Source organism: Aedes albopictus, chromosome 2 (genome assembly GCF_035046485.1).
Source record: "Aedes albopictus strain Foshan chromosome 2, AalbF5, whole genome shotgun sequence".
NCBI lineage: Eukaryota > Metazoa > Arthropoda > Insecta > Diptera > Culicidae > Aedes > Aedes albopictus.
The window spans coordinates 319,564,906-319,636,994 of NC_085137.1; positions in this window are offsets into that span (position 1 = coordinate 319,564,906).

The window sequence follows — 72,089 nt, forward strand, 5'->3', positions numbered from 1 at the left end:
ACACGATCAGATACACACAGTATCTAGCCATGTGCAAAAATTCATGTCGTTCGATTCGAAATTGTCTGAGTTATAGCAGCAAGTGCCCAAAACAGGTGCTCCTGCCCAAATGGTCCCAGACTCTACATTGTAGTTTTATCAAATATTTCATTTCATTTCATTTTCACTTATTTAGTTAACATCAAATTCATGATAATACTGAATCAACAATTTGCCGTCATAATACTCGATATGCAGCTGCAGCCAACACTCGTCAGATCACGCTCCACCTGGTCCGCCCATCGTGCTCTCTGCGCTCCACGCCTTCTTGTACCAACCGGATGGTTAGCAAACACCAACTTTGCCGGGTTGTTATCCGGCATTATTGCAACATGCCCTGCCCATCGTATCCCACTTTCTGGATGCTAGGTTCGCCGTAAAGTGCAGCGAGCTCGTGGTTCATCCTTCTCCGCCACACACCGCTCTCCTGCACGCCGCCGAAGATCGTCCTTAGCACCCGTCGCTCGAAAACTCCGAGTGCTTGCAGGTCCTCCTCGAGCATCGTCCATGTCTCGTGTCCGTAGAGAACCACCGGTCTTATTAACGTTTTGCACATGGTACATTTGGTGCGTGGGTGAATCTTTTTTGACCGCAGTTTCTTCTGGAGCCCATAGTAGACACGACTTCCACTGATGATGCGCCTTCGTATTTCACGACTCACGTTATTGTCAGCCGTTAGCAAGGAACCGAGGTAGACGAATTCTTCTACCACCTCGAAAGTATCCCCGTCTATCGTAACATTGCTGCCAAGGCTTGTCCTGTCTCGCTCAGCCCCACCCACCAGCATGTACTTTGTCTTAGCCGCATTCACCACCAGTCCGACCTTTGCTGCTTCGCGTTTCAGGCGGGTGTACAGTTCTGCCACCGTTCCAAATGTTGTAGCAATAATATCCATGTCATCCGCAAAATAGACAAATTGGCCGGATTTCGTGAAGATCGTACCCCGGCTGTTGAGCCCGGCTCGTCGCATAACACCTTCCAGGGCGATGTTGAATAGTAGACAGGAAAGTCTACCTTGTCGTAGTCCCCGTCGAGATTCGAATGATCTGGATAGTTCATCCGAAATCCTTACGCAGTTCTGCACACCGTCCATCGTTGCTCTTACCAGTCAGGTAAGCTTCCCGGGAAAGCTGTTTTTTTTTTATTCTTAATCACTTAACCTAATTTACAGCTCTATTGTCCACTGGGGCACTACGTGAGCAAATTCAATTGACAGCTGCACTTACATTTTGTACAGCGCCTAGATTCTATTCTACTTTATCGAACTGGTTGCCTTTCTGCTGCTTTCACTTTTTCTACTTTATACCTAGTAGAATGATGAGCACAAGGATGATGATGGATGGCCGTTGTTCCTTTCCAGTCCAATTGGGGGTCCATTATGAGTAGCAGTTCGCCGATGTCCAGGTATCCGGGTCCGTTTGAGCCATGGGGCTCAGAAGAGGGTCAGTGTCAGTTGCTCTCGGGTGAAAAGCAACTGACGAAAAATTGCAAGTGCCGGGGCTGGGAATCAAACCCATGACCATCCGCATATGAAGCGAACGTGTGACCAACTACGCCACGGGCCCCGGCGGGAAAGCTGTTCTCATCCATGATTTTCCATAGCTCTGTGCGGTCGATACTGTCGTATGCCGCTTTGAAGTCGATGAACAGGTGGTGCGTTGGGACCTGGTATTCACGGCATTTCTGGAGGATTTGCCGTACGGTGAAGATCTGGTCCGTTGTCGACCGGCCGTCGATGAAACCGGCTTGGTAACTTCCCATCAGTCTCCCCTACTATAACTGTGAACTTATGAGAAATATGATAACTACATGAAAATAATGGAAAAAATGGGCCAAATTATATTACGATTTATTACACAAATATCTATCTATCGCAACAATTTATTGTATGTTTCTCTTACGCTCCCACTCTTATTTGATCTACTACTTCTAATTTTCTATTCAGTAAGACCATAATGAGGGTGGCGAGGTACGATCCCTGGTTGACCCAGATGTACATTATATGTACACGTAGGGGCCATCAATTAAGCACGTCACAGTCCTAGGGGAGAGGGGGTTGCGTATGTTAGTGTTTGTTCAGTCTATGCAACCTGTGATTGATGACAGCGTAGTATCGAAGAGAATGCTTCGATCCCTAAAGGATTATTCAGGAAATCATAAAAACAACCTTGAAAAGATTCTCTGAAAAAAATATCGGAAAACATCTCTGCAGAAAGCCCTGAATTATCCGGGAAAATTCCACGAAAGAATCCCTAAATGAATTCTGGAGAAATGCTTTACAGAATACTGGAAGGATTCTTGCAAGAAATCCCACATGGTACATCGTAAAGAATCCTTGTAAGAATTCCTGGATGAATCTTGGAAGGAATCCCTAGAAGAAACCCTGGAAAAATCAATAAAGGAATTTTGGAAAGAATTGGTGAAGTAATCCCGGAAAAAAATCCAGGAAGAATCCTAAGAAATCCTTGACGGAATTCTAATAGAAGAATTCCCGGAAGAATGTTTTAATGGAATTCCCTGAAATATCAATGATTTGATCCCTGGCGGAATCTCTGGGATAATCCCGAAAAAAAAGAAGCATTCCGAGAGAAATCCTTTGAGGAATACACTTGAATTGTCGGACAAAATACACAAAAGAAGCAGCAAAGAAGGCACGGTAATTGGTATGTTTAGTGAACAAAATATTCCCATTTTCTATAGCCTAATCGAAAGAGCTCATTTTTCTGAGTATAAAGTGATATTATTGCCTTTCAATTCCTTTGTTTTGATGGTTAAATAAACAAAACAGTTTTTATTTCCGTGGATAGAATGACAGTTCAATCGATAAAATGACAGTTCGCCCCAAACAAAATAATTCCAAACTTTAAATACATTTCAAAAATAGTTTCCGGCCAAATCATAAAATTTTGGATTTCGACTAATATTTGGACGGCGATTCCGATTGTGAGATATTCTACATAACCCTAAAGAACACAATTATTCTTTATTCCAAATTGTCACAGATAACAACATGATCTCTACTTTTGTGTTGGTGACGAAACAGAAGATAAATTTGTTCCGTACCTACTTTTCAACTTGTAAAAAAAAATGTGAATTAACAATTGGAGTTTTTCAATTTATGTTTTTATTTTTTTACGAAAGAGCATCTTTTTCTGAGCCACTATGATTTTTTCAGATTTTTAGAACTTAATTATCAAACATAAAATCATTTTAAAAAAATATTTTATCACCTTTTGACAGCTGAACAACTTCTTGACTGCTCAGTCTAGTCCAAAATGCGACGAGAGATGATTAATAAAATACAAACTTCAAACACGTCAAAATGTGTGAAAATTTAGATTACGGCCCAGTTTTGCGTGTAGGTTCAGAACATGTAATTATCTCAATATCGCTAAAGAAGCCGAATACTATGTCCCCAAAATCAAAACTATTCGATGGTGGTTCTTTCATAGGGATCGAATGTTTACTAACTCTAAGTTACCACTCGAAAATCGCAATGCAAGGCTTTACAATCTCTAAGCTTGTGATGTACGATCAATACCCTATTCTTTTTGAGTTGGGATAAACCGAATGGGATGGATGGAGGAATGCCGTATTTTGAGCATCCGTACATATTGCGAATTATAAGATACACCGATTTTAAAGCTAGAAGAATAGTTTTTATTGTGTACACGACGCAGATTTTTTACCCAAACCGTGCATATTTTTCAAAAAATCATCTGTCATCCCTGTACTAAGAAGCATTTCAGGAGAGTTCCTGGGACAAATCCCTACAGGATTCTCGGGAGGAATTACAACATGAAACCGGACAGAAATCCGAGGAGAAATCCATTCTCCATGAGAAGGAATTGCTGAATTGGTCATAGATTCTTTGAAATTAATTGTAGGTACCAAAATAAAGTTCAAAAATTCTGAAGGAAATCATAGAGGCTCAGAAAAAAGTGCTTTTTCGTTGAAAAATGAAAAATCATTGATTTTTTTCTAATTTGAAAATTTAATTTAAATACAGCTGGTATGGTGCTGATATGCCTTCCGCGAATTTTCACACGAAAAGTGCTTGCAAATTGATTTTCGGTGTTCAACATATTCCTCTTACCTGAAAAATAAGCGGATCACGTAGTGTTGAGTAAAATAATTAGCGATTTTAGTGAAAGTTTGGCTTATTTCTATCGGGGTGCCGGAATTCGTCTTCATTTTCGCGTTTGTTCCGTGTGATTTTTGGTGATTTGTTATAGGACGTCAAGGAGACGCAAATTGAAATCGAAAATTAAATTTCGAGAGTACTCGTAAAGAGATTCGTAAAATTTGATCAGTTTGTTTTTGTATATCGTAGTGGTGCCTAATCGTTGACCAAACGTATTCATTGGACTTAACCCTTCCACTAAAACCACATAAATTCCCGTGACACCTAGGCCTGAGAGCGCGTAGAGGTCTCTACATGGTTTTCTTAAGTGTCCAACTAATCACGCAGCTGTCGCAAGGACGTGACAAGGACAGCTTTCGGCCGTTGGAATATTGCGTCGATCTGGTCTTAGAGTCAGTGATTAGCTCCAAATTTCTGTGCTTTGGTAACGGCCCAGCCAACACACGATCGCATATGATGTAGAATAGGATGCTAAAGTGGAGACGATATGTGTACACTTTACACTTAGCCAAATGGGAGTATGTACGCTAGGGTGGCCCACACTTATATGAAAAACAAAAATTTCGAAAAATACCAAGTCTTACCTCCTCAATCAGTTGTTTTGGACTCCCAGAAGCTACGTTCAAAATTTGAGCAAAATCGGTTGAGCCTAAGGGGGCGCTCAAAACGCTTGAAGATTGTATGGGAAAACTTGGCCAAATGTATGCAGAAATTTTAAATTTTCGAATTTTGCCGCTAGGTGGCGCTGTAGGCATTCAATAATCAAACCCTTTGGTATTATTGTAGGTGACTATATGCCAGAGAACTTTGTCGAAGACCGGGAAGTGATCCGACGGCTGTGAAAAAAGTTATACCCTAGGCAAAGTGAGGCAAAGTATTGAGATTTCATTATTGATATTATTCCTTTACATGTAGGTATTGGAAAAATAAAAATAAAGTTTATCCTCACTTTTCCTAGGGTATAACTTTTTTCACAGACGTTGGATCACTTTGCGGTCTTCGACAAAGTTGTTTGGCATATAGTCACCTACAATAATACCAAAGGGTTCGATTGTTGAACGGTTACAGCGCCACCTAGCGGCAAAATTCGAAAACATAAAATTTCTGCATACATTTGGCCAAGTTTTCCCATACAAACTTCAGGCGTTTTGAGCGCCCTCTTAGGCTCAACCGATTTTGCTCAAATTTTGAACGTAGCTTCTGGGAGTCCAAAACAACTGATTGAGGAGGTAAGACTTGGCATTTTTCGTAGTTTTTATTTTTCATATAAGTGTGGGCCACCTTAATGTACGCATATGGCCTCTACCTCAGCATCCTATTCTACATAATATACGACTTCGTGTTAGATGGGGGGCGGGGAAGAGGCAATTCTCATAACAGCGGTCTGGTACTGTACCACCTGCGAATTTGTACGATTATAGCTTAATACGAAACCTAAACTTCAAATTTGATTCATAAACTACGGATTCTGATGTTCATTGTTCACCGTAGGGCGTGTACAAAGTATGGACCTTCTGAACAACTTCTTCGAAGATTATGTTCAAATATCTATTGTGAAATTCTCAAGACATTGACTACAAAAGTGTTGTCCTAAATATCTGATACGTTGGGCATTCGGGGCATCTATCCAATAAAAAGCCCGCCGGATGGATATGAGACAAGTGTTTCCTTGCACAATATTGTGATGGATTCTTGATATAGATTAACATGTAATTCCTACCGAGATTTTAGATAGATCCATAAATCGAAAACTCTGAAACATGGTCATAAATCCCCCAAAAATCCTGGTAAATCTTGATAAAATCTTAAAGTATCTGAACTCTAACCTTGCTTGGATCTTGCAATTAATTTATAAAGAGTTTTACTATAAATTTTCCATGAATGCATAGAAATGAAATCACAGAGAACATGGACGAACCTTCCAAGTAAAATGCTAATTAGTTAATCTAGTTGTTCAAATTTCATGGGATCCACTTTTAAACGCACTTTTAATCCTAATCTGGACAACCTTTTGTAGTATTCATTCTAAATTGCCATTTCAAACATCAGCCTGTCGGATTATAAAATGTCTGCGTTATTAAGCCATCGCAGCCAGTTTATGTTTTATTGACCGACGAAGGCGGTTTGAATCGTAAATATTCAAAAGTATGTCAGTGCAGCCGAAAACGAAATCCAATTTGCTTTAATCAGCTCGAAAATTGGCACTTCTTTTCATCACTTTATGTTGCGCCTGCCCCTCTCCCACTTCCCTCTGGATTGTCACCCCACCGCCCGTAGACCGCATACAGAAGGCAGTTAACCTCTTTTTGGACCGCCTTGAATTCCGAAACAGAATGTACCTCATCAGAAGGAAGCATTCATAATTTTATGGTTTCGAATGTTTATGAATTTGGAGCGCTTATCTTTTGATATAGTTTATGTGGAGTTCTTTTTTTTGCGAGTTTCCGCCTTTGACTGGGATTAAACCCTACTTACTGAAACCGCACGTTGACTTTCATCGTCCTTCGTTGAACTTTTTTTTCATTCGGCCGCATACATACTACATTACGTCCAAGCCAAAAGGAATCACAGATGAAATGCGTCATGGGGCAAAAGGCATTCCATTTTTGCGAATAAAATGTGTAAATTTTGATTTGTTGATAAGTGTGATAAAAATATTTTGTTTTAATGAGGTAACAATGAAATAGTTCTGCAAATGAATGTAATAACTGACACTGAGGAAGATTACAAGTGGTAGTCAAAATACGCGTATCCGTCAAAGGATAAGCAAATAGGGCGGAATTAAAAGGTACGAAACTGATTACACATATTCGAAGACGGTATTCTGCTTAGAGGGTTCGAAAAGTCGGCACAAGAATGAAATAGTTATTTATGCAACGAGGCCAATCGTGCATCCTTAGGGGAGACTGAGGAGACTTGATCCCTGGGGAGACTTGTTCCCCCCATATTTTCTCGGAATCAAAAACAGTTTTCTTCTAGCATATTTTTTCCAAAACAACATCTGGACAGACAACAATGTTTTGGCTACAATTGATTTTAATTGTGTATTGCATTATTTTTTAATGGCTGATGGTTTGTTTTCAGTCCTTCAGAAATCTTTTAGGCGATTCCGAAAAATCTCAATAACTTTGTGAAAATTGAACCAAATCGTGTCAAAATTTCACAGCACATAGTATAAATAAAATACTATCAAACGTATTTATCCAAATAAGGTTGTTATATAAATATTTCAAATAATGTAGCTTAGTGTATACAACAGTGACATGGGGAGGCTTGATCCCTCGAGGATTACACACACATTATACATGTGAAAAATAAAATTCTATTTGAAAGCCTCTATTTACTCGGAATTCTAGTATATTCAGTGATAAAACGTGTCAGATAATTATTATTTTATTACACACCATCAAAAGGGGGATCAAGTCTCCCCATTTTCAAAATACGGCATATCCTTAAGAATTTAAGGAAAGCTTATAATTTCAAATGTACCATATTCATCAAAAATGTAAGAAAACTTGAAAAGAAAATGAACAGGAAGCTTCTGGAGTTATTTTCCCTTTAAATTAAACATGTGCTCAAAAGGGGATCAATTGTGACCCATTTTTGAAAAATACATCGTAAGACATGCCTCCATAAAAACACAGTTTTGAAAACTTTAACAATAATTTGAAGTCCTTCTGTTGTGTATAAACTTGCAATAGATGTTTACCTGCCATTTTGTACGAAAAATGGATCTAGTTTTGTGTTTTATCTTAATGTTACAGGCAAATTAAAAAAAAGGGATCAAGTCTCCCCAGTCTCCCCTATACTTTCCACACTTTTTCGCATGAAAAATGTGACAAATTTTGACATTTTCATTAGTACATATTTCACCCCGCATTGCCTCACACAGCCCAACATGTCGTCGGCTTGTGTGATCATACATTTGCTCATAATTGCACGTTGGTTGACTGCGATCGGCTCTCTCTCTCGATTGGGGTGATACATAATTGGGGATACCCATTTTCGCACCTAGTCCATCGTTCGGGGCTGCCCAATATACGCACATTGCGTGCGGCGTATGCATAATATTTATTGGGCCATGTATCGAATTAAGTGATCAGCCCATAAAACCAAGCGGATGCGTCGCGCTCAGCCGTAGAAACACTGACGACCGACGACGGACGGGGACAAAAACTCTGATTCGCGGCTGGAGCAGTAATTATTGAGAGGTGCGCAAATTATGGATCATTCGAATTTTGGTCGCCGAGCCGCGGGTGCGGTAGGGTTTGGATATGCGCGGCGTGAATGTTAAGACCATACTATAAATTATGTTCGCGATCTCTCGCGGCAGTTATGAAAGCCAGTCACGTGATGATCGGTTTGGCGCGAAATGTTGGCATAAATGTTATGAGCATTTCCTTATGTGGAAAGGGGAATAATTTTGCAAATGATGTTGCTTTTTTGGGGGTTGTATTTTCATTCGAATCAATGAAACGGCGATGATTACGAATAAGTAGCATCAACAAGCAAAATGATGGCTTGGACTTCATACACGCTACGAAGCTAATAATGCATGAGAAATGTATCGGAAATATGTGGGTCATTGTAAAAGAGAGTTTGATTAACAGTGCGTATGCTATTTAGAAAAAGAAAGCGTTCTAAAATGTGTTTTAATGTAACATAATTTGTAACATATTTATGAAATATTGATCACTCGAGTGATTTCGTCGTTTTCGTAATATCTATAGTTTTCGAGTTTTCTAGTTTGTGGATCAGTTTCAGTTTTCCATCAAATACTCGACACATGATAACTTATGAGCTTTAGGGGCGTTTTCTTCACCCTGGCTTAAGCGTTAAGCCAGGTTTAACTGTATGGGTAAGCCTGGCTTACCGGTTAAACTGAGGTGAAGAAATCGGCCCTTAATCCGCAGCGGCCAATCGCTTCCAGCCACCCTAAGATCATCTTCAACTTCAAAAAGCCATGGGGCTGTCCATTTATTAGGTAAGGTAATTTTTCCGAATTTTAGACACCTCTACCCCTCCTGGTAAGATTTTTTGTATGAAACTCCAAATATGTTTGTATGCCGCGTAAGATTTTCCAAACCCCCCTCCCCCCAAAAACCCTTACGTAATTAATAGACAGCCCCCATGCTGTGTTTTGTCACCGTCCCAAATATTCTGGAGATAATGTCCGTGTTGTCCGCGAAGCACACAAATTGACCGGATTTTGTGAAAATCATACCCCGGTTGTTGAGCTCGGCCCGTCGTATTACACCTTCCAAAGCGATTTTGAAGAGTAGGCATGAGAATCCGTCACCTAGTCGCAGGCCGCCGTCGACCGCTGTCGATGAAGCCGGTTTGATAACTTCCCACGAATTCATTCGTTTTAGGTGACAGACGCCGGAAGATGATCTGGAATAGCACTTTGTAGGCAGCATTCAAAATAGTGATCGCTCTGAAGTTCTCCTCTTGCTCGCCTTTCTTGTGAATGGGACAGATTATCCCTTCCTTCCCCTCCTTCGCTAGCTGTTCGGTTTCCCAGATCCTGATTATTAGCCGATGCAGACAGGTGAGATGGAAAACTTTTCTGGGCCCATGTTTATGGGCCGTTTGCAGCTACTTGGATGGTTTTGAACTGGTGAATGACATCCTTAACTTTCCTCAGCGTGGGAGTTGGTTCATTTCCGTCCTCTGCTGCATTGGCGTGGTCGTTCCCTCCGTTGCCGTGGTCTTCCGTGCCTACGTCCTCCACGCCATTCAGGTGCTCGTTGAAGTGCTGCTTCTACCTTTCGATCACCTCGCGTCCGTCCGTCAAGAGACCGCCGTTCTCATCCCTGCATATTTCGGCTCGCGATACGAAGCCGTTGCGGGATGCGTTGAGCTTCTCTTAGAGCTTTCATGTTTCATGGGAACGGCACAGCAGTTCCATTTCTCTGCACTCAACTTCTTCCAGGCGGCGCTTTTTCTCCCGAAACAGGTGGGTCTGCTGTTTCAGCGTCTGTTTGTAACGTTCCACTTGCGTTCCACGTACTGTCGGGTCTCTTGCTGCAGCATTACCAACCGCGCTGCGTCCTTCTTCTCCAAAACCGTTCTGCACTCTTCGTCGAACCATTCGTTCCGTCCATCCCGTTTCACATACCCGATGGTGCTCTCGGCTGCATCGTTGATGGTTGTTTCCACTGTACTTCAGCAGATCTCTAGAGGGGCCTCATTGAGCTCGCCCTCGTCTGGCAACGCGGCCTAATCCGGCGACATCCGGTTGTTGTAATCGCTCTCCAGGTTGTACCGTGGCGGTCGCCGGTACCGAACATTGTTGATGACGGAAAGTTTTGGGCGCGGTTTTCACCACATAGGGGTAGGAGTCGGTAGGAGTGGTAGGAGTCGTGGGGCCAACACGATAGGTCCTGACGGCGATAATGTCGGAGAAGTGCCGTCCGTCGATCAGAACGTGGTCGATTTGAGATTCCGTCTGCCGTGGTTAGGCTCTGTTGAAGAAAGGTGCTATGTATGACCATGTTTTTGGAGGCGGCGACATCAATGAGTTGTAGGCCGTTTTCGTTCGTCTGCTGGTGGGCGCTGAACTTCGGTCTGAGTTCCTCCTCCTGGCCTACCTGAGCGTTTAAATCTCCTCTGATGACCTTGACGTCGTGGCATTGGCAGCGGTCGTACTCACTCAAGCTGCGCGTAAAATGCGTTCTTGTTATCATCAGTGCTTCCGAAGTGTTTGTGACGCCTCTCCTTGATGAACAGCCGCTCGGAATGCACCTCCTCAATCTAGCCTAGCTCAATTCAGAAGGACCAAGCACACAAGTCTTGCCTGGTGGTCTTTGTCATCGATTATCCGTGGAAGCATGATGTAGGAACTTGTGCGGACCAGAGCTATGTTAGACGCTCAGGTTTTCAACTCATTATTTTACAGTTCGAAAAAATAGAAAATAGCCACCTCGATTATATTTTTCAGGAAAAAAAAAACCATAAGGTAATACAGTGATCAGGGCCCTACATTTTCAATTTCAATTGAAATTTTCAGGCGAAGTTTGTAAACAATGTTTTCAATCGTCAATGGAAACAAGGCGCCGTCGTCGTCGCTCAGCCCGACTGTCATCGTCTCCGATGAACCGACGCTGATGCGTCGTCACAGATGCCACTTTGTTTCGCACTCACAAGCTCACGCACGCTCATTCGACATCGAATGAATTTCTCTGTTATAACTCAATTAATGAGTGTAACAACCGTCAAATCTGTGTAATGTTAATGTATGCTATGCATATTTTACTGAAATAGTCTATTACTCATTCAAAAAAATAAGCAAACATACATTTTAGACAATTTGAAAATTTCAATTGAAGCCCAGTCGGTGTGAAAATGAGCCGCCACCCGTCGTTGCGTCGAAGAAAGCGACAAGAAGAGCGGATGAAGCGAAGCGCATGCATGTTGTTTTGAATGTTCCCGTCGTCGGCGTCCGTCCGATGCTGATGGGCGCTCGCTTTCAGCGTCATGTTTTGGTTTCGACGATGTAGGCCCCTGACAGTGATAGACATTCGTTTAGCCGAGGCTAAAAAATTTTCAAAAAAGTTTCAGGAAACTCATACAAAAGATTTTATTTTTTTATCGTAGTGATAGTATATCAAGTACTGTTTTATGAAAAATGCGATATATCATACCTACATATACACTGAAACAAAAACGAGGGTAAAAACCCTTCATATGTCATTTTTTGCCTAGACATTCGTTTAGCCGAATTGAATATTTTTTAGAATTCCATAATGAAAAACTAACAAATTTCGAAAAATATCCATCAAAGTCATTTTGTATGGTGACCTGCATTATAGATCGACTTGTAAATCATGAATTGGATCGTTTTTGGAAGTGTTGCCATATTAATTTTGCATGCATCTCATATGAATATGTCATAATATTGTAAATGTTTCCAAATTGAGATTTGATGTAGTTATTTTTATCGGAAGTGTTTCAAAAGAATGCAATGAAAGTTTCATGATCAAAGCAGGTTGAAAATTTAAACTATGTTTTTAACAGAAAAAAATTACGCAAACCATAAAAAAATCACGTATTGAAGTATTGTTTTGATGAAATAATATGGTTTCACTTGCATAAATCACAGCGTTTACTACTATTACGTCTTCTTATAGCTCCCAATATCTTCCAGACTGTATTCTGGCTGAAATAACATACATTGGACGGCTCATATTTCGAGAAATGGCACCAAAAGTATTCAAATTTTTAGCATGAACTACTTGTTTCATAATTTAGACATTCTTTTCAAATAAATCATGTTAAAAATGAATCTGGTTTACAACTAAGACTTATTTTTAATATATTTCTTCAGATTGAATGCAATAAGCCAATTGTTTACCATATCTTGCATTTTTGTATGAGCATCTGCTTTTAAATAAACAGGGTACAAAAATTCTGACACTACTTGCAATTCTTTCACTTAGCAGTCTTCTAACTCATTTAGTAATACTAGTATTAAACAGGTATACTCCACAGGCATTAGGGCACGTCTTTAATTCAATGCAGAACTATTTATTATAGCTTTTATCAATCTTGTTTTAAAGTTTAAACAACCAAAAACTAGTATACTTAATTTTTTCATGACATTTTATGCAATAATTTGAACATTTCTAACAATAATTCTGTGCCATATTTTCAAAACTGCTAATCTAGCTTACGTTTGAGTGTTTACAGAAATAATTTTTCTCAAATAAATTTGTTTATCGTCGCTTCTCCTTATCGGGACATTTTTTTATAATATTTCTCTGAATTTCACAAATAAATAAACTTTTAAGGTCAATTATCTTGCTAACACGTCATAAACTAAATGCCTTGGAGTTTATCCTCGAAATATACTCACGAAATTGCAAAAAAAAAACTATTGAAACCCAATTTTTTATTTACCTCGGCTAAACGAATGTCTAGGCAAAAAATTACGTTTGAAGGGTTTTTACCCTCGTTTTTGTTTCAGTGTATATGTAAGTGTGATGTATCACATTTTTATAAAACAGTAATAGTTATACTATCACTACGATAAAAAAAAAATTATCATTAACTCTTTTGTATGGGTGTCCTGACACTTTTTTTGGTCTCGGCTAAACGAATGTCTATCACTGTAGTTAGAAGATAGAAACCCATAATATGCAGTTGAAACAAGAAACAAAAAAAGAAGAAAAAAAACTATAAGGTCCAGGATTTGTCACGTCAAATTTGTCATACGCCTCCTAGCCATTCCCATGAGTCTGATTGCAAATTTATCGCATCTTATCAATATTAATACCAAATTTAAGAGCAATTAATTCCCCTTCCCAGTCCCAACCTGACTCCAATAAATATTCATTAAACGTTCGAAACATCGCGTAAATTTCGCCTTCATCTTTGATACTCCCCCAGCCGCAATCGAAAGAGAGCGCGCAATCTTTCAACAGACATCGCCGTTTCGATTCACGGCCACCTTTCTTACCACCGGACAAGCAAGCACCGCACTGCATCAACAAGTGCTTATACCTGTGGTCATCTGTACGCTCAATTTATGGAATACCCTCCTGTCAGCTTTTCACCCGAGAGTAGCTAATTTACATGATAATAGCTCGTAAATCGTCGCAAACATTGGTGCTTAAATTATAATCACCTGATGGAAAGCCAAAGTGCGCTACATCTAACGACGTCGTCGACAATGAACAGCGGCGAGCGACCGCGCAATTCGAACGACCTTCAGCCCCAGCAGACCCAATTGGGGTCCCCATTTCCTTTCCAGGGTGATGCAATCGACCAATTGTCCAAGAGGCAAGCATCGCCGTTTCCGAGAGCGTCATGTCAGATTACAAAATCGTATGTAATGATCGCGATACCGTATATTTACGTTATGTTTATACCCTAGGTGTAGGTATGCTACCCAAATAAGGAAGACGGAGGATCACGAGCACTTGGGCAAAGAAAGCCCCAACGGTCGTCGGAGGGAATAATCAAATGTCGATCAAGTGAAAGAGCGAACATTTCTTCGGGGCACACGACTGCCGTTGTGATCGCGGGTCGAGGCCACTTCCGCTGGGTACTGTATGACGGTGGAGGTGAACGTGGCTCCAACCTAGAGTTTTCCTTGAGGAAATCCCCATAAAGTGGGAAAAACGATTTTTAGAAAAAGACCTAGTCATGCAAACCCCGACCACTTGTGCCATATTTCTGGCGAGAGGCGGCGGTATTTGCACTTACAGCAGATCTGGATGCAAATTATCGTTCGTTTCCGATCCACGGAAGCCACATGCAGCGAGCGAACGATCGCGGTTCGGTAATAGCAATTGCACCAACAACGCCTGTTCATAGCGCAGCAGTGCACTATACTCCTGAGGGTTCAACGACTATAGCTGCAATTAGATTCACACTCGAGAGCAGCATGTTGGCACGATTCAAAATCATCGCTTTGGTTCGAATGCGGCGCGGCAGCCCTCTTCCAGCGAGCATCAGGCCCTAAGTGGGTGGTGTTGTTATGGTTTGTTTCTGTTTGAGAGTGATTTTTCTAATTATTACGTTTCAAGTCGTGTGTTAACTGCCAAGGCATGGGATGTTTAATAGCTTTATAAGATTTAACTGCATGCGGAGTTGATGAGAAAATAAAATATTGAATTTTTTTCTTTTACATAGCGATTTTACGCCAACTCTGCCAGTTGATTATTTTCATTCTAGTACAGCCAGGTTTTTTTTACGCGGGGGATACGTACCGCGTAAAAAAAAATCAGTTCAAAATTCAAAAAAACGCGTTAAAAAAGTCTCACCATTTCTCGACGAATCATGCAAAAATACGATAATGATTTTTTTTGTATGGAATTTTCATTTACGCGGCCGCGTAAATGAAAACCGCGTAAAAAAAGACTTGACTGTATATGCAGGGCCGGATTTAAGGGGGGGAGGAGGGTGTACAAGGGGGCCATGGCCCCGGGCCCCCACATTTCAGGGGCCCCCACAAAATGTTACTTCAAATGGGAACCCAAAAAAAGTAGTGCTAGAAACATCTTGATTTAATTTTTATCACAAGTACTTCTACTCTCAAGATGTGTGTGGAATATTGTACTTCAAATTAGAAAGAAGCAGATATCTGCATTTAAAAAAAAAATCAAACTTTTCCAGAAAGTTGTTAAGATTTTTAAGGTTTGAATTGATCACTCTTGTGAATTGCACAAGTTATTTTAACGAAAATACATGAGAAAATCTTCACCTGAATTCTGGATGAAATCTTAAACGCTATGGAAAAGAGAGTCGAAAAGTTTCTGCTGAAAATTCGTGTTTATTTCTGTCGAAAATTATTGGTGTTATTTTTAAAAATTTGCTACAAGTTTTTTGAAGATTTGAAAGTGTTTCTATTAGAATAAAGAAAAAAAATAAGAATTGTAGTGTTTGATTTCGTTCACCAAACTTAAATTATTCAAATCGAACCCCAGAATTGTTGAAATATTTCTTTTAAGGAACATGCAAGAATTTTAGGTCAGATTTAAGTGGAGATCTGACGATTTTTTCTTCCTGGCTTGAATGTGTAATTTAAGGTGAACTCTTAATAAATCCATTGGTTCCTTATGAAAATTGCAGTAGATATTTGTGGAGAAACTATTTAAAGTTTTCCAAACAATTTTTGTTTAAATTGGCTAAAAATTCGTGCGACTAAGATTATTATGAAATTTTACTTATAATTCTCCTTGTAAAACTTCAAGAGGCAAAAAAATCCATAGTGGTATTTTTAGCGGAAATTCTACTAAAAACCGCTGAAGAAATTTTATCGGAAATAAACAATGAGTCCCTGATGGAATATCTGTTTAAGGCGAAACTGGAAGCATTTCCTCACTTTTTGGTTTTTGATTTTTCGTTAAATAACGAAGCAATATTTTCAAAATCGGTTCCCGTGCACATGTAGAGTATGGATCAAGGTATCTTCTGAATTTTTTTGTGGTGGAAAATGTTTTTCGTTTTTGTAGAAACCATTTTTCAACAAAATTTCACAAAAAATGGTTTCTGCAAAAATGGAAAACATTTTCCACCTCAAAAAAATTCAGAAGATAACTTGATCCATACTCTACATGTGCACGGGAACCGATTTTGAAAATATTGTTTCGTTATTTAATAAAAAATCAAAAACCAAAAAATGAGAAAACGCTTCCAGTTTCGCCTTAAACAGATATTCCATCAGGGACTCATTGTTTATTTCCGATAAAATTTCTTCAGCGGTTTTTAGTAGAAGTTCCGCTAAAAATACCACTATGGATTTTTTTGCCTCTTGAAGTTTTACAAGGAGTTCTTAACAATTATTCTGCGCGTTCACCAGAAACTCCTCTCAAAGTCGCGTTAGGAATGTTTATGCTTAAGTTCCACAAAAAAAGAATCCTGGTAATCGGTCAGCAACACTATAGATTTAATCAATAATTCCGCAAGACATTCTTGGAAGTATTTTCTGATTTTTTCTACAATGAAAAAAAAAATATCCTCTAAAAAGAAGGCCCCCACAACACTGTGGCCCCGGGCCCCCACATTTGTAAATCTGGCCCTGAGTATATGCGACAGGTACAAAGATGCTCTGTGTCCTAGATCGTACCGGTGATAAGATTCACTAAAGTAATCACGCAGCTCAAGTTGTAATGCATGCACATAGGGTACTGAAATGGAGTTTCGATATATCTAGATTCAATCATCTACAGCTCATTTCAGAAGTTGAACTGAAATTATGGTTTATTGGTAATTTTTGCGGCTAGACCAAGAGATTTCAAGTCCATGTTGTTGTAATTATAAAGTTTCGAAATTTCCTGCGAAGTTCCGATCTTTCGTAATCTTTGTGATTATGTTTTTGTGATTTCTGTTGGATTTTGATTATTTTTTTGTGGAATTTCAGCGTTCATGGAAGAATGAGCATGAGCATGTATTCCATTGTGAAAGTGCGCTAAAATCGGCTTCATTGCTCAAATAACTTAGACTGACTATAAAAATGAAGTAAGGATCAGGTCGAGGCAAATTTACACCAAGTAGCGCCATATTTATGCCTGCAATATGGCAAAAGCTGCGTGGTTTGTTGTATATTTTTGTTTTGATTGTTTCTTTGATTTTGCGTCTAAAGCTGGTTATATTCGTCGGTGTAAAAAAAAACTGGTAAAAATGGTGTTGGAATCTAGGGTGGTCCAATTTGTTCTCTTCAACTACTCTCATGTACTAAAATTAACGATACCAATAGCCATCCCATTTGTTCCAATGTCAAGGTCATAAAAGCCAGATATCAGTCTTCCTTATCACTAGCCTTCGGCTAGTGAGAGAAATCCGATTTTGATCTACGTTCGGATAGACCTTTTAGATTCTCTTTCTACTGAATTTCCATATAATGCTATATGCAAACCAGAATCGAATCAGTTGAAATAAACCGCAGAACAGAACACATCTCTGTAACGTATTTCGTTCGCCCGCAATAAACTTCGTTCCACAGTAGTCCGTCCCAAGTAAAACGTGTCGTGTCGGTTTGAGTGCAGTGAAAGAACGATCCCAAACACTCCGTCGGTCTCCCAAACTCCGCCGCGGTTACAAATGGATAATGAATAGAGCCACAGGGCCATTAGTAATCCCACAATCCAATATTCATCCCTTTCTGAACACAAAACGAATACTTCATCGGTTGAATTCGATCTCTTTGTTATCATACGCACTGATTTTTAACAAAAATAAAATACAAAAATATTGGACAAAACAAACAGCGTATTCAGTTTTTCTGCGGTTCAAATCTGATGTATATAACTGAAACTGAAACATAGCATTGTAAGTGGCCTTAGCCTTACATGCACCGTCCATTTGTTTCTTTCCACATGTTGTACCATAACGTTTCTTGCAGCTGTATGAGCAGTAAGATACAGCTGCTTCACAATAGCCTTAGTTGACCATTGATCACCCAGTCTAGTAATATTGGCCTGACAAGTTAGACAAAACTGATCAGTTCAAGTAAACCTTCCTCTCTACCACCTTGGGACGGATGTAAAGTTGTCTACGATCCAGAATTTGAACAGGATTTAGGGAAGAGTTATCGCTGCAACCACAGCCAAACTTCATTTTGTGGCTTAGCAGGTAAACATGGTAGCATGGTCAATGGCCACAATCTAGTAGGCCTGCTTGCAACCATCAATGGTGACCCACAAGGGGCCTGCCACTCTATACTTTGTAGTATTTCTGGCGAGAGTATTCTACTAATATTTCTAGTATTCGACCGTATTTGCATAGCAAGCCTTGCGTCATGATAACGCATATGCGAAGGAAGTCGTTTGCTTATCCATGATGCAGAGTGAAAACTTGACACAAATTTCGTTACGGGCTTGACTACGGGTAAAAGCTTCCATAATGGTAGGTACTTTTCTGAAATAACAGAAGCTTGCAAGCTGTTCCTTGTTAATCTATTGTAGATAGACTGGACCAAAGACTGACTACGTTTCAAATGGCTATATTACCTGCCGCCGGGTGACTAACAACGTCACATTGGAGGCAGAATGATGACAGCTCCATATGAGTTTTCGCTGGATCTACGCGCAGTCTTGATGGAATGTAGTAGTGTCATAGCATTGTGACCAACAATAAAATATACGTTTATGTAAAACTTTGTTTGAGTTCAATTGACTTTGTTCCCAATCAGAAAGACTTCAGCAATTTATTCTCTTCGGACGTTATGATACAGTGCCGTCGATACAGTTATATTGTTGCAAAATCTCTTATAAATTTTGCAACAATGTAACTGTGTTAACGGCACTGTATCATAACGTCCGAAAACATAATGTCCAAGGTCTTATGACGCATTTCGTGGAATAACGTTTAATCATGCAGCTTCGTCACAAGAACCTGGGAAAGAATGATTTTTTGACGCATCCAAGCTTTTAGACGTAATTTCGCATTAAAACTCGACACAACGATCGGTGAATTATAGCATCAGATGTTATGACCCAGCCCTGTATTGACCGAAATTATAAACTTTTCATGAAAATTCAAGACGCACACCGTAAGGAAGATCAAAATCTCATTACAATCGATTCTCATTTCAGATAAGTGACGTTTAACTGGACAGACCAATACGACCAATTCAGCGTCATATCTTTTATTATCCTTAATATAAGCATTTTATATACCATAGTTTATTTCAAACATTCACAAAATTATGATGCCGATGTGTGGAATCTCGCAGAGTAGCCTAAATTCTAAAATAGAACAGCAGCAGCCAGCGGATTTTGACAGAACTCCTCAAGTGTGCATAGATTTTGTTGAGGCAATCTAAGCAAACTGGTTTACTGTGAACATATTTTCATAGTATTTTTCAATTATTTTTGAATACCAGCGAAAGTTTAGCGTTGCAGGCCCCTTGGTGACCCAAATCTTATTCATTGACATATCCTAGCTGATTTAAGGGATGGAAAGAAATATGAATACGGTTCGCCAACTTCCAGAATCATGTTCGTGATAATTCGTAAATTATTGTGTTTTGGAATTTCTCCAGTTCTCGAGTTATTACTGAAAATCGAGCTTAACAATTTTTCAAATACATATTGATATTGCTAAGAATCAAACACTTTGCATTATGGTGAACCAATTTCAAAACTTTTTGACATGAATATAAAACTGAATATGCTGTCTTTCGGCCAACTTCAAGGGGTTTATGCAGTAGCTTGATGCAGGACATGTTAGTGGCGAGTTTGTGGGCCCCTTCGGAACATTTTTGAAATTTCCCAAAAAATATTTCGATTCAAAATAATTGTAATAAAGGAAAACCCTTCTTAACATTTACTTCAAATATAAGATGTTGACAAGATACAGTGCACTAAGGGCCAGAATCGGAATCTAGCGGAACTAAATTAATTACTCCAAAACGAAGCATTTCCGACACATGGTGTCTTTGACAAAGTTGTTTGACCTCAGCAGGGGCATCTATTGCTAAGAACGTAGTAATTCGAAACTCATCCGCATAGGTGGCGCCACCATCTAACTTCTTTGTTTTACGTCCTAGAAACTTGACGTCTTGGACAAAGTTGTTCACTTTGGCAAAATAAACAACTTTTTCTCAGACGTCAAAATTCCTTAGCCTACTGTTTTTCGAGTTATTTTAAAAATAAAAGACAATCACTGAAAACATAGTTAGTCAAAATGAACAACTTTCTCGAAGGCATAAACTCTCTAAAATGTAACAATAAATTAAAAAAAACTTGGAAACCAAAAAATTAGATAATGCATCCAGTTTCGCCATAATTTAAATTTTTTATTACAAAAAATGAAATGTATAAAATGTGCAACTATGTTTAAAAAAAAATCGATTTCCGATCGTCAGCCGGGTATGACCAGTCTCAAAAATATTATGAGTCTACATTAAAAATGATCATCAGTTCACGGAGTTCAAAAATATTGAGAACTAGTGTTATCAGTAAGCAATATATTCATGAGAGGGTGATAATAATACCAAACAACTTTTTGAATACAGTTGATGTGCTTTGTATAATGTCTTCAGGGCGCAATATTATTTCGAATGTTGACTTGGGGCTTTAGGTGGGGGACAGATCTTCTTCTGTTCCCGCCAGTGATTGACAGCAAAAAAAAACGTGTGCTTCACACAATCTCAAGTGCTAGTCTCCCGTTTTGCCGACAGACATAGACGTATCTCTTGGAAGCAAATGAAAGCTATAGCATCCTAGTAGAACGCTATATTTTTTTCGATTGGACGTTTGGTTACCGCGATATCTCTCGAAGAGTACTTATGAGTCATACAACTAAACTTTTTAAGATTTTTGACCAAGTGTATCATAATAAATATCCGTTTGTCAACCGATTTGGGTTCTCTTGGCACAAAACCAAAGCTACAACATCCTAGTAGAATCCTATTAGATTTTGTTTCGATTGGACATTTGATTACTGATATATCTTTCGAAGAGTACTTAGGAGTTATATAGAGTGTCCCAGAAAGTATGGGCACAACTTTGTATAGCGAAAATACAATCATTTTCTTAACAAATGACAATTGTTATATTTTTGTATTTTTATTCAAAGTATCTTAACCGTTCAGCGCGCGCGCTGTTGTAAAAAGTACAACACTACCGAAAAACCTCGCTCTTTGCATACAACGCGAGCGCGGAGCAGTTTCGGTTGCTTGATGGCGCGCGTTCTGAAAGGTTAATTGATACCTGTAAAGCATTTATACATTAAAATGGGTTTTTGTGCACAATGTTAAAAATGAAAAAAAAAACATCTTTTAAAACTTCTGTTCAAACTACTTTTTTACGGGTTTGCCAAATATCCAAATTCGAAACATTTGTTTTGATTTTTTTTCGCATGATGTATTCTAGAACATGTTTCCTCAGATGGATGAATGAACTTTGTTTGTTGTTTTGTTTTTGAGATATGATTTTTTGAATATAGAGTCATATATTTTAGTACTAGCTACTCTAAAATTGCTTGAAATTGCAAATTCTCATAAAACTATGCATAGTATTGCTTTTCAAAGTGATTCCTGGTGGTTTTGGTATCCATAATTGTTACGGGAACTTAGAGGGACTCTCGGCTGAATTCTATTAAACAGCTCGCAAACTCCGGGATGTGGGTGCGAATCAGCTAAAAGCTGTAATAGAGTATGTTTATTTCCTTTATAATTTCATTGTTTTTCATTTTAATTACATTTTTCAGTGTTGAGCGTAGCAATACATTTTGCCCATAGTTTCACGTACTTTAATATTTGTGATTTAGTAATAAGTTGAGTTTAATTTAATTAGATTTAGGAAGAAACTAACTGTGATTACCTGTAATACTAGCTTTAAATATAGATAACAATAAATATAAGTTTTACTTCAGTGACCAATTCATGGTCCGTGCATGCGAGCTTCGCATCGCACGATTTCAACTGTTATGCCCTATATCAATAGAAATACCAATTGTCTCTCAATGTTGCTGTATGCCTTGGTGCTATCATTTAGACTGGTTCATAGATATATTTAAAACAGTGCCAGGTAGGGCAGTGTTGGCGGCAACAATAATATTATAAGGAATCAAAATATAATCAAATTTAAAAAAGTGTCTTGTATGGGAAAATTTGACCTTTTATTTTCAAAAAATCATATCTCAAAAACTAAAAAACATACATCTCTGATTTTTTGATATGTTACGCCAAATTTCCTGAATTTTCTGATAAAAATATAAAACCAGGGTATCTCTTTGGTCCCGAGACCATGAAAACGTGAAAAAACTAATATATTTGCAAATTTTATAGTACTCTTTACATTTTAGCCCCTTTAACGTATTTTCCTGAAAACTACAATTCAATAGCTTTCAAACAAAAAAAAGAAGTTTAAAATCGGTCAACTTGTTCAGTTACGATTTTTTGAAAATTTTTAGTTTTGAAAAACCTTAATTTTTTGGACCACCCTATATGAAAATTGGTCACTATAATGACGAAATAAAAAAATTCGGGTCTAATAATTTCCGAAGAACTACAAGCGTACCAAGTTTCACGACAATCGGAGATGCACTATATCGTTTTTCTATAGAATGGCTGACCTAACATAAATCGCTAAAAACTATCAAATTCGATGTGGTAAAACAAAATATTTTGCATGAGTCGTTAATTTAGATGTTATTTGACCAATTAACCTTTTGATTGCTTAAAAAATATTTCCATGCTTAATGGCTTGCAATCAAAAATGCCCAAAATCGCATGTTTTGCCCTATAAATTGAGGTATAGCTCAAAATTATGACGTGCTGGAGCAAATTTGAGCCCGGATTTGGAATCAGCGGCCCAAAATCTGTCAGAGACACATAAGCTTACTCTTGAAACAATCGCTTTCGACCAAAGGTTAATTTTTGTTACGCTGTGTAATGAAATTAAAATGTAATTTTCTGCATGTTGTCATATATATTCAGAAGCTTGTTTTTAAGTATTAGAAAAACGGGTTTTCAAAAATATCGATTTTGGTGTTTCAATTAATTTTTCAGGTTCAAAAGTATATGTAATGTATTAGATTCAAACTAAGGATTGTATAATAGATACGCAGGTATATATTTTTTGTTTTTTTTATCGAGCGTAATTTCATGCGTAGAAAACAATTTTTTAAGCGATGTTCTTAAAAAAATATAGCAATTTGTGCAGAAGCTTTAAAAGGTCTTTTAGGGAATGTTCTACCGCATTCAAACGAAGTGTTAAATGCAAATTTTAATAATTGGCATTTGATGTTCATATATTAAGGCAGGATATGTGTGAAAATAAAGTTTGTTTATGCATCCATTCCCAAATAGCAGAGCTGCAAAGTTGTGCCCATACTTTCTGGGACACCCTATGTAACTAAACTTTTTGAGATTTTTGACAAAGTGTATCATATTAAATATCTTTGCCATCTGTCAACCGATTAAGGTTCTCTTAGCACCAAATGAAAGCTACAATATCATTAGTAGAACTCTATTAGATTTTATTACGATTGGACATTTGGTTACCGAGATATCTTTCGAAGAGTACTTGGGAGAAATACATTTTAGCTTTTTGAGAGATTTGGGTTCTCTAAGCACCATATGAAAGCTACAAAAGCCTTGTACAAAACCCTGAAATTTTGGAAATTTTGGAAACCAATCCACTAGATGCCAAATCCACAATATTTTCTAGAATGACCAAAAGGCACTGTTCTTTCGATCAGTAGAGAGAACGGAGTAGAGAGAAAAAACGGGCTGAATTTTGATAGCACTTCACTTCAGCGATGCTTCAAAATTAAAAAAAAAAACAGATTATAATAATTAGTTTAGTATATAATTTTTGTTAGGTCAACTATCGTACTTTCCAGTGATTCTTTTTATTTCAAGTACAAAATATAACTGATCAAAGAACTTTGCTTGTTTTAACTGCAAGATAAATATGGATTTAGTAACACAATTGAGGAAAATGAAAATCAAAAACACACAATATTTTAGCCAATAACTTCAAGAAAATGCACTTTATGAATTCAGTGAATAACGTAGTGTAATATTATCTTATAGAAATGGTTTGACGTTATGTCTTGTCACGTATATCTAGGCTTGCCAAACTGACAAGCGCTGACGTTACGCGATCAGGATGGCCATCTCGACGGACTTGTTGTCTACAGGCACAATCACACTAAATAAATATGTTAAATACGAATAATACAACAATAATTTTAATAAGTGTAAGAAGGGTTCTGTTGACCATAGGTGGATCAAATCGTTTTTTTTTTTTCATATAAAAAATATTTTTAGCATGAACGGTAACATTTGGTTTCTAAATGAATCTTTGGAAGAATTCAACTCCCGGTTTGAGGAGGAAAAGTTAAAAGTTTGTTCTTTTTAATACTAACGATAATGAGGTATAATTGATCTCCATAATCCCAAATAAGAAAAAATCAAATGGTCATTTTCTATCGAAAAAGCTCCATTCTGTTCGGTTTGCTTGAATTGATAGTTTGTGGTGTTTCGAAGAGATTTCAGGTAGCCAAACTTATATAAGTTGTCGATAGAAAATGTATTTCTCTATTCCTTGCCAAAACCCGCTTTGATTTTGTAAACAGCTGAAATGCTTTACCACTAACTTTCAATTTCTGCCTTTGTGCAACCATCATCTGATAATTCCGCAGTCCAGCCAACGAGAGGTATCAAAAGTCACGCCAATAATAATAATTACAATGGGTCACCTGTGAACAAGGACGCACCATTTCACGGAAGGCGTAGTAAAATAGTTATTATCTGGTGGTTTCTCCTTAATTTTGCACACCTTTGCTCATGCGGTGCCGCCAGTGACCCAAATGAACATTCGAAGGCGATTGTTTCGTTCGGCCCGACATCAGTTCACTTTTAATAACCCGGATCTGACCGTGACGTTGCCATCTCCTCCTCCTGCGCAGCGGTTTGACCCTTAGGTTCAGATCAGATCAACTCTCGCTCGGGTCGGGACTCGTCGTCGCAGCCACCTGATGGTGTAAGAGGACTTGGAGGCAGGGAAACCCAAGATCCATTTATGTTGCATTTCGCAGCGATCCTAGGATATTTATGATTTATATTATTTCGACCAACAACGGCCAATTAAAGTTTTTTTTTTACGACGGCGCGACCATCACCCGAGCTAGGCCGGCTGACTGTGTGACATTTGATACGGCTCGTTCGGTATCAGGTTGTCCTATGAAATACTGAGCGGGGTGCACCAAACTTGGCGATCGGAGGCGCAAGCCATAAAGACTCAAACGCGTCAAACGGTAGCACCCACTTCGGCGGTGCGTTGTGTTGGGTGAAGTGAAGGTTAGGATTGCAACAGTAGTCAGTCAGTCCGCTAGTCGTTTCGGTAGTTACTTGCCCTTATATTGAATGTTATGGTATGGACGAAAAGTTCCTTGACCAGTTCTGGTTCGGTATTTGAACGCGTTGAAAGGGCCATGAAAAGGGGATTGAAATTATGATACGTGTGATGAAATCTCGACGCCCGCCCAAGTGAGGCATGTCAATCATCGCAGATAGAACCGTTGCTGGTTAGTCACATCTGATTCAGCTGAGGGCGTAGAATGTGGGTTATGGCTTTGGAGGCGGTGAAGCGCGAAGGTTATTTGGAGATTATTGCTCTAGTTTTGACGTGTCTTAACGCGATGGAAGTAAATCATACAGATCATATTGAACTATAGAAATATCACGTTCCTGTAGTTCCTGATTAAGGTACACCAGGGCAAATTGAAACGGGTTGGGTAAGATGAAACAGCGGGTTGACAAAATGTTATCTAATCATGAGAATCAATATAAATGTCATAACATACGGTTTTTGAAGCAAACAATCTTTTGGTGAAATAGTAGTTTACGCAACAAGGTGCAGAATGACGATTTTTACAGCACGAGTCGTACATTTATCCAACGAGGCTTGCCGAGTTGGATAATTACGACGAGTGCTGGAAAAATCGAGTTCTTCACCGAGTTGCGTACAACGTTTTTTGCAATTTCATAAATTACCCTTGAGGATAGTTTTAAACAAAACTTTTTCAACAATCTGCACACTGATGATGATGATTAACCTGGGCTTGTTAGGGGAATATCTGTAAATAAAAGAAAATCGGGTTAAGTACGGTTCCTTTGAATTCCACTAAGAATTTGCATCCTTTGACAGATACGTATTTCGACCTCAACTGTAAGGTCGTCTTCAGTGTCTTGTACTTGACTCGAGTCGAGTCAAGTACAAGACACTGAAGACGACCTTACAGTTGAGGTCGAAATACGTATCTGTCAAAGGATGCAAATTCTTAGTGGAATTCAAAGGAACCGTACTTAACCCGATTTTCTTTTATTTGCACACTGATGTTCATAGCCATGTTCAAGAAAATCTTACCATAACAGGATATATTGTGCAGTTGTCACAATTTTTCAAAACTGCGTCCAGAAAGCATCAAGAAGTTGACCAAAACTTAAACAGTGCTGTAATGGTTCATTACGCAACGCAAATCAGTGCTGTAATGAACCATTACAGCACTGTTAATTTGGTGTGGGAAAGTAGGCCTTTGCCTGTCAGATTTGCGTGAGGTAAAACAGCCTATTACGATGAGAAATTGCAAAAAATGAATTTTCAAATTGTATTGATATGTTTTCCAAAACTTTGGGTTTCATCTTGCTCCATCCGTTTCAACTTATCTTGATTGACTTTAGTGGCTTGAACACCTTATAACTAAATACGAAGGGGGAAAACAAAATGATTTTATTGGTATTGTTCTCGGAAGATTTTCAACCAATGTTTTGACTCCAGGACATTCTTTTGTAATTTTTTACAAAAAATGCATTAATTCTGAAGACAAAAATTATCAAAATTATGATCTTTGAAACATCGCAGTTGAGTTCGAATACAAATAAGTAATCAGGGGTGGAGTGGTGGTCATGCCCATGAAAAGCGCCCAATATTACCTTACTGGAAAGTTTCTTGAATACCGCACGAAAACACTTAACAATTAATCTCATGTCAAAGCACATCATGATCATTCAATTACATAAAACCGAACAACCTGCTAACCCTCGCCATCATCGTTATGATCCCAGACCGATACCAGACATGCCATGCTCTCATACACCACGCTTGTAATGAATTAATTTTCCGAAGCTAATCCCGTACCTGAAACTTGGTCGCCTAGCTGTGGGAGATTCAATTAACTGCACGTTCCTGTGCTCAGTTGCTGCTGCCTAGGCTGCTCCATTGCCTCTTTCATGTTTTTCTATTTTGGCATCATTTACACCAGCGACCGACGACCAGCTCACATTCAATAATAAAGAGCAAGCAAATTTATTTGACTGGGAATCGCGGTCTTCGAATGCCAAGCCACCAGAAAGCACGACAACGGCGGCGGCGGAGGCGCGCGAAGATAATCTGACTTATGTAAGATTGGAGCAAAATTGAAATCAAAGCTAAATATTTTAACGTAGCGCGTGCTCCTGCCACCGACCGTAGAGTGCTCCGGTTGAGAATCGGACGGCCTACCAGCATCACGATTAGGCCGGAGCTCTGCCTGCACACAAGTTGCATATATGATTTAAGTTATGGCATTTGGCTGATTACGAATGATGCTGGCTGGTGCATGGTGGTGCCGGGTATGAATTATTCCACTTTCATTTGAACGGGAGATCCATGGGGAAGCCAGTCGGTCGAATTTGTACGGGAAATGAAGTTGGAGGTTGCGCGTTTGACCAGAAGTTAATGATTTGCTACAAAAGTCAAGAAATTACTTAGAAACATTCATCAAACATCAACATTTCAATTCAAAATCTGTTAAGAATTTTTGCTAAAGGGGATGTTAATCATAATAGTATTTGAACAGCTCCTACATACAGTTGACACATTCTACCTTGACGTTACAACATTTTGATGCCTTTTTGGTCAGATTTTCCATTGCAACTCGTAAGTATGAACGTAAACCTCATTTTTTTTTTGCATATTCGGATTCCTTGTACAAGGGTCGGATTTACAAATTGGGGGGCTAGGCCGTCCCTTATTTTGCAAAAACTCGAAAAGATCATGTCAAAATTTGAAATCCGTATCTCAATGCTAAAGTGGTCCCTCAAAGGACCTTAAGTTGGCCACTCGTTTTTAAGTTATTGAGCAAAATAAGGTAGATTTTCTTGGGGACCTAAACATTGGTCAAAATTGTTGATTTTTCGTTTGTTTTTTTTTTTGTCAATAACTCAGAAACGAATTGAGATATCGCAATTCTAAGCACATTTTTCGTCGAAAAAAAAATCATGTGTTTTTATTCCTATACAACTTTAGAATCCTTGAGGGACTACTTAGCCTTTAGATACGGACGACAAATTTTGACACGATCATTCCTTAGCTAAAATGATCATTTTTCAACAACGAACTTTTAACATTCCAATTTTTGAAAAAAAGGGACTGCCTAGTGGGGACCCTTTGAAAAGAGAATATATTTTGCCAATATAGCGCATTTAGTTCACTACTGAACTGTCACACAAGTTTACACGAGTGCGAAAACGCAAATAAAAGTGCGCGATTACATCAAATAGTTCAGCATAGTTTGAAGAAATAGTGCGCCGAAGACATTCACTTGATTTGATGCAATCGCGCACTTTTATTAATGTTTTTGCACTTACGGAGACTGAGTTCACAGTTCAGTGTGAACTTAATGCAGTATATAACATGGGCATAATTTAAAAAAAATGATCATTTTACATTTGTAATAATTAAGGTATTAATGTCGTTGTGGAAGAATTTGAATCTAGAACAGTTTTGTGCTAAGAAAAATGTTGATATCTATTAAATTTATTCCAAACGGATTTTTTTAATTATGGCGTAAAAATAATGTTATTTTTTTAATTAGGCCGTTACAAATATTTATTTCACTTTTTGTCCCACCACTCTTTGGCTGATCGAGGGGGGGGGATAAACATAATAAAGCATTTGAAAAATATTAAAAACTCATCGGATTTGTTAAAGAATTTTGAGCAAGACCCGAAATTTTGATAAATATTTTTTTTATTTCCCCACTCAAAATGCAAAATCCAGCCAAAAAATTTTGAGAGTGAGGGGAGACAAACAGTCAAAATTAAATTTGTATCAGCCTTAAAAAAGACTTTACCCAGCAGGGCATTCGTCTCTTAATTTATTTCGAAAGTACAATTACAGTATTTTCTTTAAATTTCTTATTTGCTTCTATTATACGATCTAACCTATTACTTTGAAAAGTAAACCACTCTTCGTGAGACAATTCATTTTTGCGTAAAAATAATGATAAATGAAGTTTATATAAAGTAAAACAATACTTTCATGAGTGTATTCATGTGGGATTTAATCCCACATTTAGGCTGATACAAATTTTATTTTGACTTTTTGTCCCCCCCCCCCCCTTCAAAAATTTTTGGCTGGATTTTGCATTTTGAGGGGGCAGATAAAAAATATTTATCAAAATTTGGGGTCTTGCTCAAAACTCTTTAACAAATCCGATGAGTTTTAAATATTTTTCAAAACAAATGCTTTATTATTTTTATCCCCCCCCCCCCCTCGACCAGTCAATGAGTGGTGGGACAAAAAGTAAAATAAATATTTGTTACGGCCTTATTGGAAATTCATGCCACTGCAAGCAGAATTTATAGCTGACATTAAAAAAAATGTCAGTAAAATTTGTGGTGCAATCGGGTGTGTCGCCTTTGCGAAATCCAAAGAAAATGTGTAGTGGATTCCTGTCGCAATCTCTGAAGAAGCAAGCTGCTGGTCGATCACCATAAAGAAGGTCTTCTTCAGGAGAAAGATACATATTTCGTTTTTTGTTTGCTGTGGTTTTGTCTTTTTTTTTCATCCAAAGAGTCGGAGAATGGTGCGTTGCGGCCAAGATTCAGATTCTCAACCGAAAAATCAAGTAATACAAATAAATGCCATTAAGATGACGAGGAAACCAAGACGCATTGGGAAGATAACTATTTTTTTTTGTTTTTATTTTTGTGTATTTTAACTAGTTGCTAATTCTACACTAGATAACTATTTCGGAGCAGCCTAATAATGGTGTACTTGAACGTTGACCAATCGCATCCTTTGGAGTACCCTTCCACTAACAACACCCATATCCCCTTGACACCTAGGCCCGAGAGGTCGTACAACTTTCTACATCTTTCTTTAGGTGTCTAACTAACCATCCTTTCATATTCCTCAGCAGTCGCAAGAACGAGGCCAGGACAACTCTAGGCTGTTGGAGGATTGCGTCAGTCTTGTTGAGAAGTCAGAGAGAAGTCTCCAATTTTTGTGTTTTGGTATCCGACGGGAAGGAGGCAATCCTCACAACTGTGGTCTATAGCTGTACTACCTGCGAAATTTGTGCGACTTGATTAATGCTTTTACTTTTACTTTTTCAGTGGTAACCAGGTAAATGATAAAACCATGACAATTTGACTCTGCAATTGATAGTTTTAAAATTCCGCTAGAACGCAGCTGAAGATTTTTTTTCGGGATTTTCGAAAAAAAAAATGTTAACCATTTTATAATTTTCAAAAACTCCCTTGAAGAATCCATTTCTAGAAGATTTATTTCTAAAATTTCGGTTTCTCCTTAATTCTATTCAAAATTTTGTATTATAAGTCTTGTATGTAGTATATTAAATATTGAAACTATTGTCTGCGCTCTGAAATCGAATCAAAATTATTAGTTTTTAATCAAAAGTTTTAAAATTAGAGTAAAAGTTTTGATTTACTTGTGTTCTGAAAAAAAGAGTGAGATCATGTTGTTGCTAGCAGTTAGCATTTTCTGTTGGACTTACACGACAGTTTCAGCAGTTAAAATATTTAAAAAATAGAATAAGACAAATCAGCAAAAAATTACCAAACTTCGACAAGAAACCTTACCTTTACCGAACTTCAGTAAAGCTTAACTTCTGTGAAATTCAAAAGAATGTCGATTTTCTGTCTTTGACGAAACAACTGAATAACTTATAAAAAATTATAAATAAATATGTATATATAATTTATAAATAAATATGTATACAGGGTGTTAGGTTCCTGAGTGCAAACATTTTAAAGGGTGATAGAGGACCATAAATGGTAAAAAAAAAATTGTTCTACGCATATGGTCAAATTTCAACCCTTACGTAGTTATTGAGCTCCCCATTTTTTTTACTCTTATTGCCTTAACTGGCTATAACTTTAAAATGGTCAAACTTATCGCAGTTTTTTTTACCATTATTCGAAAGACTATTAAACTTTCCATCAAATGGCATCTTTGAACCGATTGGTTTAGTTAAATAACTAAGTTTTCTAGAGCAAATAGCTCAAAAGTGTGTTTTAAATTTGTTTTTGTCAATTATCTTTGAAAAATGCGTACTAATTTCATTTTTTTTTTTTTCTTTGGCCAGGTTGTGGCCCCTGTTTCACAATCGCACATGGTTATCGAGTTCAGTTCTAGGCCTGCTGGCGACGGAGATTGTCGAGTGACTCCGTAGCTTGAAGGAATAGAAGCGCCCGTCTAGCGAATTGGGAGTCGTGAGTTCGAGTCTCACCGGAGTACGTGTATTTCTTTTCATAATTTCAAATCTCAATTTGTTCATCGAGCACATGTTCTGTTGTGCACATGGATGTCAAAGCATTTTCAATAGTGTACACTATTTTTAGTTATTTTGCTCTAGAAAACTTAGTTATTAAACTAAACCAATCGATTCAAAGATGCCATTTGATAGAAAATTCAATAATCTTTCGAATAAGGGTTAAAAAACTGCGATAAGTTCGACCATTTTAAAGTTATAGCCAGTTAGGGCAATAAGAATCGAAAACATGGGAATTCAATAACTACGTAACGGTTGAGATTTGACCATATGCGTAGAACAACTTTTTTCACTATTAATGGTCCTCTATCACGCTTTAAAAAGTTTGTACTCAGGAACCTAACACCCTGTATACATATTTATTTATAAATGGTGGGTCGTCAAATTCGTTAAAAATAAAAAGTGGGTCTCAAGCTGAAAAAGTTTGAGAACCCTTGGCCTAAAGTATGTTTTTTTGTTATAACTTTTTCTGGGGATTTTTTGGGATTTTTTTCTGTGATCTTCAAAGTTGTTCCTTGTGATAACGCCCCAACTGGAAAACAACCTGTATCTCAACTGAGAAATTCTAATGGGAATTCCTGGAGGAGTCCATGGAGAAATCCTTGAGGAATCACCACATAAATTTCGGAGGAATTCCTGGAGAGATCCTAGGATTCATCCATTAATTATTGCCGGAATATCAGTAAATCCTTGATATTCCTTTAGCAATTCTTGCTGGGATTGCTTAAAAAATGTTCTTAAGACCAATTCAGGAATTTCTTGGAAGTCTTGCAGTGAATCCTCGAAGAATTCTTGGAGAACTCCCAAGAGTTAGTCGGGGCCCGTGGCGCAGTGATCCACACGTTCGCTTCATAAGCGGATGGTCATGGGTTCGATCCCAGCCCCGGCACTTGCAATTTTTCGTCAGTTGTTCTTTCCCCCGAGAGCAACTGACACCTGACCCTCTTCGGAGCATATAGCTCTAACGAACCCGGAATTTGGATATCGTCAAACCGCAATTCATAATGGACGACCCCCAATTGGACTGGAAAAGGAACAGTAGCCACACATCAGCATCATCGTGCTCATCATTCCACCGTGGACAGGGTAGAAAAGTTGAAGCAGCACAAGGCACCAGTTCGATATAGTTGAATTAGAATAGAAAACATGTAGGCGCTGCGCTATACAAAGTGTAAGTGCAGCGACCAATTGAAATCGCTCACGTAGTGTCCTAGTGGACAAAAGAGCTGTATATTAGGTTAAGTGATTAAGAATAAAAAAAAACTCCCAAGAGTTAATATTGGAGAAACCCTAGCTTAATATGATTGAGATTTCCAGCAAGAATTCATGAAAAAATCCTATTTGGAATTTATGTATAAATCCTAGCAACAAAGATCTGTATAATCTCCTCACACCATTCAAATTCACTCCTCTTTGCTGAAGCGAATCGAAAAAGAAGCAGCAAACGGATTGTCGTGATCAAACACGCAACCCCATCACCCAGTGGGAAGCGATGCGTAAGTTGCTTGACATGGAATTCATTGCCGTTCATCGCAGTTTGGATCGCAAGCGAATGAATGAATGGTGAATGGTGAAGAATGCTGGTAAGCGATCGAAGTGGCTATTATCATAATTAGAAGAGAATTTCTGCATGTATTGCATACATTTTTTCTGTATTGTTGTTGAAATGCTACATTAGCAAAGAAAATTATAAACATTTTTTGAAAATATAAAAAAAAATCGTATGAACAATATCACTTGTATCTCTCACGAATCGCATCACCGCTCGATCGCTTGCGATGCGAATGTGGGCGAATGAGTAATTTACAAGTGTGGCTTCCCGAGCAGGAACGAATAACTGACACATAACTGCAGCATACCAAAATCAGGTATCATACCAAGACAAGGTATTGGTCGGTTATCATGGTATTGAAAATAACTTACTTTGGTATTTTGTAGGTATTGATAAAATATCTTAACGAATTATTGGATTGGTGTTTAGGACTGCTTGAGGTATTATTCAATTATAGAAAAATCACTATTTGTATGGACAAATCGCCGATTATTATTTAGGTATTGCCATACCTGATATCATTATTCATGTGTTATGCACAGAATACACACCAGTTATTATTTTAGGTATTTTACCTCTTATGCAGGGCTTCTTAATACCTCATCCAGGTTGTAGGTAGGGTGGCTGTACCAATTATGGCACTACCTAAGGAAAACTATTTGTACAAAAGTAATGAGAGGATCAACGAATGTCATCTCGATGATTTTCAGTGTTTATTTATTTTATTTGATCAACAGGCTTTGCTAGCCCCAATGATCTTACTTTCTTATTACTATAGTTACATAGATTAAATATACATAGTACAGGAAACATAGTTCACAAAACACTTTAAATAAATACAAAGCCAACGTAATTTTACATTCTACAGAAAAGCCAAAACAATACACTTCGACGGCACACTAAAACTTCATGGTTCCCAATAACCGGATGCACGATGTTCAAACTCTCTAAACAGCAGTCCCGCCGGCGAGGTTGAGTTCATTAAGGCTTTATCTTTATACTTCCAATCAACGCCAACTTTGAATGAGATGAAGCGTAGATTTTCATGATTGCTCCAACGCGGTACCAATTTTACAACTTCAGGTTGTCCATTTGGCTGCAAAGAGTCATACACCATTTTTCTCATATCATCGGTTGAAACATGTTTCGCGACTCTTGTGAAAAATATCCAGCATTTTCGGGATCCAGTAGAAGCAGTTTTAACATTAGATCCTACTTGCAGTTGAGAAGTATCGTTTAGTTTCAGCGATGGAATGTTCAGTGGATCACAATTTCTCTGCGGCGTAGACGTAATCGGAATTTTCGGGTTCTTATCGGTCTCTTGGTCCCCGGCTAACGTTCGTTTCAATTCCGCAAAACTCTCCTTAATACTTGCAAATTCGGATTGAAGCTGATACACTGTATGTTCCACATTGCTTTCGATATTTGTTTCAGTCAGGTCCTTCACAATCGTTTGATTTGTCGGTGCGGAGCGCTGCTTGCGGAACGAAAAGAGACAACCGTCACACAACCAGAGGACATTGTTAAAATCAACGCAAACCCGCATCTGATATGGGTTCATATTCGTGCAACTTAAGTGGTTTTGTATGCCACAGTCTTCATCAATATGTTAAAAGATAGCTTAGTTTCCATACTTTACAGGAAAAATATAGAAACTGACCCAAAACTACTTTTAGTTTTTATTACAGCGTGTGCCAATGATAGGAACCCTGCACCAATTATGGTTATATTTTTTAACTTCGATTCCTTTTCGCACTATTTGCATGCATTCCTTATGGGTTTAGCCATAATTGGTACACTATGACGAAAAAGGGTGCAAGGAAGCCGAAATTTTAAGGAAAATGATTTCTTTCTACCATAATTTGAGCAAAATGTGAAGTTTAAATGATTGCAACCATCTTTCACAATTTTTTTTCTTGTTGATCTACATCGTTAAAGGGTGAAAATCAACTATGGCGAACAATTGGTACTATAGCCATAATTGGTACACTTACCCTATTCGGTTTTCCATACCTGAGTTTGTTATTCTTCAGCTATTTTCTCCTGCTCGGGTTCTCACCAGTCCTGCAAAATATCAGTCTCAGTGCCTGTTTTTCAGCCGAAAATGAATGACTGCGGCGGTCGTTTTCAGTTCCTCGATGTGAGAACTGACAGAGTCCGAGAGCTCCATTCGTGAGCGACCCAACAAGATCAATTCCCAATCATCCACACACTACTCATGCTGAAAGGCCATTCGTCTCAAGCGGTGGCTTGTGAGAGTGAGTGCCCTATACGTTAGCACGGGTGAAAACACTCAACTACAGAAAATTGAATGGAAATTTAGCCCTGTCAGCTCTCGCTTTCAGCACGCTGCGTGCGAGTGTGAGTACCTATTTCATTTCGCTCCCATGTTGCTGATCGGAAAGCAACTTTGACAGGAAAACCAAAACGGAGAAAATGAAAAAAGCAAAATATCGCTTTCAAAAAGGCCTGTCGAAAAATTGCAGCACTGGTTCTCACCGTTCACCGGAGTTTGCTGTCCTCGCTGACAAACAAACACACAAACTAAAGCGACAACCGTTCGCTGCTGCTGCTGATGATGATGATGATGAAAAGTGGAAATCAGGAACCCTGTTAGCAAGAACCACAGACAAACAGACGTAACACTCTGAGAATTCCCATCGTACCCGATTTAACGGCATATTCGAAAATTTGAAAGTTGGCCAACTACCCACTCGTGGCACTCGCATCGTTTTTGTTCGAGTTTGACGTTTGCCCACTACCGCCATCTAGATGAAGGTTGGCCAAAACGTAAACAAACATGTTTTTGTCTCTGTAGGGCCCATCTGCATCCACCCACGCACATCAACACCCTTAACAGATAGCTTGAAGAACACTCTTTCTGATAAGGGTGTTGATGTGCGTGGGTGGATGCAGATGGGTCCTACAGAGACAAAAACATGTTTGTTTACGCAAAGCAGATAGGCCCTTTTCAAATGTTCATCTAGAATGGATTTCCAGCAGAAGCTACTGGGACAACGCTGAGAAAAATTGCTCAAAGAATCCTTGTTGAAATCTCTGAAGTAAGTATTCAAAGCAGAACATTTTAAAGAAATCTCTCAAGGACTCACAGCACGAATTTGTGGAACAGCTGCATCTGCATGAGAGGTTCCAGTAATAAATTATGGAGGAGTTCTAGAATCCTTCCAGGAATACCTCCAAATTTCTCTGGTAATTCCCCCAGGTATTCCTGTGAAGACCCAGGATTTTTTATTGGGATTTCTAAGTGGATGAAAAAAGTAGAAGATGCAGGATCTGTTCCAGTTGAAACGTTCTTCCAAAATGTGAGATGGGGTTTGATTTATCAGAAAGAATAGCTTTGTAGAACAGCAAAAATTCTGAAAAATGGCCAAAAAAAGTTACAACGATAAAACTATTTTAAGGATCGTTCATAAAACTATTTCTTGACCATAGTGCACCAGGACGACAAGTGGCCTTCCAGCATTCATTGCGAGGCGTAAAACATAACAACGGAATCTGCTGTGGATTCCAAGGCGAGCGAGCGCGCCACACCGTCGCGCTCCAGCACTTGCATTCGATCATCATCGTCGGTTGGTTGGTCGGTCGTTGTCGTGATCGCTGAATATCTAATGCTGCCCACCTACCCACTGCACCGGCACTGGGCTGGGCCCCGGCCTGGGTGCAAACAAACACGAATAGTAAAATGTTATGATTTTTTTGATTGAATTAAATTACAGTGTGGGTAAATAATAGCGTTTGGTTCGAAATGGAACCGCTTTCGGAAGCGGGTGGTCTGCGCTCTGGTAAGAGCTGTCTCCGGTTTCGCACACACTTAGATATGGGAAGAGCGCATATGGGAAGAGAGCTTGGACTCTGATCTGCCCTGTAGCTTATCCGGTTATGATATTTGCAAGTCCTCTCTTGTCTTAAATCATTCACTTCTGTCTGTGGCAAATTTTGTTCCGTACCGGGCCGGAGCTCTACGGGATTCCGAGTTGTTGATGAATGGTTTCCCGCTCCTCGGTACGTGTGGGGTCGATTACTTTTCATATGGTGGCAACCACATTTGGCGTTACAGAATTTCTTTTGTACGGAAGCGTGTAATTTTACATTACACTTGATTGGCTGCTTGCCAAAGGGGTTGAATTTGAGCAGCGTGTTTCCTGTTCATGGAGGTGATTTGATGAAATGAGAGGGTTTTAGAAAAGATTACACAATATTTTCGATCTTATTTATTATGTACTGCAACCAGGGATCCATATATTCACTTCATTTCACTCTCCTTTGCTGATGCAGGAGGAGAACACTATGCGTATCCCACACGAATCACCAAATCTCATGCGATGCAATGCGCAACTCACTTGTTATTGTTTTTGTTGCCTTCCGTCCCTAATTTGAATCGGAAGTAAATTGTTCAGTCAAGCCGAATCACAAATTCAAAAATCAAAGATGCAGTCACTTACCAATCATTTCGTATGGAAATCGCCCGCTGGTCTTAATGTACTGTTCGATACTGCAACGAAGAGCTTTATTTGCCATTCGGCTGGCATATAATTATGTTTGTTTTGGTAATGTCCCATATCAACTTTTAGTTGAAACATTTTCTATCAACACTAGTCCTATCGGAGCCCGTGGCGTAGTGGTCGCACGTTTACTTCATAAGTGGATCATGGATTCGATCCCAGCCGCGACACTTGCCATTTTTCCTCAGTTGCTCTTCCCCCAAGAGCTGCTGACACCTGACCCTCTTCTGACCATATGTTCTAACGAACCTGGAAACTTATATATTGGTTAACGTCAACTCATAACGAACTGGAAAAGGAAAAAGAGCCACAGATCAACAACCTCGTGCTCATCATTCTACCATGGACAGAATAGAAAAGTGACTGCAGCGTAAAGGCAATCAGTTCGATACAGTAGAATTATAATAGAATACATTTAGGCGCTGTACAAAGTATGAGCCTAGACACTCTAGTACTAGAGACTAGATACTTGGCAGTATCATCCGGGACATACTTTATGGAATCAAAAGGACAAAATCTCGACACTTCCATTGGAAATCTATCTTTATGTCGGCTACAAATGGAAAAAAATACATCACAGAACAAATATACCAATTACTCCAAACCTAGTCTTGTAGACTTGAACATATTAAAATTTGTTCAAATTAAATGTGAAATACTTTCAAACGAAAGAAAATATTTTCCCAACGCCATACCACATCAATAGCCTTATTAGTTGAGTGTTGTCACTAGTGCAGCAAAGTATGAATCCATAGTAGAGTGCGAAACAAGTAACATGAAAACTCAAAGCGCAAACTGCAGTCCAAATATGTGAGTATAAATTGATTAAAACGTGCACCCGATAACGAGAGCAATCGCGCGCCGCGCCGTGTACCCACGGAATTCGCGCGCAGGTGGAAATCGATTCCAATAAATTAATAAAAATATCACCTTCTTTCTTGGACTTGCGTCGTCGTGGGTCCGGTTGTTCTTCGATGCGGCGGCGGTGGCGGCTGATACAGGCGACGAAACGGTTGTCACCGGAGCACTCTGCGCTGCTTGTTGGTTGCGCCAAACTAAGTGAGCATTAAGACCCACACAACATAATTGTAGCACATACCTACCTCACTCTGGCAGTCAGTGATGACGCACGAACAATCGGTACTTGCGCGCTCGGCAACGCCGCGCCGCGTTGACCAATGAAGTTGGTGACAGAAAGGCAACCAGCCAGCGGGGCTTCCGTGGGCCGAAAATGGAGCAAACGTGCTGCACTGGGACGTCTCTTTTTGCTCTTATTAGTGGGTTTTGGACCCGACTAGAAAATCGTATCAGATTGGTATCATAAACGGACTTAAGCAAATGTTGCTACAAGGAGTGCCCAGAATACCAGTTTCTGGAACGTCTCCGATTGATTGGAACAAGTTTTTGTACCTTTAAATTCTTCCCTCAATGCTTATCCTTTGACAACTACACGTATTTTGGCCATCACTTGCAGTTTTTCTCAGTGTCAGTCATCTTCTGTTCGTGGAACGTAGGGTAGAAATGAGGGGCACAGAATCAAAGGGGTGTAAGTGACCATTTTGACGATTTAGAGCTGAGTATTTCAAAAAATTCTTCAGATTTCAAGCATTCAGGAACTTTTTTAAGATTATTTTTACGATGATTAGAAAAATTATGATAAATCGTAGAAAATTGGGTCGATTTTGAAACTCCAAACATTTTGTCTGGGATGAAAAATTGCTGAAAAACTTTAAACCTCATTTACTCGAAAGTGGGTTTTGTCACTTACAACCCTTTGCTTCTTACCCCCTCAAACATACTTCGTCATATGCGCTTATTCCCGTCATATCAGACGAAAAATATCCAATGAATTGCAAACATTTCAACTTACCCTTGCCAATGGCTCATCATATGGAAGCAAAACGATGTAGATTATCAATAACCAGCCCCTATAGCACTAAAAATCGAATAATTACGCAAAATTTCAAGTTTCAATTTCACTCCACTAACGAATTGACAACTTTTGCGAACGACGAAGGCAATCGCATCAAAGCAGCAGCTAGACGAATTGTTCTTCATCACCGTTCACTTTGCCATTCACATTTTCACTTTGCCAGATTCACTTGTTGAACCAACTCTTAATTCACACCTGAGGTACTTTAAAGTTGGATTTGACTGCTGCAGAGTGCAACAAAAGCTGTTAATGATAATCAAATGCATCACTTTTTTCCCTTCGGTAAAATGTAAACAACAATTTGTCTTCGCCTAGGAAGGATGCAAGCAAATGTGTGCGTACAAAACATCATATTTCACAACAACAGTGAAAGGTTTTTTCGTTGCACTGTGATGGCTTATTATGATCTAGTGGTTAAATATATTAAATAAATTGTTTTGTTCGTTATTCTAAAGTAAGGTTTAGATTTAAAACTTGCTGTTTTATCGAACTTTGAACACTTGATTTAATTTGGAATTTTGCGAAGAATTTGACTAATTTTTCGAATAACAACCTACGGTCAATTCATAACTTTTGATCATCCTATGTATCACAGTGTCACGTAGAAGGTGTGCCGGGAACGGGCACTACACTAGATGGAAACAGAATTCGAGGGACGATTAATCAATCTTATTATTTTATGAAAATTGTGGTTGTTTTACATTTTTTTACGTGATACGGAATCTTATTTATTAATTAGTAATTTCTACCAAATTGGTCAAATTGAGGTTCAGTATTAAATTATAGATCATTATTGGTTAGTGCTTAAATAGATTGGAATTAGATAAAACCCTATTTCATACTTTTAGAATTAAATCTTCAATCCTCTATTAAATTGAACAAAGCTATTCCTTTTCCCTTGAAAGTCAAGCAAATTTCTATTATGAATATTTTCAGGGCCGACCAAGAACCGGGCCCAGACAATCTCAACGCTTTGGCTTCACGGGCACTTTGTTTTTCTATACCCAAATCTCCATTCCAGTAATAAGTCGGTGAAGGGAGGTGAGGCAAACTTGTTTTCGCTGCAGCCACCGACTGCAAATGCCGATAGAATCAGTATCCCTGAAGGGTTTAAGGATTTCATGTTGATTCCAGAGAGTTTCACGAGGTCTCATGGATTTTAAGGAGGGTTATTAATAATACCGAGAGGGAAATCTAGTTACACTGATAATCTATACTCAAGAGAGTTTTTGGATCTTCAAACCTTCCCTTCACAAATATGTTTGGCTTTATGCCTAAGATTTCCATGGATTCATAACACTAAAAATGAAGAAATGGGGAACTTTAGTAATTCTCGCTACCAGCTCATATACATTAAAGCGTATACATATTTTGTGTCACTGCACATTCCTTAAAATTAATATTCTTAAAAGAAACTGCTGTTACGATATAAGCTTGACTGACAAATCAATAACAAATATCAAGATCGCAGGGAGTTTTCAAAGGATTTCAGGTCGATCCAGAGGATTTCAGAGGCTTTCCAGGGGTTTTTGAGGAGCTGCAGAGGTTTTACATGGCGTTTCAGGAGGTTTCAAATACGTTCCAGAGGTTTTCATTGAGTGTCAAGGGCATTCCAGGTGGTTTTGAAGGAACAGGAGTGTTCCACAAGCTCCGGGGGTTCATAAATAATGCCAGGGAATTCCACGCGATTGCATGGGTGTTCTAGGGGATTTCAAATAGTTTCAGAAAGGCACCAGGGCGTTCTAGAAAACCCCTGTAAGGCTTCAGATGTGTTCCAGGGGCTTCGGGAGTGTTCCAGGATATTTCAGGCATTTCTAAGGGATTCAAGAGTGAGTTTCAGATTTCAAGGGGTTTCAGGGGAATTTTAGGGGGTTTTAAGGGGTTTTAGGTGTGTCACAGAGCGTTATCCAATGTTGGATAACTGCTGGACCCACATCGGTCATCTGTGGAGTCTATGTTGGGTTTGGTGGTCAAAATAAAAACAGGTCAATGATAGGTTTATGTCGGGTGTAAGTAATGTGTTCAGTCTGTGCAGCCTCTGGCTGAAGACGGTGTGAATTGTCTTTATAAAATTGAATAAAAGATGACAAAAATATCAACAAATCACTTTTCAGTGTTTTACGAAAGTGGTCCCCAACTTTAGGCTGATACACCATTTTGAGGGATGACCCCAAACTTTTGGTCGATGACATCAAGAGTTGATTTACTTACTAACTTTTTTCCTAGATTTTTAAGCCAACCCGAGCAGAGGTGCATACCTTACAAATACCATGCGAAGAGCAACATCTGCTCTAATACCTTAAATTGTTATTGCTGCGTTATTCTGCGAAATGTTATGAGAACGTCACAATAATAGTTGGAGGTATTTGAGCAGAGTTTGGTATTGATGAAGTATTTGTTGGTTTAGCAGTGAAAATAACCGAAGAACAAGATTTGCTATTACATCATGAAGTCAACGAACAAATGAAACATTTAATAACAAGAAATGTTATTAGTTTGCTATTCAATAACTATGGGATAACAAATACAGCACTTGAAATTTTAGGTATGCATTCATTATTGAAATAACAAGACTTGTTATTTTCTAGGTGTTATTTATACAAAATTTTGGTATTCGTTTTTGTTATTTTGCCTCTTATTACCACCTAATGAAGGGCATATCAAGGTATTGTAGTATTTAAGATAAATACCTTGATATGTTATTCCCTTGTTATTTTCTTCTGCTCGGGAAGTTTGGTAAAAAGTAGTTGAAAGCTAATAGAAAACAGGTAATATTACCGCTCTCATCTTGAAATTTGGTCGACCCAATTTACAGCGACACTACCGTAATTTTATATTCATTTTTTAGAAAATTTGGCAACTTTGGGTTAAGCTTACAAACAAATATTTTTGCAAAAGTTTCACCCAAATCATGTTTAAAGTTACTTTGACTTATTATCTTTTGAATGAGACCTGGGGTTTTGAAATCAATCGATAATTGGTGGAGATATGGGCCTTAAAAATGACATGTTTTTGAGGAGATGACCCCAAACTTTTGAACGGGAGTGCATCTCAATTTCAGCATGAAATGTCAGTTGATATTGAATCTACGCAACACTGATTTCAGGAGCGTTCCAGGGGTTTTCAAAAAGTTTTAGGAGTGTTCCATGGATAATCTGAGGGTCTCAGGGTGTTTTAGGAGTGTTCAAGGGGATCTTAGTGAGAAGGATATAGGTTGTTCAAAAGTGTTGCGTATTTAGAACTGTTCCCGAGGCGTTTCAGGGTGTTTCGGGAGGTTTCAAGAGCATTGCAGACATGTTGTCGGAGCTCGGGAGTCTCAGCAGGTTATAGAGGGGTTCTCTATTAAACGGAAATCCCTTTGAAACCTCGTTAAAGTCCCTGAGAAGCCTTGAAACGCCTCTGAAACATACCAATATCCCCCTTGGAAGCTTCCCGGAACTCATCGAAACCATTGCGAAATTGCCATGAAATTTAAAATAATACACTATACCCAGGAAGTCAAGAAAAAGTTTTGACCGGAATGGGAAGCAAACTCGCCGTCTCCGGATTGGCAATTCAAAGCCTAATACACTAGACACAGGACACCGCAGAGGTGCTATCCTCCAATTATAATATTGAAATTCAATTGCTCCTTCTGTTTTTAAGCCTGATTACACAGCGAAACATTTTTTTTGTCTCAAAAGCTAACAAATGTGCCTTTAACAGATTTTGGGCCGCTGAAGGTATGAAAAAACCCTCTTTTTTTTCGAGCAGGACATCAAACTTTTGGCGGTGACCCCGAACTTTTTGTCAGGAAATAGGATAACTGTCAAGGATGCCTCGAAATCATGCTACAATTATGTGTGCAATAAACACACTAGTTTACAGCATTTTTGAACTCGGTAAGCTGATGATCATTTTTGGTGTAGAATCATGCCCAGAGTTCGAAAACGCGAAAGAAAAAAATTACAGTAGAGCGGAAATTTTTTCGACTTTCCATACAAGGTTGATGATTTGAAATCGATTTTAGTTCTATTTTTAAGCAACGTCGCTCACTTCAAACATCTCATTCTCCGTAATCAATGCTCCGATTGAGCTGAAATTTTTACTGTAACTCGCCCACATATGATAAGTCAAATAAACGTCGAGAAAGATTTTTTAATTTGGTTTTTTCTTATTGAAAAAAATACATTTCTTCAAAAAAAATTGGGAATTTTGCTAAAATTTAAGAAGATCGTCCCTAAAACTTGCCAACATCTTGAATTTCATCAATCTGACGTAAAACCTGTATTCAGATGATCGAATGGTATTGTATTCAGCTTTTAATTCATGGAAAAAGATTTAAAATTGGTTGAACAAAACGCAATATATTTGAATTTTAGTAAATTACATATTTTGAAAAGTTGCAAAACTCTATATTGAGCTATAACTCAAAAACTGTTCTACTTAAAATTTTTTGAAGGTCGGTTTCAAAATCAGCACTAAATTGTGCTTCAAAAATGTTGGTCGTTGACAGAAGTTCACGACTTTCGTTTTATTTTGTAAACTTGTGACATTTAAAAGTCTCCATTCAAATTATGAATGTGTTATTCCTGTCTGGTCGGGTCGGATCCTGCAACGAGTTACTCCCTGCCCGGATACAGCTCTGCAAACTGCAGTTGGAGTGCTTAAGCGGATGTGACCAATGACGATTGCCCCAGAGATTCCGCCCAAAGAGCGAACATCATCCAGCAAATTTAGAATCAGTTACGCAACACCGTCATCTCCCGAACGAACGGTAGCCATCAATCAAACGTAAAATTGTTTCCTGAAACGCAAAACAGCACTTCGATTTCCATTTGACCGTAATCGGCTGCGCTCCGCTCCGCTTAAAACTCTGATCCATAATTAATGGAACATTTGCGCAACGACTCGATAATTATCTCGGTGGGCAGAGACAGTAGTGAGATAGAGAGAGGAAGCTGGCTGTCACTTTATCAAACCGAACCACCTGTTTGCCACCACCGACCGACCGGACTCATCAACTAACCGTTGCACTGCGCACTGCTGGGAAGTGGCCGAAAATGGTCATAAAATAATAACTCATTTCACTTCCATCCACATCTGCACGCCGGCAAAACCGTGAAGAGTCGTGTCAGAGCTTTTAACTCTTTAATGTCTGTTTTAGGGTTGAACTGCTGTCATGCGCTGCACAGGTTTTTTCTCTTTTTATGCAAACCATTTTAATTAAATTATGTTAATCGTTTATTGCACCTATGAGCGCAGCGTTATGGTTTCCCGGGAAAATTTGCTTGATTTGGAGTAGTTTTTCTACTGGCGGGAGTTTGATTAAGGACAGAAAGCAAACAATTCCACTGAATTGGACGATGTTCGTGAATATGGGGATCCGTGAAGTTTACCAAATGAGGAACGTGAGTAATGTGCACTGCTGGTGGAAGAAACTGGATCGAGTTGTTAGTTATTTTGTTTGAGTTGATTTTTGCATGTTTTTGTGCGACTGAATCGGATGTGACTAGTTTTTGTCATACTGAGAGTCACCCCTTTACGGGTTATGACTTTCATCTTGATTTCAGTAGTTTTGTTATATGCGCCCAGCTACTGATGTCTCATTTACGGTTTTAATTGCTGAGACTGAAGGTGATAGTCAGATGTGCGAACAGGATTGAAAGCACATAACCAATTAAGATATTCATTTGAAGTGTTAATTAAGATTGACTTGATTGCCATTTATGTGATATTTGTTGAAAAAAAAAATAGAAACTAAATAATGACAAATAAAGTGAAAAGAATATTAAAATGTTCATACCCCCATACAACATACAAAAAAATTGTTAAAATTTTGATCTTGTAATTATAACAAGAAGTAAAATAGAAATTGCGTCAACAATAAAAAATAGCTGATTGTTTTACATAAAAATTTGCATGATTTTTTTTTATTTTCGGTTTAATATAGGAAAATATAGCTTGAATACTGATGTTTTGTGGAAAGAATCCCGATGTACATTCAATTTTTAAAATCTACTGGTTCAGTTATAGCGTCATGAGGTCTTTCAAAGAAGTTTCTAGATAGGGTTTGTACAGAGGCGTTCCAATGTATCATGGCATTATAGGTCATTTCAGGAGGTCTAAAGAGACATTTAGTTGAGTTTTACAGTTGGGTTTCATACGCGTTCAATGCTGTTTAAGGCGTTTTAGGGCATTTTTGAAGACTTTAGGGTGGGTTTAAGGAACTTAAGAGCTTTCATGGAGTTTCTGAAGCGTTCAAATGGGCTTTAGGGGGATTTATAGGCTCTCATGTGAGTTTCGGAGCCGTTTCAATGTTTTTCAAGGCATTGCAATGTGTTTTAGGGCGTTTCAGGCATTTCAAAATGAGCTTTATGATGTTCCAGAGGCTCTGGCGTGAGCTACAAGGGAGTTTCAGAAGCGTTTCAAGAGCTCTCACATGAGCTTCAGGGAGATTTCAGTAGGGTTTCAAAGCGTTTTATGGGCATTTTAGGCGGTCTCAGAAGGACTACAATACATTCTAGGCTGATTACGCTTGTAGTCCGATGACCAAGGGAGATCCTCAAATAGGCATTGAACTCATCACTCAACAGCACATGAGTTCTACAGTGTATCAAACAATTGTCCGTACAGCAAATGTTTTGCCAAAATAATTTTTTCATTCAAATATTAATAATTTTTTTATGCGTCAATCAGAAACGCTGAAATTTTGATCAATCATGAATCATATATTAAAGCTCCATTAGTAAAATTTTGAGCGAGATCGAATAAGTTTTCTGAACGTTATAGAACTTTTAGTAAAACTTATAAAATTTTTGAACACATTTTTAAAACATTATATCTCAATATGTACTCGATGATTTTTTTTTTTCAATATTTTTCGTGTTACAGCTTATAACTAAAGCTTTCTTATTCGATCTCGCTCAAAATTTTATCAATGGAGCTTTAATATATGGGTTATAATTGGTCAAAATTTCAGCGTTTTTGATTGACGTATAAAAAAGTTATAATCATTTGAAGGAAAAATTCGTTTGACCAAAAAATTGCTGTACGGACACTGTATATAAATATCATTCATAATGCTCCAGAAGATCACTGATTACGCTTGTAGCTGCGGTGTATTATACTTTAGGGAGTTCTCGGATAGTTACTCTCAGCCAGTCATTGAATTGATAGCTAGATAAAACAGACACATCAGAAAAGTGATCGTTCATGGAGTCAGTTTGGTTTGCTCTTCCGCAGATCCGTTACCTGTTCTGTGGCTTAGTTGGCTGAAGCGCCGGTCAAGCGAATACAGAATCATGGGTTCGAATGCCACATTTTTTTTCATACATTCATTTCCTAATTTGTCAACTAGATACATCAGTATATATCAGCCCATGTGAGTTAAAACCTCAAGAAAGTTTTTAGGAAACTTAGTCTCATGCTGGGACCCCTAATCCCACCTCATCCCTCATCCCTGAAAACGCACTTATCTTCCTATAGCTGCACTCGCTACTTCATTCACACCAACCAACTTAATCTTAAATCTAACGTACTCCAACTATTTTGAACTAAATCAAATTTCATTAGGATAACGTTTCCATGTGCTGGCCAACCATTGGCGTAGCTAGGGGGGGTTCCAGGGGTGCCTGGCACCCCCTAGAACAAATTTGGCACCCCCTAGAATTTGAAAATCAAAACAATAGATGCGCGGGTGTTTAGTGTTTAGTATTGTGTTGTTCTTTGCTGTGCATGCATCGCTCCTGCAAGAGGTGTGTATGGCAGCATAATCGATCGCGTTCGCTATTGTCTCGCGTGAAAGTCAAAACAATAGATGCGCGGGTGTTTGGTGATCAGTACATATTGTGTTGTTCTTTGCTGAGTACTGTGTTGTTCTCTGCAGAGAAGAACATTAATCAAGACAATTAGATGATCGGCATTGAACCACAAAAATCACACAACAATTGGTGAGATCTTTCCAATATTATTTATTTATAAATAATTCTACTTCAGTATATCTTTGCTATATAACTGCATATAAGTTGAAAATTCGCTATTTTCAACATCCTTTCATCTATTGGAAGCTGCTTCAGTTCTGGGCTCTTTCTAAGTTGATGAAGGGATTTATAAATGCTTGCAAGGACTTGGCCAGGTGTGTGGAGCTGAGTGAATCTATGACATTGTAGATAGTAGCAACATCAGCAATGTCAATGGATATATTCAACTTTGCAACTCCATCCAAGATTTGTGCAAGTATTCATGCTATGCTATGCTATGCTATTTAAACAAAACGTAAGCAAACCTAAAACTACTGATATACCTGTTGTAGGTTTTGGCGTTATGGATACTGGTAAGAACAATGAACAGACTTCTCCATGGATTCCTCCAGAAATACCTCTATCAATTTGGATTCTTCAATAAACTTCCCTCAGGATTCTGCTTCTGGTGGGGTTGTACAATGTACATACAAGAAATTTCTGCAGAGATTGAGTAATTTCTTCGGTGATTCTTCTAGGAATTCCTTTAGAGATTTTATTCAGTGGTACTTCCAGAATTTTTTCATGGAATTCCTCCTGGAGGTTATATTGGCCTTCCTCCGGGAATTGTGGCTAGGATTCCTCAAGCAACTCCTGTTGAGATTCTTCCAGCAATTTCTCTTAGAACTGCTTCAAAAAATCTCACTCTGGTACCTTCAGGAATTATACTAGGGATGTTCTTCTGGAAATTCTTCCGGAAAATCTCTCTGGGATTTATCTAAAAATCCCTTCGGTGATTCTTCCAGAGATTTTTCAAGGATTTATCCTCTAGAAATTCCACAGCGGATTTCTCCAAAAACTTCTATTGACCTTCTTCCATGAATTTAAACTGTGGTACTTCAGAAATTCTTCTAGAGCTTTCTCTTGTCTTTTGTGCTGGAATCTTACCAGGTAATCTTCCTGGAATTCTTGCAGAAATTCTTTTGGTTGTTCTACCATAGTTTTTTCCAAGGACTCATCCAGGAATTAGTCTAGAGATTTTATCAAAAGTTTTCTCCAGAAATTCCTCATGAAATTCTCTCAGAAACTCCTTTTGGCCTTCCTCCAAGAATACCTCAAACAACTCCTCCTACGGTTCTTCCAGAAATTCTTGTAGTGATTCATATATGAATTTATCCTAGCATAATGGCTGGAATTCGTCCGGGATATCTTCCTGCGAATCCTTCAGAAATTCCTCCTGCAATTCCTTCAGGGCCTTCCTTATACATTCCTCCAGAATACCTCTACCGGTTCTTACAGGGACTTCTCTAGGTTTTCGAAGGCTTTTTCCTTAAGAGTCTCCCAGGCATTCGTAATGGGGTTTCTCTAGAAATTGTATAGTTTACTCCAGCAGTTTCTCATAGGATTTCTGCTGAGATTTCTACAATGATACATTCTGAGAATACCTCCTGAGATTTTTCTGTGATTTCTTCAGAAGCTCTCCTCCAGGAATTTCTATCCAAGATGTTTTATCCAAAGATTCTCTAATAATTTTCTCATGGATTTTTTCCAGACCTTCTCCAGGAGTGGATGGATTTCTCAAGCTTTTTCTGCTGTTATTCTTCCAGCAATTCCTCCTAGGACTCCTCCAGAAATACTTACTATAATACATCCCGGAATTCTTCTAGGGATTCTTCTATGAATTTCACCAGGGATTCCTTCAAAAACTTGCTGGGAATATTCAAGGAAATCTTCCTAGGAGCCTTGCAGAAGTATCTTCGGTGTTTCCTCCTGGAAATCCTAAAGGTTTGTTTTCCTGAAATTTCTCCATATATCTCTCATTGGATTCCTCCAGGAACTCCTCTTGAATTTAGGATATTTCCAGAAACGACTTTGATTTTTTTAGGGATTTTTCTAAATACTCATCCAAGAATTCCTCTTGAGTTTTTAATCATGGATTACTCTAGAAACTTATCATGGTATTACTTCTGGAACTCCTCCTGGCCTTCTTCAAAGAATTCCAGCTGAAGGAATCCCAATAGAAATCTCTGTAGGAATTCCTTAACGAATAGTTGGAATTTTCAGAGAAATCCTATGAGGTATTACTAGACAAATCTCTAGCGATATCCCATAGGAATAAAAGGGAAAAACTAATTGATTAGAAGACACCGAATGTTGCTAATTGACAAACTGAGAGACGAATTGGTAAAAAAAACGCTTTCTGGTGGGATTCGAACACACGACTCCGTATTCGCTAGACCACAGTATGGCAATTTCTTAGAGGGTTCCTTCGGCAAGGTTGTTTTTTTTTATTTCTGTGGTAGTTTTTAATCAGCAATTTCTTTGGATGGTTTTTCTATAACTTCAATGGCTATTCCTCTGAAAATTTTCAGCAATTTTTTTTCAGTTGTTTTGCAATTTTCTTCGGCAATTTTATCGTGATTACTCTATGATTTAATTGTGATTATATATATTGCTTCTGAAAATTGTTGAACTGGGAATTCCGAAATTCTCAACTGGACTTGCTCAAAGACACCCCTATGAAATTCACGAAAACCATCCTGATAAATTCCCACAGCGATTGCCGGAAAAATTACCAAAGGAATTTCGGAAGAAAATATTAAGGCTTTTTAAAGAAATTGGCCAAACCCAATCTCAAAATAAATTGCCGAAATATATTCTATAAAAATTTCCACATTCACAAAAAAAAATCTAAGAAATTCTCAAAGAACTTTCCGACAGCATCAAAGGAATTTCTGAAGAAAATTCGACATATCGATTTCCAAAGGAATTACCGAAGAAGTTCTCAAAGTAATAATCGAAGTTTCCAAAATTTCCAAAGGAATTGCTGATGAAAATTCCAAATAAAATTTTCAATACAAGTAACACTGGAATTGCCGAAGATATTCCGAAATCATCTGCTGCAGGAATTCCTTACATACTTACTGAAGAAGTTGTCTAAAGAAAAATTATAGAAGCAATTTATAAAAGAATTTCCGAATTTCGATCGACGGAAATCCCTAAAAAGTAGAATGGCTTGCCGAAAAAATTTACACCGTGTCCAAAAAGTTCTCATACAAAATCAAGTTGAATTCATTTCACATCTGTAATTAGGATTTTCAAAGTAAATTTACTTATTGAAAGGCCAACTAACACTGATCAAATGCAGCATATGTTTTGGAATTAACTGTCCTTTATCCTTCTCTGCTGATCGCTTATATGTCGTAAGTCTATTTCAGCTGGCAAGCACGCCATTTCTTTGGTATTTCGTTACATTTCAACAAGTAATGACTCAAAGTTGAAACAAATTAGGTTCCTGTCTTCACCATTGCTAGTAGTAACTATGACCAGAAGAGAAAAAATATGAGACTCTGTATTGGTTGAGTACGAAGCCATTTTATTTTGTACAAAATAAAACGTATATTACACAAGAATGTCCATTTACCTGTTTCAATAAGATTTGTTGTTTTAAAGAAGCATGGCTGTGTTTTGTCTTGTTGATTCACAACATTCTCACTTATAAAACGTACTTGTATCCCGAATGTGGTAAATTTGCTTTAAAATTAACATTTTATGATGTTTATCTGTAATATAACAATCATTTTGAAGGAAATCAGCTCAAGTTAAGCTTACTTGCAAGTTTCTTATTATTTCATCACTAAAATTGTATTGCTTTAGCCTTTGTATATATGGCACAGTACTTGAGATACAAACTCAAAATTTAACTCTATGGACGCTATTTAGCTATCGTAGGGTGAAATATTTTTCGAACTTTTTTCTTGCGTGCCGGAGCAAACGGATTCCAGAAAACGGATGTGTACTGCTAGACTTATAAAAACAAATAGATAATAACGTTATTATAAATCGTATGCTTTAATTAATCAGTATTATGTAGCCCTTCAATATATACATTCACTTTGAAAATATGAATCTCAGATGTGAAATAAAATTATATTTTCTAAATTTGTATTTTGTATGAAAACTTATTGGACACGGTGTAAAAAAATGTGAGGAAGTTTCCATAGTCATTTACTAAAAGAATTCCCTAAGACAATGTTTCCCAAACTTTTAGGAGGTATCGCCCCCTCAGAGCTTCCAAAAAATATTTTCGCCCCCCTAGGTGAAATTTTATTCTTCTATAGTAGAAGGCTGAAACTGTGCTTAGCTAAAGCCTTTAAAAGCGCTACTGTGGCAAACCTAGTAGTGCCGTTTCATGTATCTAAATCTGTGTCACTCTCAATAACATAAAATTGTTTTGTAAATACGTTGATTTTCCGCATTTAAAAATAGTATACTGAATTTTCATCATACGTACATAAATATTCACAGCTAATCGCGTTCGGTATTTTTTACTGAAATCTCAACCGCTGAGCGTTTGGTTATGGATTTTTAACGAAATTCTGTAACAAAGTTACAAATTTCGGTAAAATGTTATCGTTTATTTATCTGTCAAACTTTCAACATTTTTTCCTGTAAAAGAAATTTAACGGTTGAGATTTCGGTAAAATATTACCGAAGTCGGTGTTTTTTTCTAGCTGTGTTGAAATCGTGTTTGTACCTACTTCTCAAACCGTTGTTGATTGAGCATTGATCAATAGAAATATAACAGACTGTGAACTCTCATGAACACTCGTTATTCCTAACTAGATGTTTTACAATTGTTCATAAACAACCGAGAGTTGATGTTTGGTCACAAGTAGTCAAATAAGACTTGTGGAGAATTTGAAAACAAATACATAAATATGTCATATGAAAAAAGTGCAACTCAGAAAAAATATCGGTGTATTTTAAAATATAGTTGCATTTCTCAAAATCGAAATCCAGATCCAAATCAACTGTTGAACCTCGAGCTCGAGCTTCGTGTAAATTTGAATGCATCCTGTGTTCTAAATAAATTATCAAATAAGTAAATAAGCAGCATTCATGACTGGACTTTTTGGAATGTTCTCAAATTAACTTCCTGTAAAGTTTGCAATTCCTCCGAGAAGCTTCTCTGAAATATTTGTGTAAAGTTGTTAAATTTGTTTGTAAAGTTTTTTGTAAACACTGTGTTGCGAATCTCAACGGAAAAGTGTTCTGAAATTCGTCTGAACCTCATGTTTTTGATTGAAAATTCCATGAAGAAATCCGCCTACGAGTTGAAACTCAGTTTTACTCGTTTTATTCATCAATTCGCGATAAAAAATAACTCGACTGTTTGTTATAGGAGAAGCAGTCTTTTTGTCTAGCAATTTTGCCAGAGTCCACATAATTATGTAAAATAAAGGCGATGTTTAAATTTCATAGTAACAGCATTTTTCTATAATCATTGACCAAACTTGAACTGTAAGCTTGAATGTCAAGGAGTTGACATTCTCGACTTATAATTCAATATTAGGTATTGATGTTTTTCAATCATTGAAAAAATTGCCCCCTTTTCAGTATTTTCGCCCCCCAATTTTGATTTTGCACATTTTCGCCCCTCTGGGTTTGATTTCGCCCACTTTGGGAATCACTGCCCTAAGAAATTGCCTGAAGAGTAATTGGAGATTTTTAAAAAGCAAATATCAATAGAATTGCTGACATTAACAAAACAATGCTTGAAACACTACTAAAAATTAGCGAGGAACTCCAGAGAAAACATTTTCAAAAAAAAAAACAAAAAAACTCCTAACGGTATTGTTAAAGAAATTTCCAAAGGATGCGTGAAATGTGCTTAGTACCGAATTCCAAACATATTATCAAATAAATTATTAAAGAAATTCCTGAAGGGTATACGAAGAAATTTGCCAAATTCAAAGAAATTACTGGGAGATTTCCAAAAAAAAAGTCTCAATTGAAATAAATTGCAAAACAATTTCCAAATAAATTGCCGGAAGTCCCCTGAGGGACTACCAAAATAATGTTTTGCCGAGAACACAAATTATCAACCAGACCCGATTATCTGAATGTACGGAGCTGACTGATTACTACAATGTTGGTTTTACGTAAGTCAAAATTTCAGCTTTATGCACCATTCTGTTCACCAGTTATATTATCAATCCAGTCGAAATCATAATTTGGTGCGAGCATCAGAATCCCGAAGAGAAAAATTGAATTTCAATCGCACCAAATTCCAGGTTTGAACTGGATTGATAATATGTTCGTGAAGCTTCAGAACGGTACTCAGAGTCAGAATAATCGAATCCAAATGTTGTAGTTTTAAGAATCATACTCACAATTTCTCTGTTAGAGTATGTTCATGTCCACGTGGTAGTGTTGCAACTAATGAAACAACAACGCTGTCGCCATAAATGTTGTGGTCAAACCAAAAATGCAAATATGTATCCTGGGCCCGTATAGCCGAGGTGGTAAACGCACGGGTATTCAGCATGACCATGCTGAGGGTGACGGGTTCGATTCCCGGTCGGTCCAGGATCTTTTCGTAAAGGAAATTTCCTTGACTTCCTTGGGCATAGAGTATCTTCGTGCCTGCCACACGATATACACATGCAAAATGGTCATTGGCAGAGGAAGCTCTCAGTTAATAACTGTGGAAGTGCTCATAGAACACTAAGCTGAGAAGCAGGCTTTGTCCCAGTGATGACGTTACGCCAAGAAGAGGAGGAGGAGTATCCTGATTTTGCAATTTTAAGTATTTATAACCCTCACAAATGTTCTTGAGAACTATTTTACTAAGGGTTGTTATTATGCTAAAACAAATTATACGATGAATACAAGTTACACGCAAATTTGTGGATATTTTACAGTTTCCGAGATTTACACTTCAAATAATTGCTCTGAAAATGTTTTCTTACGAACCTGATTGTTTTCAATTCACAAAACAAAGTGGTTGTCACGATGATTGTTAAGTTCAAACTCAAAATGCAAACTCCATGTATTATACGCAATCAAGTTATCAAGTTTTCAAACCTCACGTGACGGAGAAAGTGTTAAATCATTACATTACTAATTACTAAGAAATTGAGGGTGGATCGGTATTTTTCCTTTACAAAAAAAAACAAAACAACATGGAAGCCACTGAATCTGGCACCCTCTGGGCACCCCCTAGGAAAAAATCCTAGATACGCCAATGTTGCCAACACTTGATGTTAGAACTTTTAGAGGTCACAAAATCGACTCAGATCAATATCTGGTAGTTAGTAAGTTACGAGCTCTAGCAACTGGCGATCGATGCTTTCTAACATCCAGCGTTTTTTAGCCTACATACAGGGGGTGGCCAAAATGTTTGGGATAGGAAACTTTTTTTTCTCTCTGAAAAAATCAACATGCTGTAACTTTTCATAGAGTGCATCAAAAATTCTCAAATTTTGACTGTTAGTCAACCTATTATATGTGCATCACTGGTACAAATTTGAGCTCGATTAGTCAATCTTTCGCGAAGCTAGAACCGTTCTCGTAAAACACTATTTTTTAGACAACCAATTTTTGAACTGTAACATCTCCGAAACCAGTGAACCGAATTGAAAGAATTTTCAAACGTTTATCAACAATATATTGATACTTCATGCGAAATTATAAAATGTAATATTTTCTCATGACGACTAAAGTTATACCGGTTTGACATTTTCACCCATATAGAGGAAAATAAGTCAAATTTACAATACCACATAAAAATGTCTAAGTGTGTTTTTCCTTCAATCCAAATAGGCTCCAATATATCTAATTAGAGATATCTTGAGAACAGAAGTAAAATTTCTTTGGATATCAAATCTAAAATTTAATGGCATTGATGTAAAATAAATACATTTTTTCGAGAAAAATCCAAAAAGTGTCAATCCATGATAACTTTTTTAAATGTTTAAAAAATACCTATATTTTAATAATTTGTAAAGCACTTATGTATTGTCGATAAACGTTCAAAATTTCATTCTATTCGGTTTACTGGTTTCTGAGATATGACAGTTCAAAAATTGGTTGTCTGAAAAATTGTGTTTTACGAGAACGGTTCTAGCTTCGCGAAAGATTAACCAATCGAGCTCAAATTTGTACCAGTGATGCACATGTAATAGGTTGACAAACAGTCAAAATTTCAGAATTTTTGATGCACTCTTTGAAAAGTTACAGTAAGTTGAATTTTTTTGAGAGAAAAAAAAAAAGTTGCCTATCCCAAACATTTTGGCCACCCCCTGTACGTTGTGATAGCTGACTACATAACACCAGAAGCTGGGCGAGCAGATACAGGGGATACTCAAAATAACTGGGACAGGTAAATTTTTCACATTTCAAAAAATGTTCAACTCGCTGTTACTTTTCGAAAAGGACATCAAATATTCTCAAATTTTTACTGTAAGTTCATCAACTAGTTGTGTATCAGTGTCAGTGGTCAAAATTTGGAAAAAATCGAGCCATTCTACACGAAGTTAAAAAGGTTCTAGAAAAAGGTATAATTATCCGATAGCCAACTTTGAGTTGTTATATCTCCGGATTCAATGAACCGAATGCAATGAAATTTTGATCATTCATGACTTTTATAATGAGCTATTGAAAACTTTTGACTGAACTTAATTTTTTTTACACGAAAGAAAATTATTATTATTGGATTATTTTTCTAATATACCACCAATTCATCCAAAACTTCATCATCGTTTTAAAATTCTAGATAGTCATTATAGTTCATTTAAATTCCCTCTAATTGACTTCAATATGAATATATTTTGAAAGGAAGTAACAAAATAACCGGCATTAAATTGAAAAAGTAATGGCATGCATATAAAAAATAGATACATTTGCTATAAAAACATAGTATAAATGAAACCGCCATAACTTTTTTTCTCATTAATAATTTCAAATTAGGTAAACTGTTAAACTGTTTTTAAAGTTCATTATATTAGTCATAAATGATCAAAATTTCATTGCATTCGGTTCATTGAATCCGGAGATATAACAGCTCAAAGTTGGCTATCGGATAATTATACCTTTTTCAGATGTATATATTGAAGCGATTAAAACACGGCATGCTGTGGTGGGCTGGACACTTAGCTCGCGTGTCAGAGAAACGACAAGTTTACACTATATTCATCAAAGAACTAAGAAGGGACCGTCGCTTTCGTGGAAGGCCGCGCACACGTTGGCTGAGAAGGACGACAGGGCGACCTGAAGCGATTGGTCCAGGAACGAAGCAAATGAAGGCGAATATTTCAAGATTCTTCGTGCCTGACACACAATATATCTGCACATGTAACATGGTCGTTTTCAGAGGAAACTTGATATCATGGAGCATGCACAATATAATCATGACCTAAGATCATCAAAGTATAAAAATACAATCGTTAATTAAGTTTATAAAAGCTTACGGGGACTGACTGGATCTATGGAAATTTGGTATTTTTCGGCTTTCAGTCACAGAAAAAGCGTTGATTATTCTAAATCATTGCCTACGTTTCGATCCTATGGTTGGGATCTTCATCAGGGCTCGATATGAATCAAATTGTGAAGATCGTGTTGATCACACGGTGGAATGTCGTTTGCATTGGGTTCGGGCACCGCACTTGTAACATTAGACCAACCAGCACCCTGGTTGAGATGGTGGGTGGGTGGTACGTTTAACCGCCAATCTGGCGAACAAGAACAAAAGTGTTCCCAAAGTGCCAAGTGTTGCGACTCGAACGGTTAAACGTACCACCCACCATCATCTCAACCAGGGTGCTGGTTGGTCTAATGTTACAAGTGCGGTGCCCGAACCCAATGCAAACGACATTCCACCGTGTGATCAACACGACCTTCACAAGTTGATTCATATCGAGCCCTGATGAAGATCCCAACCATAGGATCGAAACGTAGGCAATGATTTAGAATAATCAATGCTTTTTCTGTGACTGAAAGCCAAAAAAAAATACCAAGTTTATGAAAGCATTAGCATACTAGCATACTTCGCTAATTTAGTACCTTCCAATGTGGTTGCAATGTATAATTTAAAGTGTGGCAAGTTGAATCACGATATCATTAGTTATGCACACTGGAATCATGACCTTAGTCCTTAAAGGCATGAATATAATTCCAGTAACTGTAATTTATTATTCTTATGGACAATGGAGAAAAGTGGCAAGTTATGTTCATTCATGTAATTATTCATTCATGAATTTCGTATTCTTTATAAATGATTCTAATTTCTAATGAAGATTGGCAAAGTGGATCATGATATCATGATGCATGCTCACTTTTTTTTTTTAGTTTTTATTTTTGTGTATTTTAACTTAGATGCTAAATCTACACTCTGCATGCACACTGGATTCACGACATGAGATCATGAACATACATATAAATATATTGGTTTTCAATGCAATAGAAATTGTTGTTCCTAATGATTTAAATTTCTAATGTTGCAGAAATTGTACGCAATTTGGATCATGAAGCATGCATACTGGAATCAGGATATTAGTTTATGGACAGACTTGTTAGGATCCCAAAATGGCCGCCACCATGGCTGACTTTGGCACCTACTCACGATTTCGAGCGCACAAATATCTTCGTAAACAAAACCAGCGCACCTGATCTTCTTATTTCAAGCTTATTACAAGTAAGCAAGACGAGAATAAAAAGCTTGCTTCTTAAGATTTGTGCGTTTGAAGTTCTGATGCACTGTTGAAGCGGGATTTCAAGACGTTTGCCCTTATGACAGCAAGCATTTCTCATGAATCCAGTATCTGTTATTTATGATTCTGATTTCAAGTAGTAAAGAGTGGCAAGTGTGATCATGATATCTCGAGCATGTACACCAGAATAACCCGAGCAGAGGAGAATAGCAAACTTATAACAACAGAATCACATGGCCTGTTTTTATACCATAATTTGTTATTGTTAACTCATCAAAATATATTATTTTAATAACATGTTTTGTTGGGCAATCTTATTTTGTTATTTTCAAGCATTTGAGATATATCCACAAGATATCATTTCAATAATATATTTTGTTGTAGAACAAGTTTAGTTATTATTCTACTATAGAGAATGTACAAACATCCCAAGTAACACAGAAAACATCTTGAGAATTGAAAATTTCAAAATGTGTTCTATAAATGCTCTATAAGAGAGATATAAAACATCTGGTGTTAGAATCTAGCTTTAATTATGTTTTCAAATAACAATATACTTCAAAATAAAGATTGAATTTGAATTGTATAAATTACAGCGATTACACGAATGTATAACAATTATAGAGCTTAGCGTATAGAACTTGATACAACAATTTATGCTTACATTTTCTTCAGCCTACTGCATTATTGTAGGTTATCAGGTCTCTTTATGTTTAAGGCTTATCATATTGAATATGAAGAGCGGAGTCCAATTCAGAAGAAATTATCACGACTCTGGTTAATCTCAGGGCAAACAATGCATTTGCTTCACTTTTTGTCCTTTCAGGCATACCAGGCTTTCCAGTATCCCAGATTCATAGGTCGATCAGAAAAATGTAAGATCGATTCATCGCAACCCGATTTCGATTAGATTATACAATCCGATTCCATGGAATATTGCATCACCTGACGATATATTCGTATAGCATCCATCAACATCCGAAATATTGCCACAAATACCTTTTAAAATGATTTTTAGAGAAGCTTAACTTCAATTAGCAACTACGAAAAAGATTTTTTGTTTACAATGTTTTGACGTTTCAGTGATTTTCGTTTGACTAAGAGCAAGTTGTAATTATGTTATATTTTAGTAGTGCAGAACGCTGCCATCCAAACCAATGAGTTGGTAAGTTGAAAATACGCTTGGAAGATGTTTTATAAACGTTCTCATTTAATACACTTTTGAGTTGCTCACAAGTTGTGATTTGAACAAGTTTTAAACTTATTTTCAACTGATTACATGATTGTAGAACCACAAAAAATAATTTGAGGTTATGTTTTATTTTCCATTAGAGAAGGTCATCTGCGTTACAGTACCTGCTGAAAATGTTGATCATTTTCAATTGTATCCATTTCTTTATCGACTTTAATCAGATATTGCATGAAAAACCTTCAATTCACGTATTTGATAAACTGGAAAAGATTATAGTCAATGACCATGTCAATAGTCCATTTTACGAGCTGATTTTTTTAAATGTAAATTTGACTGGAGGTGGCGTCCTTACCCGTGAATATCAAAATCATTATCTACACTGTTTTAGTTTCATATTCTGGTGAGCACTTTTACTTCAGATGAAAATAGTCGAATCTCGCTAGGCACAATAAAATAATGAATTTAAATATTTCACTATGACACAAAAATGTCAAATTGGTTCACATATTTTTGAACAGCGCTGTGGGGTTAATTTGAGATCTGCCATATTGTATCATTGAGAAGTTCGATAAAAAATCACAAAATCACATTGCCAGTTTATTTATTCCATGGTGCATTTTCAATCCAATTTGATGGCGCATGGAAAATAAACGAGTAGAAGAAAAACTTTCACCATGAATTTGGAACGGCAAGTAAATTCTAGATAACAACACCGAGTTCCAACTCACAATTATTCATCTGAAAACATGTTTAAGAATTATCGTCTTTCTGTTACTTATCACTCAGAAATATTTTCTGGGCTATGCAAGTTCAATTTATTTTTTTTTTATTTTTCTTCAGTTGACAGAAGTCATTGCTTCGCCATGTATATGTCGTGCTTGTGATTGTATTATATAAGTAATTTGAACGTATTTATCATTGACGATAAACGCAATAATAACTGAGATGCACTCAGAAGAAATTTTACGTTATATAAGTGTATTCCAAATCCTTATATATAACCTATGAGATGTTTTATAAGCCGCCATTTTTTTGCGCTGTTTTGATTATATAAGTGTCCGATATTAAGTTAATAATACAAGAAAAAAACACGTGACTTTGTTTAAAACGTGGATTTTAAACTATTATACAGCTAGTTGTGTTACTTGGGATATGATGAACAATAACAGAACAATAACAAGTTCACAAATTTCCTGTTATTAAGTTGTAATTGATCTAACAAAACATGTTATTGAATAAGTCTTCCAGGAACATTTTTTTGTTATGATATTTGTTATTTTGCCGCTTATGACAGACAAGTTTTTAACATAACATGTTATGCTAATAACATAAAATTTACTGATCCCATTATTCAGTTATTAAGCCAAAATAACATATTTTATTATGCTGTTGATATTTTCTTCTGCTCGGGAATGATTTAAGTTCATGAAAACATAAACATACAATGCATTATCTGTCATCTGTCATCATCTTTTCATATGTCTAATACAGAAAGCAAGTTGGACCATGGCGTCGCGAAGCATGCATACTGGAACTTTGACATAAGCTCATGAAAACGTAACCATATTTCATAAAATATCAGTTACATATTTATGATTCCAATTCCTAATGGTCAAAGATGATAAGAAGACCGTACATATTTTTGCAAAAGTGCAAAATGTTGAAGGTTCAATAATGCAAAATGATCTTTCTAACTAGAGAACAATATTGTCAAAATATGAAGTGCGTATCTCAAGGCTAAATCATCCCCCCATCGTATGGAGGCACAACAAAAACTGTAATTTTGTTGGTGACAATATTACCTCTTCCCAAAAAATCGATGATTTTAGGACCCTAAAGAGGCAAAAATATTCTAATAATTGCGATTTTTTTTTTCGTTTTTCAGTTATTGACCTTCGAAAATTGAAAACTTTGACCATTATTTTTAAGGATTTCTCGGACAGAGATGAACCAGCCACGGGCTGAAAGTCTCTTTAATAAAGATAATAAAAAAAATTTAAAGATCTCAAAGGAAATTTTGCCCGATAACGAAAGGAGATATCGCAATTCTGAGCACATTACTGGCCCTTTAGGACCCTAATATCATCGATTTTATTGGAACATTATATTTTTCGTTATCTAAACCTTTTGAGAACTTTATGTTCCTTGGGGGACCACTTAGCCTTGAGCCACGGACTTCAAATTTTGACGAGAGTGATTAAGCTAATATGATCATTTTGCAATATTGAAGTTTTTACATTTCCAACTAATGCAAAATTGAGGATGGCATAATGATTACTTTGCCATGATACTATAACATATTCACACTAGCATCACGACATAAATTCATGACAACGTAAGCATTCTCCATGGGTCTAGTATATGTTATGTATTGCTCCAATTTCATATACAAAAATAATCATGATATCATGAACCATGTTCACAAAAATCATGACATAATTTTATTAAAACTTTGAATTATTCATGAATTTAACATCTTTTATTAATGATTCCTATCTCTAATACAAGTTGCAAGGGTTACAAGTTGGGTCATAAAGTCATGAAGAATGTATACTGGAATCATGACCTAAATTCATGAAAAGCGTACTACATGAATCATTCTATCAAAGACTCAACCAAACGCTAACTAAAATGGGCCAAAAAATCACAGAACTGATAGTATAAGATAAAAAATGAAAGGCCGAAAATATTTAACCCGTTTAACCCCAGCTGAAAATTAGGAGCTTAAAAAATCGTCAATAGCTTATTTCCCACCAGACTTTAACCAAATTTTGAATACAACTCGCACAACTATCTAGTTTTTGAAATATGCGGAATCAACATTTTCGTGGACTTCTGGACGAAGTAAGGGTCAGGTCGGGTGAAAATGGTCAACTAAGATTTGCACCCAAAACTTTTTTTTCTTATGGAAGTATTTCACTGGGAGTTTGCATATTCTGCTGTTGTTCTGTGATAGCTGATGTTGGTATAGGTTGGAATTTGATATTTTACAATAGGTTTCTTTCAAGTTCTTGGGATATTTAAGAGTTCTGAATCCAAGTCTACGTTTATCTTCGAATGAGTGTAATCAGTTTCGTACCTTTTAATTCCGCCCTATGTTGCTTATCCTTTGACAGATACGCGTATTTCGACTACCACTTGAGGGGGTCAGAAGCAGAGGGGTGTAAGTGACCAAAACCTGATTTTGAGATAATGGACGTAAACTTTGACTTCTTATAAAAAAATCAACAGCAATTGGAGAAGGTTGTAATCGCCTCAAATATGCTACTATCAATTAACTCTATTATTGGAGATGACCACAGACGTTATATACGCTGTTTTTCTTCGAATATGAAAATTTGATTTTTTTAGTCAATGGCACTTGGTTAAGCGTCATTTTTTCATTCAATGTGAAAACATGCTAGAACATTTTTTTAAAATACGCGTCTTTGACAACAAACAAAGTTGATCTCGTAGAGTCACGTAGGATATGTATCTCAATTTTGAATTTTTGGTCACTTACACCCCTCTGCCTCTAACCCCCTCACTTGTAATCTTCCTCAGTGTCAAGGTACGAAACTGATTACACTCATTCGAAGAGGGTATTCTGCTTAGAGGGTTCGAAAAGTCGGTACAAGATCTACGTTTATGTTTGTTGTTTTCAAATGACATGAAGTCGATATATTATTCCCTTGTTAACTTCATACGTCATTGGAGACATTTTTGGAACATCTGCTGCCTTCTCGATGGATTATTCGTATTCGGCCATATAGGCAATTAACAATCAAATTGATCACCCAGGATTGTCTTTAATTGTTTTTAATGCTCTTCTTAGCCAATAATTGACAACCTGCACAATGTGTGTCCAATCACAGACTGTAGAAGTTTTGGACGACCTGATTGAAATCATGCTTTGATTGCAGAGAACTCTAAATTATCAAGATTTGGCCAGAAAAATGCATATTTTCTAACTGTAGTACTTGCTTAAGGAATTCCAAACCAAAGTGAGTTTTTTCAAATCTAACATAATCAATCATATCATTCAACATTTCTGTTCAGGAAACCAACACTTGCCGCATGAACAGCCCTTCTGCTGGTTGGCATAAACAAATTGGAGACTTCAATAAATCAAACCGATTACACCACCCGATAAACCGAAATCCAACTTCATTACTCTCAAATCCGGTTCCTCCGGACCGCGCCCCAACCTCCACCGGTCCACAGCCCAACAGCTACCGAATTAACGAACCGATGACAGTGACTGATTGTCGGCCACTTAGCGGTACGTACCTGTTTTGTGCCTTTTGCATATCCAATCCAATCCAGCCAGCATCGGCCCAGGTTCACAGGTCCGCAAAGCAGGTTTTCCACGGCGGCCTGACCAAGAGACCGATGACAATATTTGCTCTGCTTTTGATTCGAAACGCCACGCCGCGTCATCCGGCTGGGCTGCCCGACGAAGTTTGATGTTGGTGACAATTTGCGGCAATTTAGGCTTCCACTTTGTGACTGCTTGTGATGAATAAAGTTGGCAAATTGGTTGACATTACGGTGGACGGCTTCTGGACGGTGGAGATTCAGGTTTCCAGCAACGGTGCCGAAAAAGGTACCGAACTTGATGATGATGGCGTAGGTTGAATGCAAATTTGTGCTCATTTTGAGGGCTTGAGGGATAACGGTACTGCTTGATGTGCGAGTGGGTCTGTCTGAGCGTGAGATTTTGCCATAATTTAATAATGCTCTTAATGTGTAATAAAATATGTAACTAAACATTTTTCTTTCACTATCTTCTTTTTGCAGGTACGTGTGCGAACAAGTGCGCCGGTGACTTTCTACCGCCGCCACCTCCCTGATGGGATCCCATCTGCTCTTCGGAAGGGTGGCCCGCTCGCAATACCCACGCGTAAGTCCAATTACCACGGTCGGTCTGACATAAGTCCGGCCAGCCACCAGATCGAGGGAGAAAAGCGGCGCGCAAAAAAAAAATTTGATCACGGCGAACTAGCCTTCACCGTCCGGCCGGACGAACGACCGTTTTCACCGCGCGAGAAGCTTGAAAAACTGATCTTGACATAATCCCCGTAACGACGGTAATAAGAAACAACAACATCGCAACAGCCAGTCGCCGCAACCTTCAGAGGTCCCCCTTTGGCTTCGGTGGAGCTGGGTACAGGAAGGAGAAGAAAGGTGCTCCGATGGCTACTGGGGTGAAAAGAGATTAAACAATTATCTCATCATTTTGTCCACACTTCTCGCCGTCAGTCGTTGCAAAGGAGCATTTGCGAATTGCGATCATTGTGTATCACTGCACTAGCTGGTTGTAGTAATGAAGCTTACTACCTCCGTGGAACAGTGAGTTTTGTTAGAGAGGGTTTGTAGCTTGGTTTCCGTTAATGGAGAAGATGTTTTTTTTATCAACCAGAGCTAATCTGTGTCTGGCTACTATTAGAAGTAGGGTTTTGAAGAAATTCGAGATATAAACGTTAAGCATTACACTTATGATACAAAGATGCGTCCTAAATTGGCACTCAAAACACTTACCAATGTATTTAAATGCATTTAAAAATATTTTAACATGGGAAAACTATGCTGCACACGGCAGCCAGGGACACCCAGTTGCGTTTCATGGGGCTTCTGAGATTTATCAGGAAGACAAGTTAAAGATAAGTTTTAGAGGATAGACCCTGTGGTCTCTGAAACACATCTGAATCCTCAGGAGCCCTCTAGAAATCCTCTGAAGTGTACTCATACACACTGAAACCCCATGAATCCACCAGAAACGCACTCAAACATCCCTAACAATAATTCTGGAACCCTCTGAAATATCAGTGAAACTCCCAAAAAAAATATCTCTGAAAATCCCTGGAATCCTAGAAACGCATCTGAAAACCCTTCCGCAACATCCTTGAAACCACATAAAAATCCCCGAAACCTCCTGAAACAAACCTTTATGAAACCTCGTGAGGCTCCAAGAATGGCCACTGACACACCTGAAACATCCCTAAAGATCCTCCTGAAACCCCTGAAATGTCCTTGAACCTGCTCAACGAAACGCCAGTGTCACGCTTTTAAAATGAAAACGCATTGATGCCACCTGAAATGCCTCTGCAGTCCATCAAAAGTTCATGAAAACCTCCCGGAAACGACTTTACAACTTTTTTGAAATCCTATAAAACGGCCTCGAAAATCCATCTGGAATCCCCTAAAACTCCTATAAACGCCTATGAAAACTCCTGAATCTATCTATCTATATATATAAAAATGAGTTTGAAGTTCCTTTGAGGCAACAAAACTCAAGAACGGATGAACCAATCAGTATAATTCTTGCACGATTCGGTTCGTATCCATGGCGGCTGTGTTTATATGTACAAAAAGTTACGAAAATCAACTGAAAAAGTAAGAAAATTGATAAAAACCTGTTTTTTATGAACTGCGAAGAAAATCGGCACGATCAAAATGAAACCAATCTAGAGTGCGGTGCTATTTTTCTCGACTGTTGTCAAACCACCACAAGACGGCAAGACAAAGTTTGCCGGGATAGCTAGTCTATATATATGTATATCTATATAGGGGCTGTCCATAAACCACGTGGTCATGGAGGGGGGGGGGGGTTCGGCCAATGACCATTTTGTATGGAAGAAAAATAAAATTTGTATGGACTAATGACCACGTGGGGGGGGGGGGTTGAGAAGTCCCAAAAAAATGACCACGTGGTTTATGGACAGCCCCATATATAAAAATGAGTTTGATGTCCCTTTGAGGCAACAAAACTCACGAACGGCTGAACAGATCAGGATGGCTCTTGCATGATTTGATTCGTATTCATGGTGGCTGTGTTTATATGTAAAAAAAGTTACGAAAATGAATTTAAAAAGTAAGAAATTTGGTAAAACACTGATTTTCGTAAGCTGGGAAGGAAATCAACACGATCGAAATGAAACCAATCTAGAGTGCGGTGACGTTATGAACTCAACAGTTGTCAAACTCCCATATCTTGGCAAGACAAAGTTTGCCGGGACAGCTAGTAATAAATAAAATCCACTTCAACACCCCTTCCTCTTCCTCTTCTGATTCTTCTTTTTTCTTCTTCTTCTTCTTCTTTATGGTTCTACATTCTCACTGGGACTTGGCCTGCCTCATTTCAACTTAGTGTTCTTTGAGCACTTCTACAGTTATGTATTGATTAAAAGGCTTTATTTGCCTGCCATTGCATGAGTTTGTATATTGTGAGGGAAGTACAATGTTACACTATGTCCGAACGGAAAGAAAATTTTCCCTACCGGAACGGGAATCGAACCCGCCGTCTCCGGATTGGCGATCCATGGCCCTAAGGACAGACTTGTTAGAATCCCAAAATAGCCGCCACAATGGCCGATTTTGGAACCTACTCACGATTTCGAGCGCTCAAATCTCTTCGTAAACAAAACCAGCGCACCTGATCTTCTTATTTGAAGCTTATTACAAGTGAGCTAGAAAAGAATACATAATAAAATGCACTGTTGTTAGAAGCTTGCTTCTTGAGATTTTTGCTTCTGTTCTGATGCACTGTTGAAGCGGAATTTCAAGACGTTTGTCCTTAACTACTGGACTAACTGGAGGCCCTTACATTCCCATAGTTGTCCCTGAACCTTAGTTTAAAATCCCTGAATCTTCCTTGAAAACTCCCTGAAACTCTTTGCATAACTTCTGATACTCCCAGAAACATCTCTGACACCCCCAGCTTGCAGCCACCCTGGAATCCCCTTGATGCCCACTTTTGCATCTAGCTATTCTACCTTCTCTTTTCAGTAGAAAATCTTCAAAAGATTCCTCTAGGATTCCATTTTTTTTATTTGCAAAAGCTTTCCTGTTCATGTATTTCTTAGAACTTTTCTCCAGGGATTCATCTTGAAACTGGTGCACGAGTTTCCTCAGCAACTCCACCTGGGATTACTTAAGGATTTTGAGGATTTTTTTTACAGGATTGCTGCAAAAGTTTACACTTGTATTCCATCTAAGCATCTTTGAAGAAATTCCTTCAGAAATATTGTCAGATTTTTTCCAGAAAATTTCTTTGGGATTTCTAAAACAATCTTCCTGAATATTCTCAAAATGTTCCTTCGGATATTTCTCCAGGATTTGCAGACTTTTTTTTTTCATGGATTCTTTCAAATTTTTCCAGAGATCCTGCCAGTAATTTCTGCAGAAACTACATCAGAATTTATTACTTTGCATTTTTACGACTTATATCTATGAATATCTGTTAAGGGTTTTTTCAGTTCTTTCAGGTATTTCTTTAATGATTCTTAATTCATTTTTTAAATGTCTGCAGTTGTTCTCTGAAGAGAATTATTCTTTGTTTCCGCATGATTTCTGTCAGAAATTTCAACAGATTGAAATTCGAGCGATATTCTCGGCCTTTGCAGTCTGATACAGCAGCAAGAACGATATTGTCTCTATATCCGACGGTTTCGGTAATATATTTTACTTTTTTCAAGGATTCTAAAATTTATAAAATTAGTTTACAATTCATGATTTCTGAATCACCCTATTACTTACAGAAGCTACGTTCTCTTGTACGTGTATAGTAATGCTCTTCACCGGATAGTCTAAGTGCATATTTTTCACGTTGCGGTTGTGGGCATAATGATATCTTAGATAAAGTTTTGTTCGGTTTTATCTATTTCCTTCTGTATGTGTTGCGAAATTTTTGCGAGCTACTGTATCGTGGGAGGCTTTTTGCTTAAAAAATCTAGATTTTTTGCTCGCGTGAGTCAGAAACAATGTATTGTAAACTAATTTCCAAAACTTTAGAATCCCTGAAAAAGGTAAAATATATTACCGAAACCGTCGGATATAGAGACGTTCTCGCTGTTCTCAGACTGCAAAGGCCGAGAATATCACGTTTTCCAGCTCATCCACAGTTGACAAACAACCATTTCTGTTTCTTCAGATGTATCTCCAGGATTTCATCCAAATTTATCAAGGGATTTCTTCATGAAGCATCTTTGTCTGTGGAGGTTTCTTAAGATATTCCTTCAAAAATGTCTACACGGATTTCTCCATGAGTCCCTCCTGAAAATATCAAGCAATTTTTCCCTTAAATGACTTGAAAAATTCCTTCAGAAATATCTCAGGTTTTTTTCTAGCAATTATCTTAAGGAATTTCTTCAGGTATTCTCCTAGGTTTTATCCTAAGCATTTTTCCAGAAATTGCTTTAGAGATAACATCAGAAATTTCTTCAGGAATTTTTGTCTACAATTTTTTTTTTTTCAGAAAACTTTCAAGAATTTTAGCAAGGAATTTCCGAAGGTATCTTCCAGGGGTTTTAAAGGGTTTTGTTAATACAATCCTCCAGAGATTTATTAGGAATTGCATCAGAGATGTCTTAAAGAATACTCTAGTTAAGCTTGTGCATTTTGTAAAAAAATAGTTAAAAATGCCTGGAGGAATATCTAATCAAGTTCTGCGTGGGTCTCTACAGAAAATTTAGGAGATATTTCTGATAAAACCTCAGGTGCAATTTTCAAATAAAAACATTGAATTTCATTAGGAAACACTGAGGGGATTTTCCAAAAAGTTTTGATTAAATGCATTTAAGATTTTGAAATCCTTATAAACTCCATGGAAGTATTTTCGAATGATGGCAGGTTTTTTTGCGAGTATTTTCCTGCAATTGAATGAACATGAAGTTTGTATAATGCATCAAATAATACAGTGAATTATGATATAGTTGTAAGGCAAACCAAAACTCTATAATGATCCAATGTAACTCCTTTAGTAAATTGATAAAACAACAAATAAATATCAATTGAATTGAAGTGCATATTTCTGCAGAAATCTCTTGAAATTCGGCAGAAGTCTTTGAAGATGAACAATATCTTCTTAAAGGACTTTTTAAAGAAAACCATGCATGAATTTCTGAAAGAATCCCTTTAGGAAATTCCGAGAAAATCTTCAGTAGATTCCTGAAGAAAGGAAAAAAAATGTAAGAAAGTACTTTTAAATTAAAATCTGGGAAATTCTTGGGAAAAATGAATAAATAAATAATAAATAACACTAGTTTACAGCATTTTTGAACTCGGTAAGCTGATGATCATATTTGGTGTAGAATCATGCCCTGAGTTCGAAAACGTGAAGGAAAAAAATAACAGTAGAGCGGAAATTTTTTCGACTTTCCATACAAGGTTGATGATTTGAAATCGATTTTTGTTCTATTTTTAGGCAACGTCGCTTACTTCACATAGCTCATTCTCCGTAATCAATGCTCCGATTGAGCTGATTTTTTACTGTAACTCGCCTACATATGATATGTCAAATAAACGTTGAGAAAGAATTTTTAGATAGTATTTTTCTTATTGGAAAAAATACATTTCTTCATATATTCTTGGAAATTTGGCTAAAATTTAAGGAGATCGTCCCTAAAACTCGCCAATATCTTGAATTTCAACAATCTGACGCAAAACCTGCATTCAGATGATCGAATGGTATTGTATTCAGCTTTTAATTTAAGGAAAAAGATTTGAAATTGGTTGAACAAAACGCAAAATATTTGAAATTTATTAAAATCCATATTTTTAAAGGTTGTAAAACTCAATATTGAGCTAAAACTCAAAAACTTCTCTACTTAAAATTTTTTGAAGCACGGTTTCGAAATCAGTGCTAAATTGTTCTTCAAAAATTTTGGTCGTTGACAGAAGTTCACGACTTTCGTTTTATTTTGTAAACTAGTGTAATAAATACATGGAGAAACTTTTCAAGAAACCCTTGATGGAATTTATAGAAAAGTTTATTGTGGATTATTTAGGAAAATTTCTGAAGATTTTCAGAAATGTTTCCTAGATTAATCTGCGGAATGATTTCTGGAAAAGAAAAAAAATGGGGCAATACCTGACGAAACGAATGCATAATGGCTAGTTTCCACTTCGTACGTACTGTGTAAAAAGATAGGACAAGTAATGGTCAAGTAATGATTCCGCTTCAAAATAACTTATGCAGTTCGCAGATGGCAAGTAAGGAAGAAAGTAACGCCCCCCGTGCGAATCAAATAGAGCTGTCACTTTTTCTTGCGGAAAAATTGTCCGCGCTATTATTCCGTAAGGATAAGTAACGTTTCTCCCCATACTGGATCAGTTGTCAACATTACTTGCGGAAAAAGGGGGAATTTTACTTGAGCGCTCTACTTGGCGACACGAAACTTAGGTTAAGCGTCTAAAAAGATCCATAGAAAAAAACTCTAAAGAAATTACAAGGAGTATTTTTGAAATTCTTTCTCAAAATATCCAAGGAGAAACTCTTGGAGTTATCCTTAGAGGAAATAGCGGATAAATTTCTGGAGAAATTCATGGAGGAATATATCGAGGAATATATATCACAATAGATCTAACAACTGGTCGCAGAGACTGTTGGGTATCTACAACAAGGAATAATGTGGAGAAAATCCTGAAGGAATCTCTGAGTGATCTCCCGCAGGGGTCTCTGGAGGGATTCCTGCCTGATTCGCTGAGAATAATAATGCAACAGTAGAATTTCCTTGGCGAATTCCTGAAGACATTCTTGGAGACATTTGAGTGGGAGTTTTCAATTGAATCCACTGTGCGATTCCTGTACAAATCTTTGACGGACTTTCTGAAGAAGTACCTTAACAAATTTCTGAAGAAATCACTGGTAAATTTTCCGAAGAAACGACTGCAAAAGTTTATGAAGAAATTTTTAAGAGAACTTCTACAGGAATCCCTGAAAAAAAGGTGAAGGATTCCATGGAGAAATTTCAGAAGATTTCTTAATTAATTCCTACAAGGCACTCTTGGCAGAATTTCTTTAAAAAATCTCTGGAAGATATTTGGATGAATTTCTGAAGATATCTCATGTCCATGCATGATTTTCAAATAAGATATGATATATAGGGGCCTGTACCAATATTAGCACTACCTAAGAAAAACTATTTGTACAAAAATAACGAGAAGGCAAACGAATGTCATTAATATGTTAAAAGATAGCTTAATATCCATACTTTATAGGAAAAGTATAGAAAAGGAGCCAAAACTACTTTTAGTATTTATTACAGCGTGTGCCAACGATATGAATTCTGTACTAGTCATGGTTACATTTTTTAACTGAGGTTCCTTTACGCATTATTTGCATGCATTCCTTATGGGATAAGCCATAACTGCTACACTATGGCGAAAAAGGGTGCAAGGAAGCCAAAATTTTAAGGAAAATGCTTTATGATTGATTTGAGTGCAATTGTCCTTTGTGAACGTGATCTGTTGTTCACCATTTTTTCTTGTTAAGCGTTAAAGGGTGTAATTCAACTATGACGAATAATTGGTACTATAGCCATAATTGGAGCATGTACCATGTACACTGTACAGTATTGCCATTTCCCATATTTTTTTTGACTCTGCTGAGAAATTTTCATGATTTTTTGATCAATTTTCACTAAAATACGGATTTTTGAAAAAAGTATGTCCAGAAATGACTTATCATATCTAAAATATATAGTTTCGGTTAATTTGAATGTTAATCATGGATTGTCAATATACGATGAATTGGTGAAATTTTCAGCCAAAAATATTGATAATTGCCAAAGCTACAGCAGATTTAGCATGACGAATTTTGGGAGTACCATTCGGCTCGGCTTTTTTTTGCTATTGAGTATAGAGATCTTTTTTTTTTTTTCTTTCTCATATTTATGAGGGCACAAAAACATCGAAAACAATTGCTAAGGCTATTGTTTACATCAAGCAAAATGGAAGCAATACCTTATCTCACTGCGAAGCTATTCTCTTA